The sequence below is a fragment of the Schistocerca nitens genome, chromosome 10 (assembly GCF_023898315.1).
Source record: "Schistocerca nitens isolate TAMUIC-IGC-003100 chromosome 10, iqSchNite1.1, whole genome shotgun sequence".
NCBI classification, from domain to species: Eukaryota; Metazoa; Arthropoda; class Insecta; order Orthoptera; family Acrididae; genus Schistocerca; species Schistocerca nitens.
Genome location: NC_064623.1, coordinates 48,483,168 through 48,545,180, shown reverse-complemented (window position 1 = coordinate 48,545,180; position 62,013 = coordinate 48,483,168). Strand labels below are relative to the sequence as shown.

Below are 62,013 nucleotides of genomic sequence, written 5' to 3'. Positions count from 1 at the left end.
CCGTGGTTAGCACACTGGACTCGCATTCGGGAGGACCACATTTTATACCCGCGTCCGGCCACCCTGATTTAGGTTTCCCCGAATCACTTCAGGTAAGTTCCGGGGTGATTCCTATGAAAAGGTATGGCCGGTGACCTTCTCCATCCTTCCTAATCCGAACTTCTCCTCTGTCTAATGACCTCGTTGTCGACGGGAAGTTAAACCCTAGTCTCCAGGAGAACAAAGGGAAAGTACATCGCCTACTGAGGCAAATGTCGCGCTACATCCTACTTCCTCTCCCCAGCGTTTCTTTTCTCCGTCTGTCACGGCGTGCCGGCCGGTGTGGCCGAGCGGTTCTAGGCGCTTCAGTCTGGAACTGCGGAACCGCTACGGTCGCAGGTTCGAATCCTGCCTCGGGCATGGATGTGTGTGATGTCCTTAACGTTAGGTTTAAGTAGGTCTACGTTCTAGGGGACGGATGACCTCAGATGTTACGTCCCATAGCGCTCAGAACCATATCAACCATTCTTTTTTTTTTTTTTTTTTTTGTCACGGGTCTGATTATTCAGGATTTGGCAAATTTTATTTTGATGACATGAAATGGAAATTCTGATATCGTCTGCACTCGGGCATCGAAAAGAATTCAGTGGCGAGAATTGAAAATTTGTGCAGTATCGGGACTCAAACTCGGATTTCCCTCTTCGGCTATCCGAAACACACTTCCTGTCCAACCCAAATTCCCAACTTGTGGCACACTATTTACGTGGCGCCCCTGTTCCTTTTGGACGGCAAGTGCTTCTTTCATAATACTGCTGCGTGAAGCTCCGCTTCGTACATTTTTTAAATTGCTCTCCTCTAAAATTTATTGTGCTCTCCTTCATTTCTGGTTGATGAACGCCGATCGACTGCCAACGAGAACTGGCAGCACTCTGCCGCTATCTCGCCGGCAGGGCCTGGGACGCGTCTCGTCTGGTACACGAGGGGTTCGGGAGTACCAAAGTGACGTCAGCCTCGAATCCGGCAGTCCACGCACAGCCGACTGATAGGCGAGCGGCGATAGAAGAAACAAGGAAGTCGCTATATACGAGGGCAGTTCAATAAGTAATGCAACATATTTTTTTTCTCGGCCAATTTTGGTTGAAAAAACCTGAAATTTCTTGTGGAATATTTTCAAACATTCCCGCTTCGTCTCGTATAGTTTCATTGACTTCAGACAGGTGGCAGCGCTGTACGGAGCTGTTAAAATGGCGTCTGTAACGGATGTGCGTTGCAAACAACGGGCAGTGATCGAGTTTCTTTTGGCGGAAAACCAGGGCATCTCAGATATTCATAGGCGCTTGCAGAATGTCTACGGTGATCTGGCAGTGGACAAAAGCACGGTGAGTCGTTGGGCAAAGCGTGTGTCATCATCGCCGCAAGGTCGAGCAAGACTGTCTGATCTCCCGCGTGCGGGCCGGCCGTGCACAGCTGACTCCTGCAATGGCGGAGCGTGCGAACACACTCGTTCGAGATGATCGACGGATCACCATCAAACAACTCAGTGCTCAACTTGACATCTCTGTTGGTAGTGCTGTCACAGTTGTTCACCAGTTGGGATATTCAAAGGTTTGTTCCCGCTGGGTCCCTCGTTGTCTAACCGAACACCATAAAGAGCAAAGGAGAACCATCTGTGCGGAATTGCTTGCTCGTCATGTGGCTGAGGGTGACAATTTCTTGTCAAAGATTGTTACAGGCGATGAAACATGGGTTCATCACTTCGAACCTGAAACAAAACGGCAAACAATGGAGTGGCGCCACACCCACTCCCCTACCAAGAAAAAGTTTAAAGCCATACCCTCAGCCGGTAAAGTCATGGTTACAGTCTTCTGGGACGCTGAAGGGGTTATTCTGTTCGATGTCCTTCCCCGTGGTCAAACGATCAACTCTGAAGTGTATTGTGCTACTCTTCAGAAATTGAAGAAACGACTTCAGCGTGTTCGTAGGCACAAAAATCAGAACGAACTACTTCTTCATGACAACACAAGACCCCACACAAGTCTTCGCACCCGAGAGGAGCTCACAAAACTTCAGTGGACTGTTCTTCCTCATGCACCCTACAGCCCCGATCTCGCACCGTCGGATTTCCATATGTTTGGCCCAATGAAGGACGCAATCCGTGGGAGGCACTACGCGGATGATGAAGAAGTTATTGATGCAGTACGACGTTGGCTCCGACATCGACCAGTGGAATGGTACCGTGCAGGCATACAGGCCCTCATTTCAAGGTGGCGTAAGGCCGTAGCATTGAATGGAGATTATGCTGAAAAATAGTGTTGTGTAGCTAAAAGATTGGGGAATAACCAGGTGTATTTCAATGCTGAATAAAACAACCCCTGTTTCAGAAAAAAAAGTGTTGCATTACTTATTGAACTGCCCTCGTACGTATGATGCTGCGGCCGTCTCCTAAGCGATAACCACAGTACCAGACGCTTCCGGAGACGTCACTACCACCTACAGTGCAACGGGGGTTAAAAGAGCGACGTTCAATGGTCGTCTCAGCAAAGAAAAAGACGTCTGCGGCATGACGAAGCATTTTATATAAGGGGAGTTCAAAAAGAAACGATCCGGAGGCATAATTACAGAATCCGGCCTCGGTGACCGAGCGGCTCTAGGCGCTTCAGTCCGGAACCGCGCGACTGCTACGGTCGCAGATTCGAATCCTGCCTCGGGCATGGATGTGTGTGATGTCCTTAGGTTACTTAGGTTTAAGTTCTATGGGACTGATGACCAGAGATGTTGAGTGCCATAGTGCTCAGAGCCATTTGAACCATAATTACAGGAACCAGTACCCGTACGTTAGAAGTATTGATTCCGGCTGTTGAGACACTTGTCCCACTGTGACACAAGGCGGTGAATGGTTGTCTCATAAAATTCTCGGGGCTCCGATGTTAACCAGTTCTGCATGTACAGCTGGACATCGTCGTCCGAGGTACACTCCTGGAAATGGAAAAAAGAACACATTGACACCGGTGTGTCAGACCCACCATACTTGCTCCGGACACTGCGAGAGGGCTGTACAAGCAATGATCACACGCACGGCACAGCGGACACACCAGGAACCGCGGTGTTGGCCGTCGAATGGCGCTAGCTGCGCAGCATTTGTGCACCGCCGCCGTCAGTGTCAGCCAGTTTGCCGTGGCATACGGAGCTCCATCGCAGTCTTTAACACTGGTAGCATGCCGCGACAGCGTGGACGTGAACCGTATGTGCAGTTGACGGACTTTGAGCGAGGGCGTATAGTGGGCATGCGGGAGGCCGGGTGGACGTACCGCCGAATTGCTCAACACGTGGGGCGTGAGGTCTCCACAGTACATCGATGTTGTCGCCAGTGGTCGGCGGAAGGTGCACGTGCCCGTCGACCTGGGACCGGACCGCAGCGACGCACGGATGCACGCCAAGACCGTAGGATCCTACGCAGTGCCGTAGGGGACCGCACCGCCACTTCCCACCAAATTAGGGACACTGTTGCTCCTGGGGTATCGGCGAGGACCATTCGCAACCGTCCCCATGAAGCTGGGCTACGGCCCCGCACACCGTTAGGCCGTCTTCCGCTCACGCCCCAACATCGTGCAGCCCGCCTCCAGTGGTGTCGCGACAGGCGTGAATGGAGGGACGAATGGAGACGTGTCGTCTTCAGCGATGAGAGTCGCTATTGCCTTGGTGCCAATGATGGTCGTATGCGTGTTTGGCGCCGTGCAGGTGAGCGCCACAATCAGGACTGCATACGACCGAGGCACACAGGGCCAACACCCGGCATCATGGTGTGGGGAGCGATCTCCTACACTGGCCGTACACCACTGGTGATCGTCGAGGGGACACTGAATAGTGCACGGTACATCCAAACCGTCATCGAACCCATCGTTCTACCATTCCTAGACCGGCAAGGGAACTTGCTGTTCCAACAGGACAATGCACGTCCGCATGTATCCCGTGCCACCCAACGTGCTCTAGAAGGTGTAAGTCAACTACCCTGGCCAGCAAGATCTCCGGATCTGTCCCCCATTGAGCATGTTTGGGACTGGATGAAGCTTCGTCTCACGCGGTCTGCACGTCGAGCACGAACGCTGGTCCAACTGAGGCGCCAGGTGGAAATGGCATGGCAAGCCGTTCCACAGGACTACATCCAGCATCTCTACGATCGTCTCCATGGGAGAATGGCAGCCTGCATTGCTGCGAAAGGTGGATATACACTGTACTAGTGCCGACATTGTGCATGCTCTGTTGCCTGTGTCTATGTGCCTGTGGTTCTGTCAGTGTGATCATGTGATGTATCTGACCCCAGGAATGTGTCAATAAAGTTTCCCCTTCCTGGGACAATGAATTCGCGGTGTTCTTATTTCAATTTCTAGGAGTGTATATCGGAAAGGTTATGCTGACGATCTTCTTTGACCAAGATGGCCCGCTTCTGATTCACTTCCTGCAGCACGGGACAACAGTGAATGTCCAGCATTACTCGCAAACCTTGACTACCCTTGGCCAAGTGATCAAATCAAAACGACCAGGCACTCTCACCCGTGGGGTCATTCGGCCAACACAGCCGCGGCACTCCTGAAGAAATTCAAATGGGAGGTTCTCGGCCACCCTCCATAGAGTCCAGACCTCTCCCCCTGTCATTACACCATTTTTGGCCCCCTTAAAAAGGCTCTGAGGAGCAAACGATTCACCTCGGACGACTACGTCTAGCTGTATGTGCGGAACTGGTTAACATCGCAGCCCCGGGAGACAGCCATTCACCCCCTTGTGTCACAGTGGGACAAGTGTATCAATGGCCAGGCTCAATACTTGTAACATACAGGTACTGGTTTCTGTAATTATGCCTCCGGCTCGTTTCTTTTTGAATGCCCTTTATATTTTAAGCATCCGCAGCTGTTAAAAGGCAAAACTGTGACAACAATATGGGAATTGTGAGTCCGCCTTAATCAAATACACTCTGTTGTTTGTTTACTTTTTCACTCCCCAAACTACACTACTGGTCATTAAAATTGCTACACCAAGAATAAATGCAGATGATAAACGGGTATTCATTGGACAAATATATTATACCACAACAGACATGTGATTACATTTTCACGCAATTTGGGTGCATAGATCCTGAGAAATCAGTACCAAGAACAACCACCTCTAGCCGTAATAACGGCCTTGATACGCCTGGGCATTGAGTCAAATGGAGCTTGGATGGCGTGTACAGGTACAGCTGTCCATGCAGCTTCAACACGATAACACAGTTCATCAAGAGTAGTGACTGGTGTATTGTGACGAACCAGTTGCTCGGTCACCATTGAACAGACATTCTCAATTGGTGAGACATCTGAAGAATGTGCTGGCCAGGGCAGCAGTCGAACATTTTCTGTATCCAGAAGGGCCCGTACAGGACCTGCAACATGCGGTTGTGCATTATCCTGCTGAAATATAGAGTTTCGTAGGGATCGAATGAAGGGTAGAGCAACGGGTCGTAACACATCTGAAATGTAACGTCCACTGTTCAAAGTGCCGTCAATGCGAACAAGAGGTGACCGAGACGTGTAACCAATGGCACCCCATACCATTACGCCGGATGATACGCCAGTATGGCAACAACGAATACACGCTTCCAATGTGGGTTCACTGCAATGTCGCTAAACGCGGATGCGACCATCATGATGCTGTAAACAGGACGTGGATTCATCTGAAAAAATGACGTTCTGCCATTCGTGCACCCAGGTTCGTCGTTAAGTACACCAACGCAGGCGCTCCTGCCTGTGATGTAGCGTCAAGGGTAAACGCAGCCACGGTCTCCGATCTGATAGTCCATGCTGCTGCAAGCGTCGTCAAACTGTTCGTGCAAATGGTTGTTGTCTTGCAAACGTCACCATCTGATGACGCAGGGATCGAGACGTGGCTGCACGATCCGTTGCAGCCATTCGTTATTTGTTTACTTATTTATCCCCCAAACTAGTTTCAGCGACAGTGGATTCTTTAAATTTAGAACATGCAAAAAATAGCATAATTGTACAAACATTGTAACACATTATTACATTTTTACTTTTCGTTTTTGACACCACACACATTCATGCCCGAGTGAGGATTCGAACCTGCGACCGTAGCAGCAGCGCGGTTCCGGACTGAAGCGCCTAGAACCGCTCGGCCACAATGGCCGGCAAACGAACAGTAACAATGTAATCATGTGTTACTGTGTTTGTATAACTATGCTATTTTCTGCATGTTCTAGATTTAAAGAATTCTCTGACGATCCGATATTTGTCGCTGAAACTAGTAAACAAACAATAAAGTGTATTGCATCAAGGTCGACTCCCAGTTCCAATATTGTTGTTTTCTAAGCAAACACACAGAGCGAAGTGGCGCAGTGGTTAGCACACTGGACTCGCATTCGGGAGGACGACGGTTCAATCCCGTCTCCGGCCATCATGATTTAGGTTTTCCGTGATTTCCCTAAATCGCTTCAGGCAAATGCCGGGATGGTTCCTTTGAAAGGGCACGGCCGATTTCCTTCCCCATCCTTCCCTCACCCGAGCTTGCGCTCCGTCTCTAATGACCTCGTAGTCGACGGGACGTTAAACACTAATATCCTCCTCCTCCTCCTCTAAGCAAACACAAACCATATGGAAGAGTTCCAACACAAAGTTATTATTGGCAAAACTGTGGTAAATCAATATCACGAAGCGAGCGTATACTTCATTACACGTAATGATTGACGTAAGAAATGTATAGGGAAAACTGATCGGCCATTTCGAAAAAGATTTCAAGAACACCTTAACTTAAATCCCCGTTCTGCATTGACAGTGCACTCACGCGTAACCGCGCAGGGCATCACAAGCACTCCAGAAAATTTAAAAATTCTTAATAAAAAAAGCTTGTTTTAAGTAGGATGATGCAACGTCGTTACCTTTCATACCAACACCGACACGTTTTCGAGAGATCATCAATAGTGGAAACAGCTTATATTCATAGAACATATGATTTGATACAAAACCCATCAAACACAAGCTTCAACTGACGCAACGAAAGCCGACCGGAGTGGCCGAGCGGTTCTAGGCGCTACAGTCTGGAATCGCGCGACCGCTACGGTCGCAGGTTCGAATCCTGCCTCGGGCATTGATATGTGCGATGTCCTTAGGTTTATTAGGTTTAAGTAGTTCTAAGTTCTAGGGAACTGATGACCTCAGAAGTTAAGTCCCATAGTGCTCAGAGCCATTTCACACAACGAAGTCCAATATGGCGTCTCCTCATCATGACCACGAAAGTCGATAGACATCCCAAATGATCGAAACAGGACGTGTATACGTCATAGCGACTTTACGTAGAGGTATCACCGCGTCTCCACAAAAGGAAAGGTGTTTCGATTGATGTGAACAGAGAATGACATCTAATGATAACAAGAAAACTAAGTATTTGTTGTTCTAACTAAAATATCAAAGACGACATTAGTAGTAGGACTAGATAGGTAAAATGCTTGCCCAGTGTCGTCTGTACCGAAATTTTCTTCCCCAGAAATTCCTCCAGGCTTTTCGTTTCTCCAAAACGTCCCCCTAACACACATTTTCCCCAAAATTACGAAAAAAACCATGAGTCGCTGCGCATATAAGCGCACAAACGGCGCGTTTGGGCATTTTTGTAGGAAATGACGCTTAGAAAGAGCTCGTTCTCAAAGAGGGGACGATCACTAACGTGAGACCAAATATGTAGCAAAGAGGAGAAGCAGGAAGACTGCACAGCACTTAACCTGTACAAAACCCCGACAATCGGCCCGCAGCCGGCCGAAGTGGCCGCGCGGTTCTGGCGCTGCAGTCTGGAGCCGCGAGACCGCTACGGTCGCAGGTTCGAATCCTGCCTCGGGCATGGATGTGTGTGATGTCCTTAGGTTAGTTAGGTTTAACTAGTTCTAAGTTCTAGGGGACTAATGACCTCAGCAGTTGAGTCCCATAGTGCTCAGAGCCATTTGAACCATTTTTTGAATCGGCCCGTATCTCATGGTCGTGCGGTAGCGTTGTCGCTTCCCTCGCCCGGGTTCCCGGGTTCGATTCCCGGCGGGGTCAGGGATTTTCTCTGCCTCGTGATGGCTGGGTGTTGTGTGATGTCCTTAGGTTAGTTAGGTTTAAGTAGTTCTAAGTTCTAGGGGACTGATGACCATAGCTGTTAAGTCCCATAGTGCTCAGAGCCATTTGAACCAGCCAAACCCAGACAATCAAGACTATCTGAATAAGTAAAGAGCGAAATGCAGAATAGCAAGTCATTCACGGGCAGATGAGTGTGTTCCAGAGAACCAGCGATTAGTGAAGTGGTACAATAGACTAAGTGATACCGTTGTCGATAACAGCATCCAGAACAACCACTAACCACTGCCAACCGAAATACGATAATACATTTGACTGTGCCAGTCGCAACGTTACTTGGAGTAAATTTAAAATCGGTGACTTTCAAATTACAAAGAAAAAGTGAATCATATTCTCTTCCATAAATCAAAAGGTCATGTCCAATTAGGTCATATATTTTTTCAAGAACATTAAGACGAGTAGGGACGAATTACTACTATGTTTCGCGTGATTGTTTAGGTGCCGCTCCTGTTTATGTAAGCAGGGTAGTCAAGAAACAGTCCGAAAAGCGTTTAAGGATATTGCAGGATAGGCTGTGCTGGAAAATACAGTAATTATTAAGAACATTCCGTACGCTCCGCCGCTTCCGAGTTAATTAGCGTTGAAGTTAGCCAATTAGGCCGCTGCGGGCGCAAATTCAAGCGGCCCGCCTGAGACGGTGCCGACAAACATGTTATTCGTTTCTTAAAACCGAACAAGAGAGCGATTCAAAAATTGGAGATGGGACGTTAGTAAGGATCGAATCCGAGCCATAGGCTGAACAGTCTCGTGCGCCATCATTTACACTGTGGGAAAAACTAATACTAATTGTATCTGACGGGCCCCTTGAATCTACGTCTGCAACGACCTGATCGGTTAAATGAAATGCTAAATATACAATGAAGGCTTTCACGACCGGGTGCTTTAGCTGCCGAGAATTCTTCCGGATTGTATGGCCGTGGTCGATGGAACGCTTCAGCCCCAGACGTTTCGTCCAAAGCTGCGTTGGACATCTTCGGAGGTGCTCCTGGTTGTGCTGAGTCTTGCCGCCAGTCGGCAACTGTACAACGCAGCTTTGGACGAAACGTCTGTGGCTGAAGAGTTCCACGGGCCACGGTCATACAACCAGGAAGAATTCTCGGCGGCTGAAATGCTGATTAACTCGGAAACGGCGAAATGTTTCGAATTTTTTTGTTTATAATTATTTCTCAGCACAAACTACCCTACAACACCCTTACGAGCTTTTCAGACGCTTTCTGACCACCCATTATACAGAATGTCCCACAAAACGCCGACAAACTTTAGGGACAGGTTTGTTACACCAAAACAAGAAAAAAATGTATAGTAAGCACGGACTCTGAAGCTCATACTTTAAGAGGTTAGCACTCGTTCATCTTCGATGCTATGAAGCAGATCTTTTATACTGCAAACCCTTTGCTTTTCATGTGTTTGGAGGAGGCAGTGTGGACCAAAACAAGGGAAAAAGTCTAATAAACGCGGCCGTTAGAATGCGTAGCTGAAGAACTACGAGCACTTGTGTTTCACACTAATGTCAATGAATAAGTGTTAATAGCCCTTAAAGCATGCATTTTAAACCCAATGTTTACTGCACATTTTTTCTCAGTACTTCTTCCCCCCCCCTCCCCCCCCCCCCAAATATGGAAAGCAAAGACATTGCAGGGAATCTGTTTCATGGTATTGAAGATGAAGAAGTAGCTCTTAAAGTATACAGGGTGATTCAAAAAGAATACCACAACTTTAGGAATTTAAAACTCTGCAACGACAAAAGGCAGAGCTAAGCACTATCTGTCGGCGAATTAAGGGAGCTATAAAGTTTCATTAAGTTGTACATTTGTTCGCTTGAGGCGCTGTTGACTAGGCGTCAGCGTCAGTTGATAGATCGGCCGCCAGGCAGCCCGAGACAGAGCACTTCATCACTGGCCTCCAAGAAGCCCCCTGCGATTTTTTCTTATGGGGGTATGTTAAGGATATGGTGTTTCGGCCACCTCTCCCAGCCACCATTGATGATTTGAAACGAGAAATAACAGCAGCTATCCAAACTGTTACGCCTGATATGCTACAGAGAGTGTGGAACGAGTTGGAGTACCGGGTTGATATTGCTCGTGTGTCTGGAGGAGGCCATATTGAACATCTCTGAACTTGTTTTTGAGTGAAAAAAAACCTTTTTAAATACTCTTTGTAATGATGTATAACAGAAGGTTATATTATGTTTCTTTCATTAAATACACATTTTTAAAGTTGTGGTATTCTTTTTGAATCACCCTGTAATTTTAAGAGTTCATCTTTACTAGACACTTCTTACTTATTTCTGTACAAGGAGCCTGTCCCTTCTGAAGTTCGTCGGTACTCCTTGGGATATCCTGTGTATCTTCTAGAGTCTCTTTCCCGGTTGTAGCATTTGGTCGTCCAGCATGTCCGTCTGTGACGCTTTCTTCTTATTTCTGTGCATATCTTAAACCGCAGCTAGAACATGACCGATTGCATTTGGCACAAAACGCAATTCCTCTTCACTTTTGGTTTTCATCTGCTGTATCATCAGTCAGTCGTGCTATTTTTTTTCCCCTTACTAAACAATAACAGTTATTCACGTATGCTAAATCAATCTAAAGCTACAAAAGTTACAGCACCACAATAAACTCCGAAAGACAACCTCATTTGCATTTTGAACATGTTTCTCCACTCCATATCCACAATACGCAATACAATATTTATACCTGCCAGCCGCTTGGCGGCGCTGCAGTGGTGAAGCTGCACAGCCGGCCGCGGTGGTCTCGCGGTTCTAGGCGCTCAGTCCGGAACCGCGCGACTGCTACGGCTGCAGGTTCGAATCCTGCCTCGGGCATGGATGTGTGTGATGTCCTTAGGTTAGTTAGGTTTAAGTAGTTCTAAGTTCTAGGGGACTGATGACCACAGATGTTAAGTCCCATAGTGCTCAGAACCATTTGAACCATTTTTGAAGTTGCACAAAAACTGTGGGAGTTTCCTGACTCATTTTCTTAAAGTCCCATATAACTTACCTTTAATAGTAAACAAAACAAAATAGCACCAAAATATATCACAGTAAGAATGAAGAAAGGACCTTAACATTTATTGCTCAAGGTGTCATCCTCCATTTGCTTCAATCAATCATCCTTTAGTCAGAAAGTCACCGAAATAATTTTGTGCTGTGGAGACAGCCTTATAGCATCAGTAACATTATACGAGGACTGTTGGGAAAGTAACGTCCGATCGGTCGCGAAATGGAAGCCATTGTGAAAATCAAAAATGTATTATTTGCAACAGTTAACTACAACTTCTAGCTACTTCTCTAAATAGTCGCCACTCCGACTTAGATATTTGTCGTATCGTTGTACCAACTTTTCAACATCCTCATCACAGGAGGCACCTGCCTGTGCTTTCTACCAGTTCTCTACACTGTGCGAAAATGTTGTCTGCATAGGCAACTTTTCATATGAGCAGAAGTGAAACTCAAAGAGAGCCAATTAGGGGCTGTATTGGGGGGGATCACTTCCTATGGAAAACGGTGCAAGGAGCATCTTCATTGCCCTTGCAGAATGCGGCCGAGAACTGTCATGAAGAACGAAACGTGTGACAGTTACGTTATGTGGGCTGCATGACATTAGGCAAAATCTCTCACCAGGCACCAGGCACTCATACTTGGCAAAAGCTTCATCGGATCTTCGCTGTTGTTTCTATTTCGTGCTTACTTTACGAATAGCCTACGTAATTCGCACCCTGGCAAGAAAAGTGATACAAGTCGAGAAACAGCAATTTTTAAGAAACTTCCTACCAGATTAAAACTGTGTCCCAGACCGAGACTCGAACTCGGGACCTCTGCCTTTTGCGGACAAGTGCTTACTGCATCAGAGACGAGGTACTGACAGAATTGAAACTTGAGTCGTGCTTAGGTAGCTCAGATGGTAGAGCACTTGCCTGCGAAAGGCAAAGGTCCCGAGTTCGAGTCTCAGTCCGGCACACAGTTTTAATCTGCCAGGAAATTTCATAACTGTGCACACTCCGCTGCAGAGTGAAAATCTCAATTTTTAGTTTGTCACTGAAAAATACACGTGAAGTACCCAAATGTGCACAACCAACATAATGGGATTCAGTGCCAAGAATACATACTTAAAATTTAAGGGAAGCTTGTAACATTTCAGTATAAGTATTACAAAATTAATTCTTTAAGTCAAGTTTTCTCAAGTACTGCATTTTTGAGTTGTGTCACTGTTCTTGTCGGGGTGCAAAATGTGAAGCTATGAAGGATTCAGCGCTGATATATTTAGGAGGTCAGAGGAATAATGTTGCAGAAACACGTTTTAATTGTAATTTTATTTGCATATTTTACTGGCGACAGGATGATGCTGAAAATACTATACAAGTTCATTTGCATTTTATTACTGTGATACTTGAGGTAATTAGCTGTGTCCTACAGCTTAATGAAACACAAGTAATCAGGTGTGGATAGGACAGAAGATGCTGGCTGGCAAGCGTGGCCGGGTCAGAGGGCGCTGCAGTGTGCCGGGACGGGCGAGCTGGTGCCGGCATGTCGCAGCTGGTAGTCGAAGCTGCCCACCACCATCAGCGCGTAGATATTGGCCACTGAAACACAAGGTAGTCCTACCATTCAGGCCACAAGGTATCACCAGACAGGCCGACGCAGGTGCGATGATGAAAAGTGCTGGTCCAGTACATAGCACAATATCCTTTCTGGACCCAATGCAAGACTCTTGTTCCAGATGATTCAACTATTATTTTAGCCGACCAGTTTTTACAAGTACAGGCCAAAAGAGGGGTTAGTTGTTGTTTGCTAACCGTCATCTGCAGCTGAGTTCACTAACGCACTCAGGTACAGTAAGCCATTTCCACTCCTGGTGGTCGAATATTTTCACTGCCAATGTTGGCCCAACAAGGGGAGAAGTGGTGATGGCGTAAAGTCCCTGATTACCAGTCTGTGCAAGTGTTCTACATTAAATTCCAGATCACTGCACAAGTCACTATGGAGTGAACGTGTGACACTCTTCATCCATTCTTTGGACGCCAAGTTTGGCTGCCCCCTTGGTGCTCACGGAGAGGAGTACCTGTGTGCTGGCACTATGTTTCATCCTCTCCCTTCATCCATAAAAACTCAAATCCAACACTACACTGAACTACACTACTCTACTCGTCATTGTCATCAACATGATACAGGTACACACTTGACACTTCACAACAGGTCGGAGGCAGGCAATGACAAACCACTTCCATTGGAACGCCGCGTGGGATTAGCCGAGCGGTGTAAGGTGCTGCAGTCATGGACTGTGAGGCTGGTCCCAGCGGAGGTTCCTCCCTCGGGCATGGGTGTGTGTGTTTGGCCTTAGGATAATTTAAGTTAAGTAGTGTGTAAACTTAGGGACCGACGGCCTTAGCAGTTAAGTCCCATAAGATTTCACACACATTTTTTCCATTGGAACCTTGTGAAGAGTGGTTATGCTTCTGCTCCCCAGTGCTCATTTCCTGAGTATTGGGCTACTTTGACTTTTGAATGTATTTTAAGCCTCTAGCCTCACCATAGACCCTTCCTTCGTCTGATCACCGTCATCACCACTACCTGCACCACCACTTCCAACACCCCATCCATATCCAATTCCACACTATCCTTACCATCCATGCACCATTACTATCCATTTCGAAGCTTTCGAAATGTGGTGCTACAGAAGAATGCTGAAGATAATGTGGGTAGATCACGTAACTAATAAGGAGGTATTGAATAGGATTGGGGAGAAGAGAAGTTTGTGGCACAACTTGACTAGGAGAAGGGATCGGTTGGTATGACATGTTCTGAGGCATCAAGGGATCACAAATTTAGCATTGGAGGGCAGCGTGGAGGGTAAAAATCGTAGAGGGAGACCAAGAGATGAATACGCTAAGCAGATTCAGAAGGATGTAGGTTGCAGTAGGTACTGGGAGATGATGAAGCTTGCACAGGATAGAGTAGCATGGAGAGCTGCATCAAACCAGTCTCAAGACTGAAGACCACAACAACACAACTATCCTTGCCATCACCAATTCCTTTTACCATCATCATATCTTACCAGAACCAACAGCATCTGCCCATCACTATCGTCGCAAGCCCCTTCTGCCACCACCACCACATCTGCTTAGCATCAAATCGCTACCATCACACCACTGTCATCACTGCCACCACCAATTCTCAAGGCCACCTCTCACCACCACCACCTCTTAACGCCAAATCCAGAGCTACCATCACGAACTCCTTCTGCCACCACAATAATTTTCAACGGAACCTCCATACAACCACCATCACCACATACAGACACCCCAGATCCACATCTTACCATCACCAACATCAACAATTAAAATTACTACCACCACCATTAAGAATAACAACAATAACAACTACTACTGCTACTACTACTACTACTACTACTACTACAACAAATTCTACCAAGTGACTGACTAGAATTTGTTTATTCACTTTTCTTTTCTTAATACTGCAGTTTGTTGCGACAGGCAAATACTTCACACACAGCATTATAGTTTTTAGTGGCAGAGTACGTCATTTAATGTTGCTTGTATGCTTCAGCTGTTGTGTTCTACAGACCCCTAACATTCATAGTGGTTGTAGTGAAATACGTTAATACTGTAAATATCCACATGCCACTAGTACCATATTTATTTATGATTGCAGAAGGCCATTTTAACATAGTTACTCGATTGTGTAGCGCAGCAGTACATTAATTCAGTAATAATTAAATATGTGACTTGAACAACTATAATGTGTCCACAGTAGATGTTAATTTCAAATTACTACAGCTGGCCTTTTCCAAATGATGAAGAGATGATGGCCATGCCCAGTTGTTGGGAAAATGTGCAGTATTTGTTTCAAATGATTTGGAAGAAACCATATCATGGTGCATGGACCTGGTAAAATGCTCGAGTTCTCCTCACAAGTCGATCATTTGCCACCGAGCGAGATAGCGTAGTCATTATCACTCTGGACTCGCATTCTGGAGGACTGCGGTTCAAATCCCCATCCGACCATCCAGACTTTTCGGCGATTTCGCTAAATCGTTGCAGGCAAATACTGGGAAGATTCCTTCTAAAACGGCACGGCCGATTTCCTTCACTATTATTTGGTAATCTGCGCTTGTGCTCTGTCTAATGACAGCTGCAGTTTGCGTGTCTTGATCACACTTTCATTTTTCAACAACCTTACGCGCTTTTAATTTTCCGTCATTTTCAAAGGCCGAGTTGTGTCAGTCATTTAAAACCATTCATTAGATACAATGTATCACGTCAACATTCTCGATCACGAGACAATTGCAAATCTCATGATCGGGAATGTTGACGTGATACAATGAATCTAATGAACGGTTTCAGGTAACTGACTTAATGCTGACTCTGAAAATGACGGAAAGTCGAAACGCATAAGTTTGTTGAAAAATAAAAGTGTAATCAAAACATAAGAAAAGTTATTTAAAGGTTAATGACAACGTTGCCGACAGGATGTTAAATCTAGTCTTTCTTCCTTTAATCATTTACTGTCATCACAGTCATTATTTCAACTACTGGTGACATGACATCAATACAGCCTAGTCATGTTATAATAAAATTGCATTAATTCTGAGCGAGGTCTGACCAGTGTGCCTTCACTTTCCTGTTCTACACACACACACACACACACACACACACACACACACACACACACACAGAGAGAGAGAGAGCAGAGAGAGAGAGAGAGAGAGAGAGAGAGAGAGAGAGAGAGTGCAAAAAAGAAGAAGCTGTTGAATACGTTTTCAGTTTCCTTCTTTATTGCAGTGTTGAAAGGCTATGCTTTTTAGATGTCCGATTTGTGTATTATGCTGTGGGAGATGTGACCACGTAGTGAGAAAATCGGATCCCACTTCCGAACCTCGTTTTCCTAGAACGCTTGCTGCAGCCAATAAGGATCGCCAGTGTGGGCTACATACACTTCTTCCCCTGACTGCCTGAGTGGTGCAGAAACAGATTTCGTCCACGCTACTGTGAAGACGAGTATACAAGCTTCCGTTATATATAGCTCGGACCATGCCCACTGTGTGTTCCCCAACAGCTGGCCCAAACGTTCTTCTAATTTCGTAAATCACGAAGAGAATATTGTTCATTGGCGTGATCTTTGACGACAATGAAATTTACATTGTTCGATTTTTCATTTCTTCTACTATACATACCGCATTTCGGAATCATCATCGCATACTGCCTTGCGCCATTTTCTTCAATGTGTGTCTCACCGCTCTTTGTAATGTTCGTATCGTGTCTCTTATTAATGGCCATACTTTGTAATTATGTTCTTGCAGTATCATAATCCATTCAAGCGCAGTAAATTTTCACTGACCAAGCGATGAAAGAACACCTGAGGAAACCTTGCCCGTTTAATCTCACTTGTATTCAGGTGGTTAAGGATAATTTACACAGATTTTCACAGTAATATTTTACTCGCCTTTTAATTCTATGAAGTCCATCAGGTTCAGTAAACCATTAAACAGCAGAGACATAATTTGCAGAAACCTGATAATAAAATTTAAAGCTGAAAAGAAGACTACCACGATAATCAAGAAAACAAAAAGGATTTACAGCATTTGTAGAATACAGTACGTTAAAATTCCAGGGCATCAACAACTCCGTGAAATTCCTTTCTAGAATAAAAATAGTGTGCCACAAGGAAGCCTTGGATTTGGGAGTTCTGGCGGCTTACCACTCAATTTTTTCATTTCTGCTAAAATATTGTTGAATACATAATGTTCAATACAGATACACCTTTCTGTATAAAAGTTAAAGAAGTATTGCCACGTGCAAATAGATTTTCTGCGGTGAATGTTACTGAGTGCATGTGGCATTTCGTTTTGAATGCTTTCAAACAATGAAATTAACCCGGTCCTGACAAAGTATATGTGCAGGGAGAGCAGCCGTGGGCTAATGCTATAGGAAAATCTCTCTTTCGTGTACGAACTAAAACATCTTAATACGGCGTCCTGTTCTAAATGTATGCAAAAATTCTCGATTGGTTATCTAATGCTGGGAGAGGGAAGGGAGGCGAAAGCAGACATGCTTATTCTTGAGAATGCAAACTTGTAAGATCAAAATGTATACACTAGTCATAAATCGAATACAGTGTTCATAAGAGAACTCGACCTGTTGTGAGTGAAGCATAAGTGTCAGGAGCAGCCACAACGCCGGTTGTTGTCTGTCGTCTACGTCCATACTGTGGTATTTCCGGTCATCTGTAGCGGCACTTGTTTTGTGTAAGGCAAGCAAAGCTACGCCCTTTTATGAAGTTAGCATTTCCAGCAACAACTTTTGGCGTGTAAGTTAAAAAGAAGAATGTTTTTCAATTTCTGTATTTTCTTTACTACGCAGTCTGTACAAAGTGACTTTGAGATTAACAAACATAACATTTACCATAATAACCAACAAGTGTTCTCGCTACAGTCTCGAGTCGGTTCTCAGACTGAAACGAGAATCTCTTATCTCAGAAGTGACATTGGAGTAGCTGATGTCATAGCACCGAGAAGACGTTGGGATCGAGAACTGCCGTTTTCAGTTCTCTGACAGCCCAAAACTACGGAAGTAGTATTAGAAAGCTGTATTCCAGTATATCCTCTGCTTGACCCCACCTGTGACATAATAGTGAGTGTTGTATTGGATTGTTGGGTGTTGCGATTATTCGATGTTTGACTTCGCTGTACATCACGTTCAGGAATACTCCAAATCATGAAACTCCATACTATGACGTCACATTTCTCGTCCTGGTCCACGTTCACGTCTTCGAGCACTTTCCAAAACAGGATGGCCTTGCACAGGATTGAGCGATCTACTTCTCCCACATTTTCCTCCTGATAGAGTTCTCTGTTTATGAAGTAGTGGCCGATTGCGTGAAACGAAATTGTAACATTCCTTTTCCTCTTAATTGCATCCAGACTTTAAAACATTTTGCATTAAAGCGATCGTCACACAGGACATGTTTCTATTCACTAGCAAACGAGCTGGTACGTCAGACGGAACGTAACATATTCCTAATCGCGATTTCACAACGGCAGCTCTCTCTAGGGGAAGCTGTGCGCTGTAAAGTGTTTACGAAAAGGGTCGCGCATAAAATTGTTGCGTTAGTTCTATTAAAAACGCACATTATCTTCTGCAGCATTGGCAATCTACGCCTGCTCTGCCGGCAACCCGCATTTCAGCAGAGTTACGTGGGCAGTCGACTTGATAGGTGACAACACTCGAAGGCTTCCACGTTTCGATGGCCAGCAGATGGCAACCTAAGCACGGGCAGAGGCAGCTGTCCCCAGGGCCTATCTCCAAACTCAGGCTACGTGACTGCAAATAGGACCGGCTCCATCCTGGTGACACGGTCGTATTTACGACAGTGCAAAGGTCGTGAGTGACAGTACACTCTAAGTGGGCGTCCAGAGCCAGGCGCCGTGTATAGTCACCTTTTATCAATGTGGAACTCACTTCGGAGCCGCCACAACGACGATAACGAGTTTCGTGTGAATACTTCTGCGAGTGGACGTGAAAGAATTCTGGACTCTGTTTTCATTAGCGATAAAGAGGACGTGACTACGTCTTCGTCATACTGGAACTTTAATACTGGACTATCGTTCAGGGACTTTATATTGAATATAGTTCTGAACATTTATAATTGGGGCCGTCCTGTCGGGAATTTAAATTTTTCTGTCCTCCTGCTTGCTGTAATTACTAGTTATTAATCTTTCGCCGGCCGGAGTGGCCGTGCGGTTCTAGGCGCTGCAGTCTGGAGCCGTGCGACAGCTACGGTCACAGGTTCGAATCCTGCCTCGGGCATGGTTGTGTGTGATGTCCTTAGGTTACTTAGGTTCAATTAGTTCTAAGTTCTAGGCGACTGATGACCTCAGAAGTTAAGTCGCATATTTATGATCATTCTTTCTTGTCACCAGATCCCAATTTAGTTTTGGACTGAGATTTTGCTAATCCCTTCTGGAGTGTAATTCGGTACATTGTGCGCGAATACTTTAGTTGTGAACTGCAGCAGTAACTGTTTGGCATTGAAGTCAGAAGATTCTATTTCGTTTGATAGCCAGTTGCGTAGTGACCACAACCAGAAATAACTGTATATGACAGTAGTGTCTGTTCCCGAAAGAACAGTTACCGTAGATGACCATGCAGCTTTGCTGGAATGAAATGCAGGCGCACTATCCTCTGTGCCCTCGGTGGCTCAGACGGCTAGAGCGTCTGCATGTAAGCAGAAGATCCCGGGTTCTAGTCCCGGTCGGGGCACACATTTTCAACATGTACCCAATGAAGTACATCAACGCCTATTTGCAGCTAGGGTGTCCATTTAACTATCATTTCATTTCCAGCAAAGATGCATGGTCATCTACGGTAACTGGTCTTTCGGGAACAGATACTACCGTCATATATAGTTAAAATATGGCTTCCCGGCCATTGACCTTCTTGTGCGAACGCACATGCTATGCCCGAACTCATACGGGACTTGGTAGATTAATCTGCCACGAGTAATGAGTATGATGGGCAAATATCTATTAGGCGCACTACGAATGTAGTGGTGGGGACATGTTGGGAATGTAGGTCTCACGGGGAGCGTGCAAGGGATGAGTCCCTGCAGACGCACTATCCTCTGTGCCCGCGGTGGCTCAGATGAATGGAGCGTCTGCCATGTAAGCAGGGGATCCAGGGTTCGAGTCAAGGACGGGGCACACATTTTCAACATGTCCCCAATGAAGTACATCAACGCCTGTTTGCAGCTAGGAAATAACTGTGTTGATTGTGTCTCAGTTTTTTTTTCTTCCTTTATAAAGGGTGGAGCCCCTCCACACCCTCCCAGACTTGGTGAACATCTCAAAAGATCTACAGTCACCCACGTATTTGTTAGTTCCTAAGGTCGTTATATGAGTGGTCGATTGGTCATAAATCGATCGCACTGTCTAAGGGTTTCGGTTGAGTTTCTTTGCGCAATACGGCTTCTCTTAGTTGCCAGTTGTCCAGCTAATTTACAGCTGGCAATGCCGGTTAACTTTGCTGTGCTGCAGAGGCTCTGCAGTATTTGCCCTCTCGGTGTGTTGCTGCTAACCGTAGGTAGTGTTTTCAGACTGTTGAGGTTCCACCTATGGTTGTGTTTCTTGATGCAATAATGTACCAACAGCCGTATAACTTGTAGAAGTTTATTTTATTTTACGAACTTCTGTGTGTTACCAGTTTCGGCATTACATTGATGCCATCTTCAGGCCCCACTCGTCATAGTCGTAAAATCACTATACACAGAAGGAGCCATATAACTGGATCTGTGAATCAATCGTCCTGCGACAGCTTTTGGTGGCATCATTGTAATGCCGAAACTGGTAGCACATAGAAGTTCATAAAATAAAATAAACTTCTACAAATTATACGGCTGTTGGCAAATTATTGCATCAAGAAGTTCATGCCAGCTGTCGTCCCACGATCCATAATGGATCAACGAAGATATGGTTGTGTTTGTGGATGTGTCTCAGTCAACTTCAGATTTATTTTATAAGAGGACCTTCTTTTTTAGCCGCCTGCGGCGGCTACATTATCTCCCTTGACCATGTGCTAGCCTTGTTATGACGACACAAAACTGGAGCACCTCCACCGGTTCCGTGTGAGGACCGCATCGTGAGAAATGCGCCTCCGGCGGCTGAGAAACTCACCCAGGTAGACGGCGATGGCGAACGCTGCCACGATGCCGAAGGCGGACCCGAAGAGGGCGAACACCATGAGGTCGGCCACGACGGCGGCCACGAGAGTCGCCGCCAGCACGATGGCGTCCACCACGATCCATGGGATCATCAGGCACACGCACTCCTGCACACAGCACCGCAACCACACCGGCCTCAGTTTGGGCACCTGAGAACCTGTACGTCTTAATGTCTCACCATTACCGAGTACATGCTTTGAATGGTTATCAAATAACTTGAAACAAAACAGCTTTAAATGATAATTAATTGAAACCCTCAGCTGCCGACAGGTGTTGTTGATATTCCTCGATGGGGACAGTATGTAGATTGTGGACAGTTGGGAATGTGGGTCTCACGGGAAGCGTGCAAGGGATAAGTCCCTGCAGTTGCACTACTCATCTGTGTCCCCGGTGGCTCAGATGGATAGAGCGTCTGCAATGTAAGCAGGAGATCCCGGGTTCGAGTCCCGGTCGGCGCACACACTTTCAGCTGTCCCCATCGAGATATGTCCACAACGCCTGACGGCAGCTGAGGGTTCCAATCAATTGTCACTTATTCCAGAGAAGCTGCACGGTTATCAATGGTATCCGTTCTTTCCAGAACAGTTACTATCTTCATATAAAAACAACTTTAAATTTATTGTATCTCAAGCAATTTTCGATGATCAGGTGGCATGTTAATTTAACAATATATACTGATCAGCCAGAACATTATGACCACCTACCTAACAACCAGTAAGTGCATCTCTGACCATTAAAATTGCTACACCACGAAGATGACGTGCTACAGACGCGAAATTTAACCGACAGGAAGAAGATGCTGTGATATGCAAATGATTAGCTTTTCAGAGCATTCACACAAGGTTGGCGCCGTGGACACACTTACAACGTGCTGACATGAGGAAAGCTTCCATCCGATTTCTCATACACAAACAGCAGTTGACCGCCGTTGCCTGCTGAAACCTTGTTTTGATGCCTCGTGTAAGGAGGAGAAATGCGTACCATCACGTTTCCGACCTTGATAAAGGTCGGATTGTAGCCTATCGCGATTGCGGTTTATCGTATCGCGACATTGCTGCTGTTGGTCGAGATCCAATGACTGTTAGCAGAATACGAAATCGGTGGGTTCAGGAGGGTAATGCGGAACGCCGTGCTGGATAACAATGGCCTCGTATCACTAGCAGTCGAGATGACAGGCATCTTGTCCGCATGGCTGTAACGGATCGTGCAGCCACGTCTAGATCACTGAGTCAACAGATGGCGTCGTTTGCAAGACATCAACCATCTGCACGGACAGTTCGACGACGTTTGTAGCAGCATGGACTATCAGCTCGGAGATCGTGGCTGCGGTTACCCTTGACGCTGCATGACAGACAGAAGTGCCTGCGATGGTGTACTGAACGACGAACCTGGGTGCACGAATGGCAAAATGTCATTTTTTATGATGAATCCAGCTTCTGTTCACAGCATCATGATGGTCGCATCCGTGTTTGGCGACATCGCGGTGAACGCACACTGGAAGCGTTTATTCGTCAGCGCCATACTGGCGTATCACCCGGCGTGATGTTATGCGGTACTATTGGTTACACGTCTCGATCACCTCTTGTTCCCATTGACGACACTTTGAACAGTAGACGTTACATTTAAGATGTGTTACGACCCGTGGCTCTACCCTTCATTCGATCCCTGCGAAACCCTACATTTCAGCAGGATAATGCACGACCGCATGTTGCAGGTCCTGTACGGGCCTTCCTCGATACAGAAAATGTTCGACTCCTGCCCTGGCCAGCACATTCTCTAGATCTCTCACCAATTGAAAACGTCTGATCAATGGTGGCCGAGCAACTGGCTCGTCACAATACGCCAGTCAGTACTCTTGATGAACTGTGGTATCGTGTTGAAGCTGTATGGGCAGCTGTACCTGTACACGCCATCCAAACTCTGTTTGACTCAATGCCTAGGCGTATGAAGTCCGTTATTACGGCCAGAGGTGGCTGTTCTGCGTACTGATTTCTCAAGATCTATGCACCCAAATTGCGTGAAAATGCAATCACGTGTCAGATCTAGTATAATATATCTTTGCAATGAATACCCGTTTATCATCTGCATTTCTTCTTGGTGTAGCAATGTCACCACTGTCTGGGGCGTCTTCAGACACGTCTGGATGCAATGGATGCAATGGATGCACCAGGAAGGAATTATTCGAATGGGACGGAAATCGATCGGTAGATTGGATGTACACGTACAGCTAAACAAATGATTAGAATTTCAGAAAAATTGGATGATTTATACAAGAGAAAGAGCTTCACAAACTGAGCGAGTCAATTACGCGTAGGTCCACCTCCGGCTCTTATTCAGCACGTATTCGGCTTGGAATCGGTTGATGGAGTTGCTGGATGTCCTTCTGAAGTACATCGTACCAAAATACGTCCAATTGGCGTGTTAAATAGTCAAAATTTCGAGCTGCCTATAATGATCCAAACATTCTCAATTGAGGAGAAATCTGGTAACCTTGCTGGCCAAGGTAGAAACTCTCGCCATGTGTGGGCGCGCATTATCAACTTAAGCCCACGATGGTTCAAAAATGGTTCAAATGGCTCTGAGCACTGTGGAACTTAACTTCTGAGGTCATAAGTCCCCTAGAACTTAGAACTACTTAAACCTAACTAACCTAAGGACATCACACACATCCATGTCCGAGGCAGGATTCGAACCTGCGACCGTAGCGGTCGCGCGGTTCCAGACTGAAGCGCCTAGAACCGTTCGACCACATCGGCCGCCTGTCTAAACAGCGTGAAGCAAGCTCTCGGAATAGTTATTTTACCCTACAACAGACGTTAGAGTTCCTGTCCAGCACATAATTTTAATCTGTCGGGAACTTTTAATGTTACAAAACGTTGCGCAGGCGAGTGCCTGTCGGACTGATGTTGGCTAAGCCCAGGATGGTTTTTCATGAAAGGCAACAACGTACCGCTGTGCAATAAGTGTGCCGCGGACGACAATCAAATGAAATGGCACACCAGACCACCGCTCCTGGTTGTCAGATCGTATTGCGGGCGGCACTCCAGTTGATATGTCACCACTGTCTGGGGCGTCTCCAGACACGTCTGGATTCTCGTTGAATTTCACAGCAAACATAAACATAGCCAAAGCCTTGCAGACAAAAATTACGCGAAGCGAAATGTAGTGTGAGGAGGGCTATGCGAGAGGCGTTCAGTGAATTCGAAACTAAAGTTCTATGTACTGACATGGCAGAAAATCCTAACAAATTTTGGTAGGTCGATCAAAACAAAATGTCCAGACACTCTGTGATCAAAATGGTACTGGAACAGAGGATGACAGACTAAGGGCCGAAATACTAAATGTCTTTTTCCAAAGCTGTTTCACAGAGGAAGACTGCACTGCAGTTCCTTCTCTAGATTATCGCACGGATGACAAAATGGTACATATAGAAATAGACGACAGAGGGATAGAAAAACAATTAAAATCGGTCAAAAGAGGAAAGACCGCTGGACCTGAAGGGATACCAGTTCGATTTTACACACGGTACGCGGCGGAACTTGCCCCCCTTCTTGCAGCGGTGTACCGTAGGTCTCTACAAGAGCGCAGCGTTCCAAACGATTGGAAAAGGGCGCAGGTCATCCCCGTTTTCAAGAAGGGATGTCGAACACATGTGCAGAACTACAGACCTATATCCCTAACGTCGATCAGTTGTAGAATCTTGGAACACGTATTGTGTTCGAGTATAATGACTTTTATGGAGACTAGAAATCTACTCTGTAGGAATCAGCATGGGTTTCGAAAGAGACGATCGTGTGAAACCCAGCTCACGCTATTCGTCCACGAGACTCAGAGGGCCATAGACACGGGTTCCCAGGTAGATGCCGTGTTTCTTGACTTCCGCAAGGCGTTCGATACAGTTCCCCACAGACGTTTAATGAACAAATTAAGATCATATGGACTATCAGACCAATTGTGTGATAGGATTGAAGAGTTCCTAGATAACAGAACGCAACATGTCATTCTCAATGGAGAGAAGTCTTCCGAAGTAAGAGTGATTTCAGGTGTGCCGCAGGGGAGTGTCATAGGACCGTTGCTATTCACAATACATATAAATGACCTCGGAAGTTCACCGAGGCTTTTTGCGGATGATGCTGTAGTATATCGAGAGGTTGCAACAATGGAAAATTGTACTGAAATGCAGGAGAACCTGCAAGGAATTGACGCATGGTGTTGGGAATGGCAATTGAAAATGTAGAGAAGTGTAATGTGCTGCGAATACATAGATAGAAAGATCCCTTCTCACTTAGCTACAAAATAGCAGGTCAGCAACTGGAAGCAGTTAATTCCATAAATTATCTGGGAGTACGCATTAGGAGTGATTTAAAATGGAATGATCATATAACGTTGATCATCGGTAAAGCAGATGCCAGACTGAGATTCATTGGAAGAATCCTAAGGAAATGCAATCCGAAAACAAAGGAAGTAGGTTACAGTACACTTGTTCGCCCACTACTTGAATATTGCTCAGCAGTGTGGGATCGGTACCAGATAGGGTTAATAGAAGAGATAGAGAAGATCCAACGGAGAGCAACGCGCTTCGTTACAGGATCATTTAGTAATCGCGAAAGCGTTACGGAGATGATAAACTCCAGTGGAAGACTCTGCAAGAGAGACGCTCAGTAGCTCGGTACGGGCTTTTGTTGGAGTTTCGAGAACATACCGAGAAGTGAAGCAGTATATTGCCCCCTCCTACGTATATCTCGCGAAGAGACCACGAGGGTAAAATCAGAGAGATTAGAGCCCACACAGAGGCATACCGAAAATCATTCTTTCCACGAACAATACGAGACTGGAATAGAAGGGAGTGGTTTGCGGAGTATGGATGTAGATGTAGACTGGAGCAGAATTGTCTTCAGCCCCGAGTCACGCTTCGAAAGGAGCCCCGATGACCATCAAAGACATGGCTAGAGACGCCGAAGACCGTGGCAGGATACCAACCTGACCGTCACCGGCCAGATGGCCCCACAATCAGGAGTGATAGTCTGGGGCGCCATTTATTTTCACAGCAATACCCCTTTGGTTGTCATGTGCGGCAGCGCACAGCACAGTGGTATGTCGTCCCAGTTATGTTACCCATCATGGCAATCCATCCTGGGCTTACATTTTAAGAAGATGATGCCTGCCCACATACCGAGAGTTAGAAACTCTCGGCGTATGGGCTGGCATTATCTTGCTCAAATGTAAGTCCAGGATGGATTGCCATGATGGGTAACAAAACGGGGCTTGTCTTCGTGCTTGCCAAATTCTAACTTGGCCAGTCCGCAGCTCGTGGTCGTGCGGTAGCGTTCTCGCTTCCCGCGCCCGTGTTCCCGAGTTCGACTCCCGGCGGGGTTAGGGATTTTCTCTGCCTTGTGATGACTGGGTGTTGTGTGACGTCCTTACGTTAGTTAGGTTTGAGTAGTTCTAAGTTCTAGGGGACTGATGACCATAGATGTTAAGTCCCATAGTGCTCAGAGCCATTTAAACCATTTTTAACTTGGCCAGCAACGATTGAGAACATTTGGAGCATTATGGACAGGACCCTCCAACCAGATTGGAATTTGGACGATGTAACGCACCAGTGCATGCCGATAATTCTTTCGTGATGTCTCGATTTTTGTGTGTGTTACACAAGTGATGATTAGAGGCTGTACGAATAATACAGAGGCTACATGTTAGATAATTTCAAATGTAGCAAAAAGACTTGTACAGGTCTGGACTCTGCCGACTCTGTTTCCTGAGTCCTGGTGTTCTTTTACCACTTATCCTTTGGGAGAACCTTCGGTGGTCCTCTTAAGATATCGTAGCTACAGAACATCAGCTGGCAATGCAGTTCTGACCGAGCGAGGTGGCGCAGTGGTTAGCACACTGGACTCGCATTTGGGAAGATGACGGTTCAATCTCGCGTCCAGCCACCCTGATTTAGGTTTTCCGTGATTTCCCTAAATCGCTCCAGGCAAATGCCGGGATGGTTCCTTTGCAAGGGCACGGCCGACTTCCTTTCCCGTCCTTCCCTAACTCTATGAGACCGATGACCTCGTTGTCTGATCTCCTTCCCCAAACACCGCAACCCCCAACCCAATGCAATTCTGAGTCGTGCTCAAATAGGTTAATGTTTAAAGAGAATGCTCATGAATAGTGGGAAATCTCAGTTCGACTCCCTCTGAGGCACAGATCCTTAACAGTCATAATGTAATCGCAATGTGGCTTGGAGTTGCTTACCGTGAGCGCTCCGACCAAAAGGAAGATGGCACACACGCCCTGGATGACACCAATAGCGAGGAACGCCACGGCTGGGGTGCTCACCGCTGCAACAGAAACATGCGCTGCCCACACTGCCACGTCTATTGTGTTAAACAGTTGGCTACACTGATGAAATCCTCTGGGGTTATCAGCCGAATCGTGTCGTCGTGCTGTCGCATCGTTTCGACGAGTTCCCTATTTATTATCATCAGGCGAAGTCGCCACCATTCGGCTGGTAACCCAAGAAGACTTTGTCTATTAAATTCTCTGGAAAAACCAGTATTCCACTACAACACATCAATAGCCAAGTGCACCAACCTCGGTCAAAAAGCAAGATAACCAAGGTCCCGTGATCACAGTTAAGAGTACACCAACTGCCGATCAGCACTGTCGTCAGCCAACCGTGTATTTGGCCGTGTTTAAATCCGTGTATTGCAATGGAAGGCGCCCTGTGGACGCGAGGATATTAATGCAGATATGAGATGGCACACCGTCGCCTATGTACATAAGCTTGTAGACAATCGCTGATGAGTGGTGTCATTGTCACATGCTCTCACATTCGTGAACGAGCGGAATTGTATTTATGCCTCACTACAAGTCTGTTCGTCTAACTTTGGCGAAATGGAAAACAAAAGAACACCACCAAAGTTTTCCAAGTACATGGTGGATATACTTCTCGAATTGGTCAGCGCGATTGCATCACTTCTTGAAAAGAGAAGTACTGACATTTGCAGTACAAATGAAGAAGTGTAGAGTGCCTTGTTTCGGTCATTATTTCTTTTTAATTCAGTTCGAGTGCCTATAGCATTTAAATAGTCAACAAATACTAACACATCTGATTGTCATTTTTATGAAAAATGCAAGCCTTGTTATTTCAAACTATATACTGAATAGAAGAATCCAGTTTCCGTTGTGAACAAAAATTCTTAGTTACCAATATTTTATAAGGACTGTTAATCAACATTGTATAGTTAAAAAAACTACGGATAATTTTTTTACAGCTTTGTATTTTGTGCCTCACATAAATGCTCTCATAGAATATGCATTTTGGTTTAAAACTTTAATTCACATGGAATCAAACTCAGGATCCTGTCTTATTTTAGTATCTTGGTTGGATAACTTCAGAGGCATTTTTCTCGAGACTTCATGAGAGTTGCATCGAACTGCTTTGGGAGAGCAATTTGGTCGCACGTGGAGGCACGTTGTAATTCTACTACTGGTTATTTTGATTCATAAATTTTCTGGATTTTTTTAATGTATAAGATATGGTACACGATGCCTTCAGTCTGTCTCAGTAAATCGAAACAGGCAGCCATGTTAAAGACTGTACACTTATAAAACTCTGGTCATCTTGCAAAAACCGGGCATGAGCCATGGTCAAAATTTAATTGCAGTCTACTCCCTTGTTTAACTCTGATAGAAATTAGAGCACCAGAATTTTGCATTAAACACAGTTACGTGGTTAACTCTTAATCGAGGTTGGTGCACTCAGCCATACGTTGCCATTATGAAATGAAGGGTGCTTAATTCGTGTAGTGTTAGAGTTAGCAGTGACTCACAGCTGGCCGGGTTTGGCTCATCGAGCACCCTGGAGATGACGTCGGTCAGCTCCGCATCGACGAGCTCCACATCTGGAGGCAGCCGGCCTCCCCTAACAGCCGGCGGCGGTCTGGACTCCTGGTGGATCAGGTTGGCTGTCACCACCACCACAGCTGCGCTCATCAGCTGCAACACCACGACCGGATACTATACATCTAGCATTCAAAACAGCATCTCCACCATAATGTGTGCCTTGGGTTTATGCCAACAGGCACTCTGGATAAAAAAATTAGTCACCCTCAGGAGGAATCACCCTTACATCTACATCTACATTTATACTCCGCAAGCCACCCGACGGTGTGTGGCGGAGGGCACTTTACGTGCCACTGTCATTACCTCCCTTTCCTGTTCCAGTCGCATATGGTTCGCGGGAAGAACGACTGTCTGAAAGCCTCCGTGCGCGCTCTAATCTCTCTAATTTTACATTCGTGATCTCCTCGGGAGGTATAAGTACGGGGAAGCAATATATTCGATACCTCATCCAGACACGCACCCTCTCGAAACCTGGACAGCAAGCTACACCGCGATGCAGAGCGCCTCTCTTGCAGAGTCTGCCACTTGAGTTTGCTAAACATCTCCGTAACTTTATCACGCTTACCAAATAACCCTGTGACGAAACGCGCCGCTCTTCTTTGGATCTTCTCTATCTCCTCCGTCAACCCGGTCTGGTACGGATCCCACACTGATGAGCAATACTCAAGTATAGGTCGAACGAGTGTTTTGTAAGCCACCTCCTTTGTTGATGGACTACATTTTCTAAGGACTCTCCCAATGAATCTCAACCTGGCACCCGCCTTACCAACAATTAATTTTATATGATCATTCCACTTCAAATCATTCCGCACGCATATTCCCAGATATTTTATAGAAGTAACTGCTACCAGTGTTTGTTCCGCTATCATATAATCATACAATAAAGGCTCCTTCTTCCTGTGTATTCGCAATACATTACATTTGTCTATGTTAAGGGTCAGTTACCACTCCCTGCACGAAGTACCTATCGGCTGCAGATCTTCCTGCATTTCGCTGCAATTTTCTAATGCTGCAACTTCTCTGTATACTACAGCATCATCCGCGAAAAGCCGCATGGAACTTCCGACACTATCTACTAGGTCATTTATATATATTGTGAAAAGCAATGGTCCCATAACATTCCCCCGTGGCACGCCAGAGGTTATTTTAACGTCTGTAGACGTCTCTCCATTGATAACAACATGCTCTGTTCTGTTTGCTAAAAACTCTTCAATCCAGCCAAACAGCTGGTCTGATATTCCGTAGGCTCTTAGTTTGTTTATCAGGCGACAGTGCGGAACTGTATCGAACCCCTTCCGGAAGTCAAGAAAAATAGCATCTACCTGGGAGCCTGTATCTAATATTTTCTGGGTCTCATCAGCAAATAAAGCGAGTTGCGTCTCACACGATCGCTGTTTCCGGAATCCATGTTGATTCCTGCATAGTAGATTCTGGGTTTCCAAAAACGACATGATACTCGAGCAAAAAACATGTTCTAAAATTCTACAACAGATCGACGTCAGAGATATAGGTCTATAGTTTTGCGCATCTGCTCGATGACCCTTCTTGAAGACTGGGACTACCTGTGCTCTTTTCCAATCATTTGGAACCTTCCCTTCCTCTAGAGTCTTGCGGTACACGGCTGTTAGAAGGGGGGCAAGTTCTTTCGCGTACCGTGTGTAGAATCGAATTGGTATCCCGTCAGGTCCAGTGGACTTTACACTGTGCAACACCTTCTCCAGCCTTGACAATGGCATGTTTTGGAAGGAATGTTCTTTAGGTATACCATACCCGTGCGTGCTCACTCATGCGTGATTAGACCCCATTGAAGACCACTGATTGGTACGTTTCACTGGCCGTTCCAAATATTCCCAGACATTTTGTATGGGATGATCAGGTGATTTAGCGTACCAGCCGAGAAGTGACAAGGTGCTTGACTGTTCTGGTAACAATGAATGTTCGCATGCAGCTATCTGGACAAGGCTGTTGTCATCTTGGAAGATGGGAGTGTCCACAGCATACTCATCATAGAGATGTGAAGATGGAGAAGAAATGGCAACTGTTCATCAATCAGAATGTTGAAATGAACATACTGTTTGACGCTGATGGTAACCAGAGTGATTGACCCCAAGCCAAGGTACGAAGAACACCATTCCCATATAACTCACTAAGTTGCCAGTGTGAAGTGACCGTGGGTTAATCTTTGTAGTGCAAGAATTAGTGTTGACTCACAGTTGGCTGGGTCAGGCTCATTTAGTGCCCTGGAGGTGATGTTGGTCAGCTCTGTGTCCATGAGCTACATATCTGGCTCCAGCGAGCTAAACCACAGTTTCAGTGTTATTTGGCCCTTTGAATTATATGCCACTATGATCAATGACCTTTGGCGAGGTATCAGAAGCCAAATATCCATTGTGTGCAATTCCCTTCGCCATGCTCACCCAAAAGTTGGTTGTAATGGACCTGCAGTTCACTGACAGCAGCAGTGAGTGTAGGGTTTGAACGTTATTGCCGTTGACAAGGGGTGACATTCATCTCATTCTTTTATTGTCTCGGTCCTTGTCTGATTGTCCCGTGTTGTTACACTGTGTTACATGACTGCGATTGGTAAAAAATTCCTTGCACACAAATTGGACGTCTGGCGTTACATCAACGAACTGGGAAACTTCATTTACGGTGGGCACGTTCAGACATGATAGCGCCTTTGTGTCACCTCTCCAGCTTGACGCACGACACTGCACTGGTTGGATACAACCGACTTACACGTATCCTCTTCACTGTGATGGCTTACGTCTGCAGTGTACGGTGACATGACACAAACTTCTACATGGCCACACTGTCCGCATCCCAATACCATAGTCTTCTGCATTCATCACTTAATGCCCACAGGCAGGCGCAAGATGATAATAGCAGGGTCTCGATTCCTTGTTGTCTGGTTCTCTCTGGTGTGGAAATGCAGAGTAGAGCTGCGAGCATTAACTGCCCAATCTATGGGACTAAGATGTCGGGATATAGAGAGTGTGACATATGCAAGTCTATGTTGGTCCAGAAGGTGTGGACGGAATACCAAAGTGGTTAATGCGACCGCTCGTGATAAGCAGGAAATCTGGGTTTGAGTCCCGGTCCGACACCTGGGTTTGAGTCCCGGTCCGACACAAATTTTCAGACAGTTATTACATCTGTACATAACACAGCTGATGCCAAGACATTCGCATTAAGCGAATTTATGGCGAATTAATTCCGGACTGCTGTCAATCATCAGTAACGTCTGTTCATCCAGACACACAAGGAAAGAGCAGAAGATCGCCTGACGGAAGTGCCACACCATCTACAGCACTCCAAAACGACCTTTTTCTACTCCAGTAATGGGTAGACTTTGGAACCGATATTCATTATTTTTTTCAATAAAGTAACAAACAAATTACAAAAGTGACTTCAGACTTTTACTGTACATCCTTAAGATTGTATTATTTAATTTTATGTAAAAAACTTGCACCTAGAGGACGCTAAACAAAATCGACGAAACGCCTTCGCAGAATGTGAGAGTAGCTGGTGGGAGCTCTGAACGCTAGAATTTTCAACCTAGAATAAAATTTCAAAAATATCTTCAACTAATGATATCGTGTCACGTAGTACGTAGGGACATTTAAAAAGATGGTTTTAAACGAAACGGCGGCATTCTGAAGTAAAAGTCAGTGTTTCAAACAAAAATGGTTATAATAACGTGCACCAAAAACCGAAATTAAAGTGTATCACAGAAATCCTCTTTATGGCAGTACAAAAATGCCGCCTCACAAGTTCCAAAAAATATTATGTAACTGTATGTCTATTTCATGTGTTATAGCTCCTACCAACTTGAAAATAATGTTGTCATGAAGAAACAAACATTTAATGATTCAGCTTGGGTTTTTTTAATATTGAAATGAAACAATTTTTAATTGGGCAATGCTAGCACAGTACAGTTTGCCTGTTTTTCGCCGATATCGAAACACTCCCATTATGACGAAATTGTAACGATTAACTGGTTTCCGCTTGTTGATTAAAGTGTTTTTTTGGACGATAGGATTGTTTTCTATATGTATAAATACGTTTGTTTGTCATTTTGAGAACTCACGTTTTTCTTTATGTAAAAAGAACCGAAGTAACAAGATGAGCAGACACGAGACAGCCACTTCCTTTCAGACTGTTCACCGTAAATGAATCATATTACGAGGAGAAACATAGTTCATAATAGTGTTTTAGTTGACACTAATTCCCACTTTGGTATTATTCCAAAGTAACTTTCCGATAGCGTTCTCGCTTCCCACGCCCGGGTTCCCGGGTTCGATTCCCGGCGGGGTCAGGGATTTTCTCTGCCTCGTGATGACTGGGTGTTGTGTGCTGTCCTTAGGTTATTTAGGTTTAAGTAGTTCTAAGTTCTAGGAGAGTGATGACCGTAGCTGTTAAGTCCCATAGTGCTCAGAGCCATTTGAACCATTTTTGAACCAAAGTAACAGGATCCCTTTTCCGTCCTTAACTATTACAGTATTACATTGGTTGCATCTGAGTGCATGGATGCACCAGACCCCCTATGCAGTAAATTGCGTTCGTAACATATTTTAATATTTATGGCACGCATTATGTGAATGAAACATAAAAGTAGACTTTCTAAGGAATAATATAAGGCAATTTTGATTTATAGATCTGACACAGGTAAATTTTCCTTGAGACGTTAGAGTCTCTCCTTATCTACGACAATGATGGAAGCCGAAGAAATGGATTAAAATTTGTGCCATGGTCGGGAATTGAAACTCAGGTCTCATTGCTTGCTATGCTAGGCATAGCGTATCTGCCTAGTAAACAATGAGACCTGGGTTCGGTTCGCGGCCATTAATTCATTTTTTTCGCTTCCATCTTGGTCATAATTATCCTGATCGATGAGCTTAATGTTCCCAGCATAATTTGACCTATTTAGATTATAATCTGTAGCCGTTGTTTCACCTTAATGTTCAAACTGATAACATTTGTTCAAGATTTTATCAGCTTTCGTGGCCACTTGTTGACAAACTGCCTATTGGCTTCTGTCTCGGGTTCTTCGGCCGACGTTCATATAATGATTTCACTGACGTTTCGCCAGCACGAGTGGCTGGCACTGTCAAAGCTTCACCCTCCATTGCCGGTGGTGAGTGTGAGCTTTGACAATGCCAGCCACTCGTGCTGGCGAAACGTCAGTAATGTCATAAACACGAGAAATCGAGTAGGGAGAAAAGTGGCAGCGGTGAAGACACTAGCGTAGCCGGACGGTGTCGCCTTACCAGGAAGAGCACGGAGACGACGACGACCCCCGTCTTGAGGGAACAGCCGCAGCAGCAGTGCTGCAGGCACGCCATGGTGGGCCGGTCTCGGAGTCGCTGAGGAAGAGCGGAGCTACACCAGGCGCCGTGCGGTTGTCGCATCCATTCCTCAGAACGCAGCTACGGGGAAGTGGGGCCGTCGCTACCTGCGTGCAATAAAGAGCTGGCTGTGAGGCGGACTGCGCCGTGTGTTCGTCAAGACAGCAGCCACTTTAGCATAACAGCGTTGCTAATACATATGTTTTAGGATAGGGCCCGCCTTTAGCAAAACACAATTTTGTTTTTTAACCCAAACACGTTTCACTGCAGTTGCAGCATCTTGGTTCAAATGGCTCTGAGCGCTGAGGTCATCAGTCCCCTAGAACTTACAACTTCAACTGTTCCACTCGCCGCCATGTTTGTTTTACAGCTGGTAAACAGTGAAACAGTGATAGCGACAGCTCAATATATAGTATTTGACAGTGGTAAAGATGAGGAAAAAGAAAATGTAAGTGAAACATAATGTAAATACACACACACACACACACACACACACATCAATCATAGAAATAACAGTTTTCAAATCGTAGTTTTGGCTTAAACGATTTATCTACTTTAAGGTGTAAGTAGTTGCAGATGACAAACTGGGTAACAAACAGTCACTGTAGCAACACAATACATCACAAAAACCATACCATGTGGTAAAAAGGTATGAATTCATAATTTTAAGTGTTTTTTCAAATATCTGTAATTACGATTTAAAAACTTTACATGTATACAAACAGTAAAGAACGTTCTTTATCTCTAACAGCCATAAAATAAAAGCCCACTGGAGACGCTGCAGCCGGCCGGTGTGGCAGAGCGGTTCTAGGCGCTTCAGTCTGGTACCGCGTGACCGCTACGGTCGCAGGTTCGAATGCTGCCTCGGGCATGGATGTGTGTGATGTCCTTAGGTTAGTTAGGTTTAAGTAGTTCTAAGACTAGGGGACTGATAACCTCAGATGTTAAGTCACATAGTGCTCAGAGCCATTTGAACCATTTTAGTGGAGTAAGACTGTAACACACAATTAAGCACAGCGTTCACAAGATTTTTTCGACTGAAAGACTTCAAAATTTGAACAGAATATATTTTTCTACGTACACGACCAGTTGTACCTAGGAACAGATTTTCACATTTGCAAAAACCTCACTTTTTCCGAGTAATTTTTTGCAGAAAAATCACACGCAAAGTGAATGCTATCATTTCAAAATGGAATAAGAAAATGAACTGAGCTTCTATTACAGGGCTAGTTAGAGGCGAAAGGGTGACAAGTGTTCCGTGGTAGAACACTCTTCATTATAGGAGTAGGCTGAATTGTAGAAAATAAGGTAATAATCACAACAAACGTATAATTCATAGGCCTGATTCTTCTTATTACTAACTGGTATAGGCATGCGTATACAGAGACAGGCAATCGTATACAGATGTAAACAGGCAGAATACGGCGCAGCGGTCGGCAACGCCTTATAAGACAAGTGTTTGGCGCAGTCGTTAGATCGGCCACTGCTGCTACGATGGTAGGTTATAAAGATTTGAGCGAAACTTCCTGGCAGATTAAAACTGTGTGCCGGGCCGAGACTCGAACTCGGGACCTTTGCCTCCTGCGCAGGAGAGCTTCTGTAAAGTCGTGCTTGGGTAGCTCAGTTGGTAGAGCACTTGCCCGCGAAAGGCAAAGGTCCCGAGTTCGAGTCTCGGTCCGGCACACAGTTTTAATCTGCCAGGAAGTTTCATATCAGCGCACACTCCGCTGCAGAGTGAAAATCTCATTCTGGAAGATTTGAGTGAGTTTGAACGTGGTGTTATGGTAGGCGCACGAGCAATGGGACCCAGCATCTCCGAGATTTCCCGTACGACCATTTCACGATTATATCGTGAATATCAGGAATCCGGTAGAACATCAAATATCCGACATCGCTGCTGCCGGAAAAAGATCCTGCAAGTACGGGACCAATCACAACTGAAGAGAATCGTTCAACGTGACAAAAATGCAACTCTTCCTCAAACCGCTGCAGATTCAATGCTAGGCCATCAACAAGTGTCAGCGTGTGGACCGTTCAACGAAACATCATCGATATGGGCTTTCGGAGCCGGGTCCACTAGTGTACCCTTAATGACTACACGATGCAAAGCTTTATGCCTCGCCTGGGCCAGTCAAGTTCGAAATTGGACTGTTGATCGGTGGAAACATGTTGCCTGGCCGGACGATTGTCGTTTCAAATTGTATCGAACGGATCGATCCGTACGGGTATGGAGACAACCTCATGAATCCATGGACCCTGTATGTCAACAGGGTAATGTTCAAGCTGGTGGAGGCTCTGTAATGGTGTGGGGTGTGTGCAGTTGGAGTGATATGGGACCTCTGATACGTCTAGGCACGACTTCGACAGGTGACACGTACGTAAGCATACTGTCTGATCACCTGCATCCATTCATGTCCACTGTACATTCCGACGGGCCATGGCATTTCAGCAGAATTGCTACAGATTGGCTCCAGGAACACTCTTCTGAGTTTAAACTCTTCCAATGGGCACCAGGCTCTCCAGACGTAAACATTATTGAGCACATCTGGGATGCCTTGCAACGTGCTGTTCAGAAGAGATCTCCACACCTCCTAATACTCTTACGGATTTATGGACAGCCCTGCGGTAGTCATGGTGTCAGTTCCCTCCATCACTACTTCAGACATTAGTCGAGTCCATGCCACGTTCTTTTGCGGCCCTACAAGACATTAGGAAGGTGTACCAGTTTCTTTGTCGCTTCTGTGTATGACTGAAAGTATCCACTGATGATGGTCTAAAGGTGCCGAAACTTGTCCTGGTTCTCTGTATAATTATCATAATTTACTCTTACAGCTTTGGAATTGAACGATGATTACAGGTGTTTCCGACCATCTGCAGTGTACGAGGCCGCTATGAATGAAGCTAGTCGCGTGCAGCAGGGTCGCGGTGTACGAACACTTGAGATTCTCTCGTCCCGTCCCACCGGGTCCTTCGCGTAAATGTGTCACAGGTCTGGAGGTCCCCATACATTGGCGCAGCGCCCGTGAGTCTGTCGGCTTTCTGTCTGCGTGCGCGGGGAGGTCAGTGTAACCGAGGTCACCCTGACAGCCGTCTCCAGCTTCTGAGACCGCGGTAAATTTCTTTACGCTTGGTTCCGTAACAGTGGTGTTAAAAACAGGTGAGGAAACAACTCCCTCCTTATACACAGGCGGAGCATTGTTGGAACTGTGGACTCCCATTCTCGAGGACAGTGGTTCAAAACTTCGCTCCACCATCCCTGTTAGGTTTTCCATGGTTTCTGTAAAACACTTAAGGCTATGGGTGGAATGGTTGCATTCAAAGGGCACGGCCAATTTTCTCCGCCTTACTTCGCCATCCCGTCTTACACTCGGTGTGTAATGCCCTCTTATCAAGGGGCATTAACACTACTCTCCCTTCCCTCTTCTAAATCTACATATATTCCCTGCAAGCTAATGCTATCCGTTTGACAGGGGGTACTTTTTATCGTGGCATATTACCAGGTTTGGAAGCAAGACTTTAGAAAAATAAAGTCAAGTTGAAACTTCCTGGCAGATTAAAACTGTGTGCCGGACCGAGGCTCGAACTCAGGACCTTTACCTTTCGCGGGCAAGTGCTCTACCATCTGAGCTACCCGATCACGTTTCAGTATGCGTCCTCACAGCTTTACTTCCACCTGTACCTCGTCTCTTACCTACCAAACTTCACAGAACCTCTCCTACGAACCTTGCAGAATTAACACTACTGGAAGGAAGAAAGGATATTGCGGAGGCGTGGCTTTGCCACAGCCTGGGGTATGTTTCCAGAATTCCCGCGAAATGCAAAGGTCTCGAGTTCGAGAATCGGACCGGCACGCAGTTTTAATCTGCCAGGAAGTTTCATATCTACGCGCACTCTGCTGCACAGTGAAAATTTCATTCTGTAAATTCAAGTTGTTAGAATCTTGCGAACCAGAAGGAAGTTCGACAGTGTAAAATGATGGAAGGCGATCGAAATTCTGCGCAAAGTAGGAGTAAGATATAGGGAAAAAGGGGCAAAAAAAATGGCTCTGAGCACTATGGGACTTAATATCTGAGGTCATCAGTCCCCTAGACTTAGAACTACTTAAACCTAACTAACCTAAGGACATCACACACATCCATGCCCGAGGCAGTATTCGAACCTGCGACCGTAGCAGCAGCGCGGTTCCGGACTGAAGCGCCTAGAACCGCTCGGCCACAACGGCCGGCAAAAAGGGGGCAATGTACAATACTAACAAGAAGCAAGAGGGAACAATAAGAGTAGAATACTAAGGGGCAAGTGCTCGGCTTGAAAAATGTGTAAGACACGTATATAAAACTTTTCGCCATACTCCACATCGAAGAAGCAATGACGAAAATAAAATAAAGGTTCAAGGCTGGGATTAAAATTCGGGGTGCAAATATATCAACAATGAGATTTGTCGGTGACTATCCTCTTTTCAGTGAAAGTGAGGAACAAATTTTGAATACAATGAAAACTCGAGTAAATACAGAATATGGATCGAAGGTAAACAGAAAAAACACGAAAGTAATGAGGAGTACCAGAAATGTAATTAGTGACAAACTTAACATCAAAATGGGGGACCACGAAGCAGACGAAGTTAAGGAATTCTGGTACTTTGGAAGCAAAATAACACGTGACGGACGAAGCAAGGGTGACATGGAAAGTAGACTAGAAACGGCAAAGAGGGCATTTCTCGCCGAAAGAGGTCTAGTAGTATTAAACATCGACCTCAATGTTTGGAAGACTTCTATGAGTATGAGTTTGTGTGTGAAGCACAGCGCTGTACGGTAGTGGATCATCGACGGTGGATACCCCAGAAGAGAACTCAAGCGCCTGGAAGGTTGTGCAATAGAAGGACGTTGAAAATTGGGTGGGCTGAGAAGGTAAGGAATGGTGGGTTGTCTGCAGCAACAGCGAGGAAAGGAACGTACGGCAAATACTGACAAAAGAAGGGGCAGGATGATAGGACACGTGTCAAGATATAAGGGAATAGCCTTTATGGTACTACATGAAGGATTCCCAAACTGTGTTTTGCGGAACACCGGTGTTCCACGGGAAGTGAACAAGTGTTTAGCGAAAAAGTGTTTCTTAGTGTTGGTTCTGAAAACTTTGGAAGTTTTGCTTGGCCTCCTCCGGATAGTTTTCGTCCATCTTCAGGACTCTACCAGCGCAGTTCTTTCAGCATCTGCGTGACTCTCTCCCACGGGTCAAACAAACCTGTGATTGATTGATGGATTGATTAGGGGGGCTATGGGACTAAATGGCGAGGTCATCAGTCCCAAGCAAACATGTGACCATTCATGCTGTCCTTCTCTACATGTTTCAGTATCCGCTTTTGGTCCTATTTGGTACAAGTCCTACATTCTTCAGCAATATTCTACCATGTTCTTTACCACAATATTTTTGCAGAATGATTGAATTTTCGCAGCATTCGACTAATGAACCGAAGTTTGCAACCTATTTTACCTACGACTGAGGCTAAGTAATAGTTGCATTTCATATCACTACGAAGTATTACCCTCAGGTACTTACATCAGTTCACCTGTTCCAACTCGCTAATATTATAGTCACACGAGACTACGTTTTTTCGTTTTGTGAAATGCACAGTTTTACTTTTCTGAACATTTAAAGCAAGTTGTCAGTTTTTGCATCACTTTGGTAGCATATCAATGTCGCACTGAACAATGGTGCAGTATTTTTCAGGCTGTACCACATTCCGAATAGCTGTATCATGGACGAAAATTCCCACACACTTCGCTGGGACACATTTCAAGTTACTTCTGTATCTGTCGATGATTCTCCATGATAACATACTGCCTCCTTCCTGATAAAAAATGCTAAAATCAGTCACAAATTTGACGTGGTACCAGATACAGTCCTACTTTCTACATTATGCGCGTGTGTGTCACTGAAAAAATGGCTCTGAGCACTATGGGACTTAATATCTGAGGTCATCAGTCCCCTAGACTTAGAACTACTTAAACCTAACTAACCTAAGGACATCACACACATCCATGCCCGAGGCAGAATTCGAACCTGCGACCGTAGCAGTCGCGCGGTTCCTGACTGAGCGCCTAGAACCGCTAGACCACCGCGGCCGGCCTGTGTGTCACTGAGCCAAATACTTTTTGGAAGTTAACGAATGCTGCATCTACCTGACTACGTTGATCCATGGCTTTCTGCACGTCTGCGAGAATAATGCGAATTGGGTTTCACATGATCGATGTTTTGAGAATTCTGCTCGACGTACATCATTGCGTTTACGCTCAGAAAAAATTCTAAGATTCTGCAACAAAAGGATCTCAATGTCAATGATTTTAGAATTTACTTGCTTGTCAGACGAGTTGTCGATTCAGTCTTTTATGCAAAATATTTCGACAGTCGAACAGGTCGTCACGTGCTGCGGGTTTTCCTGTTATGTGTATTCGCTGCCTAAACTCCAACCACACTGGATTATATTGGAGTCCATGCAGTGCATATGCAAAACAACACAGGTCGGAACACCAACGAGGTAATCAGCTGTCGAAATATTTTGCATAAAAAATGGAACCAGCGATTCGACCGAACACCCAGCATTACGCCATTAAACAACGGTGCTATTACAGTCCGATGGGTCACGGGACATTGCTTCAGGGTCTGGTGAACCGAGCGAGGTGGCGCAGTGGTTAGACACTGGACTCGCATTCGGGAGGACGACGGTTCAATCCCGCGTCCGGCCATCCTGATTTAGGTTTTCCGTGATTTCCCTAAATCGCTCCAGGCAAATGCCGGGATGGTTCCTTTCAAAGGGCACGGCCGACTTCCTTCCCCGTCCTTCCCTAATCCGATGAGACTGATGACCTCGCTGTCTGGTCTCCTTCCCCGAAACAACCAACCAACCAACCAGGGTCTGGTGACGACCGTCCATCCAAGACAAGGTGCAGCTTTCTGCCTGTTATGAAACTTGATCTAGTTACAAAAATTTGTCGTCACATTATTTCATAAGGAGTCGGGTCAATATCTGATAAAATATTTTTCGTGAAAATAACTGTTGCACAGCTACACTTTTTTCTTATTTCTTCGTTCGCTACTAATTTCAGAGTCGCAGCCTTTTAGTCAAACGGTCAAATAGACCAAGCTGTTACGCTGCAAACCGGCATCATGGTTGAAGTGATGTTGGGGGGTGAAGACACCGAGTTGCAGAATGACAGCTTAGGTGATACGAACGAGAAAGTGCGCTTCGGGATGGAGCAGGCTGCTTCATCACAACACTAGTTTTTCTCTTACGGTTTGATGAGCCCCAGTTTTAGAATTGCAGAGCTATTGTAGTAGAGTACCCAATGGGGTGCTACGCAGAATAACGTGTGGTCAGCCACTGATAAACCACAACATTATGACCACTGCCCACACAACGTTGGATGCCGCCTGCTGCTGTAGCGGACAAGTAACGCGCTAACAAAAGTATGTAAGCAGAGCAGACGCGGACGGCGGATTACCCTAACGAAGATACGGACTGCAAATGGGGAAATCCATTGAGATAAGACTTCGACAAAGGGCAGATTGTTATTACGCAGAGGCTGTGAACGAGTATCTCGAAAACGGCGAAGCTGGTCGAATGTTCACGTGCTACTGTCGTCAGCGTCTACGGAAAGAGGTAGGACAGTGAAACTACCACTAGGCGCTAATGGTTGGACGTCCACCACTCTTTACAGAAGGTGGGGTTCGGAGACTTGTCTGGTCCGTAGAGTAGAATAGAGGGTAATGTGTAGCATCTCTGCCGAAAGAGCAAAATGCTGGTGCACGCGCAAGTGTTTCGGAGCACACCGTTCATCGTACGTTCCTGAAGACGGAGCTCCACAGCAGACCACCCCTACGTGTTCACATGTTGACCCAACGATATGGTCAGTTACGACTGCCATGGGCGCTGGGCCGACCGTCGATCATTGGAAACATGTCGGCTCTTCTGGTGAGTCGGCTTTTTGCTACACTAGGTTGATAGTCGTTTCCACAAACGCTTTCATCGAGGTGGTAGTAATCAATGATACGCTGACAACTGCGAGCCATTTGCATCGCTTCATGATTAATGTTTTCCACGACGGCGGTGTCATCTTTCAGCGGTATGACTGTCCGTGTCTCGGGGCCAAAACCGTGCTACAGTGGTTTGAAGTACATTACAGTGAAGTCACGTAAATGTCTCGCCGACCAAATTCGCCTAATTTAAATCCCGTGGAAATCAGTGGCCCGTTATTTACACGAATTACATGACCCGTGAGTAGCCACATACCTCCACAAACCTGCAAACTAACTGTCCGATCCCTCATACGCACAATCAGTAATGCATTTCGTACCAAAGACGGACAAACGAGCTATTATGCAGGTGGTCATTAAGTTTTGGCTCATCGGTGTAGAGTACAGTGTACAGTGTACAGTAGGAGAGTTGGTTTGTTAAGTTGGTTGTACTGAACAATACGAATTTGTTTCGTGAGGACCCCCATATTCACAGCATCAAATGTTGTCCCGGATTACACTTTACACAGCACTCCAAAAAAAATGTAGATTTCAAAACGAATTCTTTAAAAGTATAACTCTTCCAGTGAACTTTCAAGACTAGAAGGCACGAAAATAATGCTATACAGTTTTGTATCCAAACAGTTTTATTGGTGAAATTTGCTAAATCAGTGTTTTTCAAGTTTATTTCAAATTTATTCACTATGAGGAGCATTAAACAATGCCATTTTTGCTGCTTTTTTGTCAATAAACTACAGGAATACCTCTAGAGTCTGACAAAAAATGCGTATTTTAGAATCTTGTCATCACGTTGTTTACTCGCCGTGCAAACCTTGTCAGGCTGGCCATAGATTATTCTTACAGTCTATCAGTGCCCGCGAAAGGCAAAGGTCCCGAGTTCGAGTCTCGGTCGGGCACACAGTTTTAATCTGCCAGGAAGTTTCATATCAGCGCACACTCCGCTGCAGAGTGAAAATCTCATTCTGGAAACATCCCCCAGCCTGTGGCTAAGCCATGTCTCCGCTATATCCTTTCTTTCAGGAGTGCTAGTTCTGCAAGGTTCGCAGAAGAGCTTCTGTAAAGTTTGGAAGGTAGGAGACGAGATACTGGCAGAGGTAAAGCTGTGAGTACCGGGCGTGAGTCGTGCTTCGGTAGCTCAGATGGTAGAGCACTTGCCCGCGAAAGGCAAAGGTCCCGAGTTCGAGTCTCGGTCGGGCACACAGTTTTAATCTGCCAGGAAGTTTCATATCAGCGCACACTCCGTTGCAGAGTGAAAATCTCAGCCGGCCGTTGGTGGCCGAGCGGTTCTGGCGCTTCAGTCTGGAACCGCGCGACCGCTACGGTCGCAGGTTCGAATCCTGCCTCGGGCATGGATGTGTGTGTTGTCCTTAGGTTAGTTAGGTTTAAGTAGTTCTAAGTTCTAGGGGACTTATGACCTCAGCAGTTGAGTCCCATAGTGCTCAGAGCCATTTTTTTGAAAATCTCATTCTGGAAATATCAGTGCTAAGTTCAAACATCAAATTCAACAGCAATATTTTCTAGCAAATGTTCTTCATCCACCGTACACAGTGCATGTTTTTGTCCATGGCCACTAGCAACTTCTATGTCTTTGATGTCATTTTGCAATCGAAACTGCCGGCCGCTCCGACCGAGCGGTTCTAGGCGCTTCAGTCCGGAACCGTGCTGCTGCTACGGACGCAGGTTCGAATCCTGCCTCGGGCATGGATGTGTGTGGTGTCTTTAGGTTAGTTAGGTTTAATTAGTTCTAAGTCTAGGGGACTGATGACCTCATTTACATCTACATCCATACTCCGCAAGCCACCTGGCGATGTGTGGCGGAGGGTACCTTGAGTACCTCTATCGGTTCTGCCTTCTATTCCAGTCTCGTATTGTTCGTGGAAAGAAGGATTGTCGGTATGCCTCTGTGTGGGCTCTAATCTCTCCGATTTTATCCTCATGGTCTCTTTGCGAGATATACGTAGGAGGGAGCAATATACTGCTTGACTCGTCGGTGAAGGTATGTTCTCGAAACTTCAACAGATCTTAAGTCCCATAGTGCTCAGAGCCATTTGAACCATTTTGAACCACTCGAAACTGACTGGTTTAATACAGTACTTGACAACACAGTGACAACTTGCTAACTCACATGGTGCCAGAATCCGTGTAGGGTGATTGGACGTATTTAAATTTAATGATTGTCGTCGTAAAGCACTTCCGGGCCATCGACTGCTAAACTTACTGTAATTGAAACAGTATCCGGATGAACCGTAGACCGGGATTAATGGCGGTCGGATAAACGAGGTTTGACTGTAGTAGCAAACACAGAAATCAAAGAATAGAACTGAGTGTAACAGTGCGACAGTTCGTTTCAGGAACAATGGTTTAATCTGAGTTTCGGCTAAGGGCGCGAATGGTGACCGGCAAGATTCATGGTTAACAGGACTGAACAATCAGACGAGTACCAGAATCCAGTTGTTTGTCTTCAGGTTATTCAAAGGAAGCTGAATCTTACGGCTGCGACAGCGGCGGTTGTGCGCAGTCAGGGTCTCGGGTGGATTTACGCTTTGGCAGTGGAAGAGCTGAGTCGACCCATTGCATTCTCACACTCATCTGCCAAGTAGTCTCCAACACATTCGTTCACTTGCTCGAGAAGAGCATCCCCGTGTGTTTGATTTAGGTGTTCTCAAAACTTGTCGGCGGCCGACGTGTTTTAAACAGGGCGAGGCATTTCTGGAAATACCTGGAGAACTACATATCGGATTAAAAAAATGTTGTAATAAAAGTTATTCGTCACAAAGGAGCTCATCCAGTGAGTCCAAACTCGCCCTCCATGCCCCACCCCTAGGGGGTGGGAGGGGGTTAGCTTTGGAATCTTAAACACGAACGCAAGTTTTTATTGCGGATTCGAAACCTCCCGGAAAAAATACATAACTTTTGTATTTATCATTTACTTTATAGCGTGATAAAGGGCGCTGTAGTTAGCAAAAATCCAAATATGTTAAAAACAGTTGAAAAATGACAATATCTCTTGAAATACACATCAGATTAGGATCCCAGTAAGTTAAAAAGGCTATTATTCTAAAATCTGTAATAAGAAATCAGTTTCTTTTACGGGAAAAAACTCTGATTTTCCAGAAATAATACATTGCTTTGCTTACACTGTTGGTGTAATTTCTTTCACGGTGCGCCGCGTGGGGTAGCCGTGCGGTCTCGGACGTCATGTCACGGTTCGCGCGGCTGCCCCCGTCGGAGGTTCGAGTCCTCCCTCGGGCATGGGTGTGTGTGTTGTCCTTAGTGTCCGATGACCTCAACGGTTTGGTCGCATAGTCCTTACCAAAAGTTTACAATTTTTGCTTTCACGGTTCCTAGGTAATGTTAAAAGTAGTATTCAAGTCAGTCATACACAAACCACTGAATTATTCCAACTGCTATCCGTTTCAGCAACATCTGCGGAACAATTAGACCAATATGCGTACAATATAATGTATTACGTTTCGGAGAATCAAGTTTCTTTGCTATAAAAACCGGTTCGTCATTAAATATTTTTGAGTAGCTGCCTTTGTGACCTAATGGGATCGTACTCTGATGTGTACTTCTTGCGATATTGTCATTTTTCAACGGCTTTTAACCTGTTTGGATTTTTGTTCATTACACTGCCATCTGTCACTCAATGAAAAACAATATTCAATACAAAAGTTAGGTTTTTTTTCCGAATGTACCGGATGCGCCATAAAAAAGGGGTTTCTTTTCAAGATTTCAAAGCTGACCCCCTTCCACTACCTGAAGGTGGGGCAGGAGGGTCGAGCTTGTTGACATTGAATGTCCCACTTCGAGACGAACAACTTCGGTTTCAATCTTTTTACAGCCCAATTTTTAGTTTTCTAGGTATTTCCCAAAATGATATTAAATGCCTCAATCTGTATATTACTGACCGAGCGAGGTGGCGCAGTGGTTAGACACTGGACTCGCATTCGGGAGGACGACGGTTCAATCCCGCGTCCGGCCATCCTGATTTAGGTTTTCCGTGATTTCCCTAAATCACTCCAGGCAAATGCCGGGATGGTTCCTCTGAAAGGGCACGGCCGACTTCCTTCCCCATCCTTCCCTAATCCGATGAGACCGATGACCACGCTGTCTGGTGTCCTTCCCCAAAACCAACCAATCTGTATATTACTAGCGGAAAAAATCACCAGACCCCCAGCAGCTCAATGTGTGCTGTCCTTAGGTTAGTTAGGTTTAAGTAATTCTAAATCTAGGGGACTGATGACCTCAGATGTTAAGTCCCACAGTGCTCAGAGCCATTTGAACCCAGCAGGTGGTTCCCAATGTAACGGCTTCCAGGACAACAAAAAATTCGTTTACAATATTTGATATAATTTTTGGCCGAATTTTAAAATTTAAAATGCTGTCATCTATATCATTACGGACTCTAATTGTACGTTAAAAACTTAACACAGTAAGTGAAGTATTAAAGATAGAAACTGTCTTGAGGCAGCAAAGATCACAGAACTCAAATAACCCAGACTGTTCAGCCAGTATTTGACAGCTAGACCACTTATTAGCTTGCAACAAACATCACATGTACTTTCCACTCAATTCGGAACTTTTTCTCGCAAACCCTCCCCCCCCCCCCCCTACCCACACACAGACCAAAAATGAAGGGAAAGAAATTTAAATGTTCTCTGTTTATTCAGCAAAACATCTGCAATAGGTACAACGGTTTAATTTACTACTTCTTTAGTAATAACTCTATTCGCAGCACATTTTTCAGACAATATCCACATACATGTACCGGCAAAATTTAATAATTGTGTGACACACAGTTCAGGAAATATAACACTATAAATATGAAATGCTCAAAAAATAGTTTTGCGTCTGTAACGCTAAAAGTTTTCCGTGCTTAAGTCATTAACACGCTTAACCCATTAACTCATTTCTAAAGTAGTCAGCCGTCTGAAGCTATTTTATACATGGCAGTTCGATTCTTTAATGAATATTCATCACAAGCGACTTCTAATCAAATTATTTCCCTTCTCGATTGGGCGACTGGTTTCGCGCTTTCCTGTGACAAAGGCCACAGTTCGTAGTAACTGACGGAAAATCATCGTTTAAAATGGAAATATGTGTCGTTCCTCAAGGAAGAGTTTGAGGCACTCAGCTGTTTTAAATATATATAAAGGATTTGGGAGACAAATCTGAGCAGCCCTCTTCGACTTTTGTCTGATGATACCGTCATTTACCGTCAAGTAAACTCACCAGAAGATCAAACCCAACTGGAAAATGATTTAGCTAAGATATTAGTATGGAACTAAAAGTGACAATTGACTGTAAATAATGAAAAGTTTGAGGTCATCCACTCGAGCTCTAAAACGAATAAGTTACTTTCCGGTTACATGATCAATCGCACAAATCTAAAGACTGTCATTTCAGCTAATGAGCCGGGGATTGCAATACGAACAACTTAAACAAGAACGATCAGACAGATTATGTTGTGGGTAAGGCAAACCGAAGACTGCGTTTTATTGGCAGAACACTTTCAAGATGCAACATGTCTACTAAAGAGACTGCCTTCACTATTCCTGTCCGTCCTCTTACGGAGTATTGCTGCGCTATATGGGATCCGTTCCAGGTAGGATTGACGAAGGGCAGCGAAAAAGCTCAGAGTAGGGCAGCTTGTTTCGGATTACCGTGAAATAGGGAAGAGAGAGTCGCGGATGTGATATGTGAGTTGGGGTGGCAATCATTAAAATAAAGGCTTATTTCATAACGGCGAGAACTTTTCACTAAATTTCAGTCACCAGCTTCCTCCTTCAAACGCGAAAATTTTTGTTGGCGCCAACCTACGTAGAGAGACATTATCATCGTAAGGGAACTCTTAGCTGGCACGGAAAGATTTAAATATTTGTTTTACCCGCGCTAGGGAAATAGCATGAAGGTGGGCGGAAGAACCCTCTGCCAGGCACTTAAGTACGTTTTGAATTGTATTCATGTAGATGTAGATGGATGAATCAGGAGTGGTGGGTTACTGTTAAGTCTTGACACTGACTTTATCAGAATATTTGTTTGGTGGTACTGTACCTGAGACTGTCGACTGAGATTAAATCCCACCTTCTGTGGACTTAAGTGCGTGGAACACACTTGCTGGGATCCTAGCTGGAGATGTGTGAGAGGCGAGAGCGGGCTGCTGCTACCTGTTGCGGACTGCGAGAAGCGACTGGAGCCTCAGCGGCTACTGGGCTGTTGACGCCTGCGCTACCGGCGCGTCCTTCAGACTGCCTCGGTCAGCTCGCGGTCTCCCTGCGCGAGCGTCCCGAATAACTTGACGCACACCCTGTTACCGCTCACAGTACAGCTGCTGTACCTGCCACGCTCTGGTTTCCCCCGGAATGTGCAGGGAAACCCAAACCCTTGAGCTCACATTTATGCATACGGTGTTGCTGGTGTTGTTGTGGTGTTCAGTGGTTTGATGCAGCTGTCCATAACAGGCATCCTGTGGAAACCTCTCATCTCTTTATAAGTTGTGCAGTGTACAACCACCTACCATTTTAGCATACCTTTCCACAATTTCCTCCATTACCAAACTGACGATTGTTTCATGACTTTCTTGCGGTCTTTCCAAGGCGTTTGATTGTGTAGATCATGATACTCTCTTAGAAAAACGCAAGTTTTATGGAACTAATGTCTTTACACATAGCTAGTTTCAGTTATACTTATCAAACGAATACAAAACGTTGCGCTGAATAATTCAGACAATGTCGGAAAGGTAAAAAATTTTAGTGACTGGTGATAAAAAAAAGAAAAAAGAAAAAAAAAGAAATCACAGAGGGAGCCCCCCCCACAGGGTTGAGTTTTGGGTCCACTTCTATTCCTTGTGTATGTGAATGACCTTCCAGTTAACATTCATCAAGCAAAATTGGAACTTTTTGCAGATTATATTAGTGTTATAATAAATCCCATTAGACAGAAAGCAACAGAAGAGTTGGTAAACGAGACTTCCCAAATAATTGTTAAGTGGTTCTATGAAAATGTACTCTGCCTAAATTAAAAAAAAGAAACATACTACATTCAGTTCTGTGCTACAAACGGGGTGATACCAATAACTGATGTAGCACATCAGCACGAGTCAGTGAATAGGGTAGAAAGCTCCAAATTTTTTGGGTCCATATCGATGAGAACATGGACTGGAAGTTTTCTATTACTGAACTTCTCGGACGATTAAATTCAGGTACTTTTTCCCACGGATGCCATTTAGGTACCTCTTCAAGGAGCTAGGCATTTTAACTGCACCGCCACAAAACATTTATTCGCTAGTGAAATTCGTCATAAGTAAACCATCACAATTCGAGAAGAAAGTGGCTTACATACTTTCAACACTACAGGGAAAAATAACCTTCGTTACCCATCGTTAAGGCTTTCAGTGACTTAGAAAGGAGGTCAATATGCAGCAACAAAAGTTTTTGATCATTTGCCCAATAACATAAAATACCTAACACGGAGCGAAACGAGATTTAAATCTGATTTAAAATGATTTCTCATAGACAACTCCTTCTATTCCATTAATGAATTTCTACTTAAAAACTGTAGTGAGTAAAAAAAGAAAAAGAAAGAAATTTAAGTGTAGTTGCATGAGTAGGACTGAAAATAATATGTTATAATGTAAATGTGGTGTGACTAGGACCTCCCGTCGGATAGACCGTTCGCCGGGTGCAAGTCTTTCGATTTGACGCCACTTCGCCGACTTGCCGGAAATCGAACTCGGGCCCTTAGGATTGACATTCTGTCGCGCTGACCACTTTTTTTTTCATTTTGTTCGGTATTGCTCGTTGCGTTTGGTCTGGGCGGACGTCACAAGACATCCGTTCAAGGCGATAGTTGACTCCTTTACTCAGTTTTTTTATTACAGGAAGCGAGCAGCCCTCTGACCGAACACGCTGAGCTACCGTGCCGGCTTTTATGAAAATTATGATGATTAGGACAACACAGGGGAGAAAATCTCCGACCTAGCCGGGAATCGAACTCGGGCCCTTAGGTTTGACATTCTGTCACGCTGACCACACAGCTACCGGCGGCGAACAATAATGATTTCATTAACGTTGATAGTAACTATGTATAAATATCCTGTAAATTGACTCATTCACACCATAAAAGAATCTCTGAAACGACCTGTGGAACATGTAATTAACTAACTAAGGCCAAGAAGTATCCTATAGACCGATACCTTCTTTCTGTTCAGTTTTTCTCCTCAATTCGATTCAGTATTTCTTCATTAGTTACTCAATTGTCTCATCTAATCTTCAGCATTCTTCTATAACACCGTATTTCGATATCTTCTATTCTCATCTGGCTTCAACTGTTTATTCTCCACATTTGACTTACATATAAGGCTACAATCCATAAAAATACATTCAGAAAGGACTTCGTAACGCATTACACCTTCCAGTCGCAATAATGTGATCGCCGGTGAAATACCTGAATAACCAGCTTTAGCAGCACGGACGCTGCCAGAAGTGCAGAAAAGAGTCAGTGAAATTATGGAAGGTACCGACAGGGATGTGGAACTCTGCTGACTCCAGTACCATGGTCAGCTACGGAAAGTTTCTCGGTTGAGGGTCCACCGCGTGAACACCCAGATCGAGGCGGTCCCACAGATACTCGATTGCGTTGAGATCCAGGGATGGCCAAGAGAGTACGGCAAACTCATCCTGGTGCACTTCAAACCACGTATGTACACTGCGAGCTGTATGACACGCTGCATTATCCTGCTGGTAGATGCCAACGTACGGAGGAAAAACAAACTACTTGTAGACGTGGAAATGGTCCCCATGGAGAAATGAATGCATGAATGTGTTGTCCCACTGTGTCTTATATAATGAAAAGATCACTCTAAGATTCCCACGAAAACATTGTTCAGACCATAACGCTTCCTCCTTCGGCCTGGACCCTTCCGACGGTTGTTCCCTTGTGTCCTTTTTTTCTCTCAAGGCATTTCATGCCGTACACACCAACAGCCAAATGTCGCATAGAGCATAAAACGCGATGCATATGAACGGACCGCCTGTCCATACTGAGCAGACGTTAATTTGCGGTACTGGATTGCAGATTCCAGCATTTACCGCCGACGAACGGCAGTCAACCTGGATGAACCAGGCGCCTGCTCTGCAACATTTGCCCACCCGCAGCAACATTCGCTGAACGACCGTTGAGGAGACACTGTTGATAGCCCGTTGGTTCATCTGGGTGGTCAGTTGTTCGACTGTTGCACGTCTGGTCAGCCATACACATCACCGCAGCCATCGTTCACTACTGTCATCTGCGGCCCGTGGTGCATTACAGTTGAGCCTGCCGGAGTGGCCGTGCGGTTCTAGGCGCTACAGGCTGGAACCGCGAGACCACTACGGTCGCAGGTTCGAATCCTGCCTCGGGCATGGATGAGTGTGATGTCCTTAGGTTAGTTAGGTTTAAGTAGTTCTAAGTTCTAGGGGACTGATGACCTCAGTAGTTAAGTCCCATAGTGCTCAGAGCCATTTGAACCTCTTTTTTTTTTTTTTTTTTTTTTTTTTTTTTTTTTTTTTTTTTTTTTTTGCATCACCGTTGCCTCGGCGTCGGTTTTGCATAGCTCTGTTTTTCCATGCACTGTACTTTAACCATGGCGGCACGAGAACAGTTTACAATCTTAGTCGTTTCGGAAATGTTTCCACACATGTTTCGAAAGCAAATGATCAAACCCTTTTGGCCGTCAGATAAATCGCTCCATTTCCGCATTACGACAACTACCTCAATATATGAATATATGAAGATGGTTTCTGTCCGAAAGAACAGGTACCATCCGTGACCGTGCAGCTCTCTAGAATGAAATGATAATTAAATCAAGACGTTAATCAGTCCACATGCGTTGATATATATCAACGGGGACAGTTGAAAATGTGTGCCCCGACCGGGACTCGAACCCGGGACCTCCAGCTTACATGCCCCCGAGGGCACCCTGGATAGAGCGACTGCAGGCGCTTATCCCTTGCACGCTCCCCCTGAGACTCAGATTCCCAACTCTATGTCCACGCACTACATTCGTAGTGCCCCCCTGCCCATTACACTTATTATTCGCGGCAGACAATCTTACTGAGTCCCGTAAGACTTCGGACAGTGCGTATGCATCATCAACACTCTACCAAATCAACGGCTACTAACGAATATCTTCGCAAATACGTGGCTGGCTCTAGATATATTCGACTAATTGAAAGGAAATGTTACACTGGGCGGCGAATGTTCAACAGTAAGTTAGCTATCAGACTGCCCACTCTCAAAGATAAAACTTATCTATCTATTTTGTAGAGCTACTGTGCTTAGTAATAAGTTTCGTGACTTCTTTTCTGTTAAAATTGTCCCTATGTTGATCTGTTTGGTCTCTTATCTATACAGCCGTCGATCATAATAGGTTACTGTAGATAAAATTTTGATTTCTGAATCCTTCGCTTCTTGGTTTCTTTATTGAAAAGTACGTGTTGCTAGCACTGATTTTTCTTCTTTCTCCACTGTTCCTTCACACGCGTGTTTACGCCTCTATCTGCAATCCCATGTACACTTTTACCACACGTACATGGAATAATAATAGGCCGAAGGACTAAGATGGAAAGTAAAAACACAGGTTCCCTCCCTTTTGTTAAAAACGCAGCCAATCATTCCGTAAGATTTTATTTAAGAATAAAATCAGATCAGTTTTTAGAAAAAAACCTGTAAAAGATAAACGCCTTCCTCAATCGGCGGGTGGGGTGTGTGAAATTCCTTGTACTTTTGGAAATATTTACAGTGGAACTACAAAGAGAGGCGCGAATACGCGTCTGAAGGAACACAAAAGTCTTTGCGACCAGGGAGAGTAGAAAAATCATGTGATTTCCGTAAACTGTTCCAGGCAAATGCCGGGATGGTTCCTTTTAAGGGGCACGTTCGCTTTCCTGCCCCGTCCTTGAATCAATCCGAGCTCCTGTACCGTCTCTATTAAGCTCGATGTCGACGGGACGTAAAGCCCTTGTCTTCCTTCCTTCCTTTAGAAAAATCACCTGTAGCAGAGCATGCTCCTCAGCCTTGATCTGTGCCGGCCGCTGTGCCCGAACGGTTCTAGGCGCTTCAGTCTGGAGCGGCGCTGCTGCTGCTGCGGTCGCAGGTTCGAATCCTGCCTAGGGCATGGATGTGTGTGATGTCCTTAGGTTGGTTAGATTTAAGTAGTTCTAAGTCTAGGGGATTGATGACCTCAGATGTTAAGTCCCATAGTGCTTAGAGCCATTTGATTTGAAACTTGAAATTGTGAAGGAAACATTCCCGAAACCATAATATTATCTACTTCACTGTGGCTCTACAAGGTTTTTCATAAGCGATGGTCAATGTTCAGGGATATGACAGGAATTATCATTCGAAACAAAATAAGTAAACATGAGCTCTAAAACGCATTCCTTAAAGAGCTATGATCAATTCATGCTCTTCGTTACTGTGAAACAGATCTCTTCTACTGTAACCTCTTTGCTTTCCATTCCTTGGGAAGTGGTAGTATGGGCTAAGACAAGAAAAAAATGTCCAGTAGGCACGCGCCCTAAAGTAGCGAAGATGAACAAGTGCTCATAACTTTCAAGGAATGCATTTTAGAACAGGTGTTTACTGGAAATTTTTTTCGTGTTTTGGTCAACACTATCACTTCGCAAAATGCGGAAAGCAAAAGAGCTTGGAGTAGAAGAGAATTGTTTCACAGTATCGAAGATCAAAGCCACATTTACTTGACTTTTTTGTTTCGAATGATCATTTCTGTCATATCCCTGAATATTGATCATGACTTCTGAAACACCCCGTATACAGTAGCTATCGAAATACACTACTGGCCATTAAAATTGCTACACCAAGAAGAAATGCTGATGAGAAACGGATATTCATTGGACAAATATATTATTCTAGAACTGACACGTGATTACATTTTCACGCAATTTGGGTGCATAGATCCTGAGAAATCAATATCCAGAACAACCACCTCTGGCTGTATTAACTGCCTTGATACGCCTGGGCTTTGAGTCAAACAGAGTTTGGATGGCGTGTACAGGTACAGCTGCCCTTGCAGCTTCAACACGATACCACAGTTCATCAAGAGTAGTGACTGGCGTATTGTGTCGAGCCAGTTGCTCGGCCACCATTGACCAGACGTTTTCAGTTGGTGAGAGATCTGGAGAATGTGCTGGCCAGGGCAGCTTTCGAACATTTTCTGTATCCAGAAAGGCCGTACAAGATCAGCAACATGCGGTCGTGCATTATCCTGCTAAAATGTAGGGTTTCACAGGAATCAACTGAAGGGTAGAGCCACGGGTTGTAACACATCTGAAATGTAACGTCCACTGTTCAAAGTGCCGTCAATGCGAACAAGAGGTGACCGAGACCTGTAACCAATGGCACCCCACACCATCACGCCTGGTGATACTCCAGTATGGCGATGACGAATACACGCTTCCAATGTGCGTTCTCCGTGATGTCGCCAAACACGGATGCGACCATCATGATGCTGTAAACAGAAGCTGGATTCATCCGAAAAAATGACGTTTTGCCATCCGTGCACCCAGGTTCGTCGATGAGTACACCATCGCTGGCGCTCGTGTCTGTGATGCAGCGTCAAGGGTAACCGCAGCCATGGTATCCGAGCTGATAGTCCATGCTGCTGCGAACGTCGAACTGTTCGTGCAGATGGTTGTTGTCTTTCAAACGTCCCCATCTGTTGACTCCGGGACCGAGACGTGGCTGCACGATCCGTTACAGCCGAGCGGATAAGATGCCTGTCATCTCGACTGCTAGTGATACGAGGCCGTTGGGATCCAGCAGGGCGCTCCGTATTACCCTCCTGAACCCACCGATTCCATATTCTGCTAACAGTCACTGGATCTCGACGAACGCGAGCAGCAATGTCGCGATACGTTAAGCCGCAATCGCGATAGGCTACAATCCGACCTTTATCAAAGTCGACAACGCGATGGTACGCATTTCTCCTCCTTACACGAGGCATCACAACAACGTTTCACGAGGCAACGCCGGTCGACTGCTGTTTGTGTATGAGAAATCGGTTGCAAACTTTCCTCATGTCAGCACATTGTACGTGTCGTCACCGGCGCCAACCTTGTGTGACTGCTGTGAAAAGCTAATCATTTGCATATCACAGCATCTTCTTCCTGTCGGTTAAATTTCGTGTCTGTAGCACGTCATCTTCGTGGTGTAGCAATTTTAATGGGCAGTAGTGTATACACCGTGCGGCGGGGAAGTTAATAATTTTGTTGTTCCAAATGGAATGCAGTTTAATCACGTAGTGTCTATAGTGTGATTGACGTCGGATTGGTGCTTCATGGTGTAACGCTTTGCATTTCCGCCTGTGTGTATGTAAGTATAACCCCTTACACTGTGACGAGACAGACGATACACCAGTTGGTAGCGCCGTGTTCTTCTAGTGCGTCTAAGCTGCGCACGGAAGATTGCTGGCTGTCCATGTCTCAGCAGTGGCGCCGCTGTTTCCTCGGCGCGAGACGACGCCAGCACTCGCTGAGCTGCGTGTGCGTCTCGCATTACCCTACGCAGGAGCTGCGCGCCGGCTCAGCACCGCTCACGCACTTCCTGCGGGAGAGTTTGCTCCCAGCTTCTCGCAGCACAGCCACGCGTGTACCACAGTCTTAACAGACACAGTGACGACTTCATTTTCAGTGTTTGCCACCTCAATTGGGGAAAACGGAACTCTTTTAGGATCACTTCGTCTGCCTCTTTGTCTTTCTATCTTTCCGTCCCTTTTCTCAGGAACGGGTAGATCCATGAAATTGAAATATACGTCACATATTCAGGTCCGCGGTCACATGGCGATGTATAAAAGTAAATCTCCTAAGACAATGCAGTCAAAACATACGGCCATTTCTGTCACATATTTTGACATTCGCAAACTCACTTATAAAAACCCCCAGGGTACTTCTGTTGACCTAAAATCACAAAATTTGCCAAGAAGCAAGGTGCCACACTACAACCGAAAAAAATCAGGAAATTGTTAATTTGTAACTATATCTCACGAAAAAATAAATTTTTCGCCATTTGTTATGAGATAGTTTTTCTGTCAGTCTATTGAGACCCCTTTTCTCTCAGGAACCGTAGACTTTAAAATTTATGTCACATACTGACGTCTACAGTAACTTGGTGGCGTAATGAATCTAAGCTAAGTCAGTGCAATCAAAAGGTACGGCTATTCATGTCACGTACTTTGATATTCGCAAATAGCCGGCCGATGTGGACGAGCGGTTCTAGGCGCTTCAGTCTGGAACCTCACGACCGCTACGGTCGCAGGTTCGAATCCTGCCTCGGGCATGGATGTGTGTGATGGCCTTAGGTTAGTTAGGTTTAAGTAGTTCTAAGTTCTAGGGGACAGATGACATCAGATGTTAAGTCCCATAGTGCTCAGAGACGTTTGAACCATTTGATATGCGCAAATACACTCATCAAATCCTACAGGCTACTTGCTGTTACGTAGGATAATGACATTTGCCTATACGCAAGTTTTCACACTACATCCAAAGGAAGAAAGTCCAAAAATTGCCAATTTCTAAAAATAAGATTCAAAATTTCATCATTTATTATCAGATTTAGTAAAGGACGAGCAACCAGTAATCAAATTGCCGACATTCAGTGGAGTATGGAAAAGGAAAGAGAATGCGAGGAAGAGCTGTATCTCTGCTTTATTGATTATGCCAAAGCCTTTTATTGTGTCGATCACAATAAATTATGGGAAGTAATGAAAAATATGAGAGTACCAGGTCACCTCATTCATCTCATATGGAGTTTATACCGACCAAGAAGCCGCGGTGAGGACTGTATGCGGAACAACTAAGTGCATCAACTTACTTATTGAGTCTGGGTTCATACTACGAACTTACTTATTCAATCCGTATGCATAGCACGTTGTGAGGAATGCCGAGCTAGATGAAGAAGAAACCGGAATTAAAGTAGCTTGGATATATGTAGACAAGCTCAGACACGCAGATGATCGATACTGTTGGCGGAAAGGGAAGAAGGTCATCAGTCCCCTAGAACTTAGAACTACTTAAACCTAACTAACCTAAGGACATCACACACATCCATGCCCGAGGCAGGATTAGAACCTGCGACCGTAGCGGCCGCGCGGTTCCAGACTGTCTTGCTGAAGGTGAAAGAAGGAAGTGAAAAAGCTGCTCTTAGACTGAAAGTTGAGAAACGAAAATTGTGGCAACTACAACCATCATTTCATTGCATATAGGAGGTCAAACAACATAGGTACTATCTGCTGATGTTGACTGCAGCCACGAAATCAGGAGACGCTTCCTGCTTGGTAGAAAGGCAATGGTTAACCTTCACAAGGTTTTAAGGAGTAGAGATATAACTTTAGCAAGAAAGATCTGTATTGTAAGTACTATGATCTTCCCATCTGTATGGATATGAATCCTGGACCATTGGAAAGGTGGAACGGTGAAGGATACACTCATTTGAATTGTGGTGTTGGAGGAAACTTGTTAGAGTCCCCGGGACTGCAAAAAGAACGATTAGGTCAATATTAGAGCAAATAAAACCAGAGTGCTCCCTGGCAGGTCTGATACTAAAACAGAAGCTGATCTACTTTGAACACATCATGAAAAGACGTCTAGAAAAAAAAAACAGTGCTGAGAAAATCGTAGGGACTAGGAGAAGGAGGCGTCAGAGGATGGCATGACAGAAGTAATGTTTTCCAACCTGGAAAGCCTATGGGTGAAAGTGCAGGACAGAAGAAATTGGCGTACTTTGGTCCACGGAGCACGGAGAGTTGGAACTGATTGAACGAATAGAGAGAGAGAGAGAGAGAGAGAGCTATCAGATTGTCTGCTCGTCCGTGTGTTGAGACCCTCTTTTCTCAGGTACATGTAGAGGTATCAATTTGAAATTTATGTCACACACTAAAGTCTATAGTGACTTGGTGGTGTAATGAATGTAAGCTTCTAATTCAATGCAGCCAAAAGGTACGGCTATTTATGTAACACACTCTACCTGAAAACTCACGCATCAAAACCTGTAGCGTACTTCCCCTTGACGTAGAATCATAAAATTTCGCAAGAAGAAAAGTTTCACAGTACAATTAAAGGAAACGAAATCAAACAATCGTTAGTTTGTAACTATACCACACGAAAAAAATATTACTTTTGTCATTTGTTATCCGACTTCAAACTTGAAATTACAACTTTCTCGAAAGTCTTGGAGTCCCTGTGACCGATATCTTGCTTACTATCAGTGTCGATAAGAGACAACAATCCTCAAGAGCGTCGATTCCCAGAATGGTTAAACTGTCTGTATCAGTAACTTTGTGCACAATCCTCAATGCGAGAATCGTAGTCGCACCTGGCCAATTTTTGTTACACACTGCAACAGCAGCGCTCCAAGCGGACAGAAAGCTACATTTACGAATTCGGTATCGGATGAGTGCGAGTAACATCGTTTGTATGGATTTGTATCATAGTTGTTACGATACGGAGCATAGATAGTGGCATCAAAATCGGCACTAACTAAAAAAATTGGCCAAATGCTAGGTCTCGCGCAATGGGAGTTCCGTACAAACTTAATTCATCCATCCCCGGCATCGAGAACCTAGACGATTTTTTTCCTGTTACTAGTAACGATATTAGCAAGATACCGATCCCGGAAATTCCTAGAGTCTATCGAAATGACTACAGTATTTCCAGAGCCTAGCCCAAACATACATAAAGAAGCGTCCAGAGAAATTCAGTTATTACATGTAGAGAGAGGAGATTCAATAAAATGCTTATTTGCTGACTAAAAAGCATGATTAAACCTTACATTTTACGTTTGCGTGTTTCCTACGGGCTCTGGAACGTATGAAATGGTACATTAAAGGAATGTTTATCAACGTTTCTCTTGTAACCTATAGAGGCATACTGAAGAATTAATTTTCTTTTTAAGGTAAAAAAAAATTGATCGTAAACTGTAGAAAATATTTTGCAGAAAGTCGTCGTATGTCTACTCAACAGCGTGAAGTTTTCTTCAGTACACATTGTGGTGAATTCAGTAAATTTGGAACGTAGGAAACGTGCATGCAATACATTGCTACATTACTTAACGCACCAAATAAGCCACCACAATACAGCTGAAGGGAAAACCAAACAGACGTGATAAAAAAAAGTCAAAAGGCATAAAACTTTTTTGCAACACAGAAGAAAGCAATTGCATAATTGTTGCTACATATGGGCCACAAACGACAGCCACTTTCAACATATTCGGTTTTGAAGCAAACGTGATTAAATTTACAAGAACAGTCTTGTGTCACAAAGTCGAGTTAAATGCAAGAATGAGCGCATAATTAGACTCCATTGAAAACTGTCGCGTTTCAGAAAAACTGCCTATCATAAGAAGAACGTACAACAGGAATATATGTTTCTCGTGCATTAAATGTTTTTGTATTCCCTTTCTGAAATTCTACACATATTCGAAAGTATTTCTTCCTGAGTAAGTCGCAGCTTATATCACTGAATCAGTGAGATTCGCCTGTTTTTTTTTTTAACATTTATTTCACGATCATTCATGTCTCTTGATAATATACTGATCATCGGAACACAAAAATATAATAACTATGAGGTTAATTAAGTAGAAAAGTAATTAAAAACAAACATTAATGTTAAGGCTGGATTTCTCGCCGCTAGGGGCGCTGGAGTCGTTCTAACTGTCAGACGGTCACTATTTTCGTAGTAGTGAGTGTCGCGACTGTGTATATTTGATATTTGACTGGGCGTGTAGTTTGCGCGTGTAGGAATTTTGGTCAGAAGTCGCCGGTGATCAATTTACCATCAAGCCAAGTAGTGCCAACAGACAGAGAAGAAACTGGAATAGCATTAGGTGATTGTCGAGTGGAGACTTCGTTCTTTGTCTCCCGCTCATGTGAAATTCACGTACAGCATGAAGCGCTAGAATTTCCCTTCTATACATGTTTGCGACTCCGGTCGCACTAGCAGTATCATTATCGGTTCTGGCTAACAAACAAATCATCAGCAGATTATCTGTTGAAAAAGAAAGAAAAGGTAGATAATAGCTTACTAGCTAACTCAAATAGGACTTTTAAAGCTAAATTTTAATAAGATGGGTATTGCTGGTTCTCACTGTTGCAAATACGTTTCGGCCTTATGGATGTAAGTTGAATTCTCGTGACAGGTTCCGCGTTAAGTCTGTCCCAGTATATATTTTTCTCGATACAGAAGCTGAGAACTTTGACTCATACATATACGCATTCTTTTTATTTGGTTTCGGAATGTGGCCATACAGACATTCCAACACAAGAAATGGTATATTACAATTTGTTTGGACGTTACATGGTAAACATTACGTCGTGTCCTGGTACGAAGTTACTTAGGCTTAACAAAGGACTGATTCGAAATAAAACTACTACTTCAGAGTACACCAAAACGAGTAAAGAAAATATAACACAGGATACACAGTGGCAGTATGGTACGAAAGTCCTACTGGTAACACAGGAAGAAATGATGAATCGTCATTCTGCATCTACATCTAAATCTACATCCATACTCCGCAAGCCACCTGACGGTGTGTGGCGGAGGGTACCCTGAGTACCTCTATCGGTTCTCCCTTCCATTCCAGTCTCGTATTGTTCGTGGAAAGAAGGATTGTCGGTATGCCTCTGTGTGGGCTCTAATCTCTCTGATTTTATCCTCATGGTCTCTTCGCGAGATATACGTAGGAGGGAGCGATATACTGCTGGACTCTTCGGTGAAGGTATGTTCTCGAAACTTCAACAAAAGCCCGTACCGAGCTACTGAGCATCTCTCCTGCAGAGTCTTCCACTGGAGTTTATGTATCATCTCCATAACGCTTTCGCGATTACTAAATGATCCCGTAACGAAGCGCGCTGCTCTCCGTTGGATCTTCTCTATCTCTTCTATCAACCCTATCTGGTACAGATCCCACACTGCTGAGCAGTATTCAAGCAGTGGGCGAACAAGCGTACTGTAACCTACTTCCTTTGTTTTCGGATTGTATTTCCTTAGGATTATTCCAATGAATCTCAGTCAGGCATCTACTTTACCGACGATCAACTTTATATGATTATTCCATTTTAAATCACTCCTAATGCGTACTCCCAGATAATTTATGGAATTAACTGCTTCCAGTTGCTGACCTGCTATTTTGTAGCTAAATGATAAGGGATCTATCTTTCTATGTATTCGCAGCACATTACACTTCTCTACATTGAGATTCAATTGCCATTCCCTGCACCATGCGTCAATTCGCTGCAGATCCTCCTGCATTTCAGTAAAATTTCCCATTGTTACAACCTCTCGATACACTACAGCATCATCTGCAAAAAGCCTCAGTCAACTTCCGATGTCATCCACCAGGTCATTTATGTATATTGTGAACAGCAACGGTCCCATGACACTCCCCTGTGGCACACCGGAAATCACTTTAACCTCGGAAGACTTCTCTCCATTGAGAATGACATGCTGCGTTCTGTTATCTAGGAACTCCTCAATCCAATCACACAATTGGTCTGATAGTCCATATGCTATTACTTTGTTCATTAAACGACTGTGGGGAACTGTATCGAACGCCTTGCGGAAGTCAAGAAACACGGCATCTACCTGTGAACCCGTGTCTATGGCCCTCTGAGTCTCGTGGACGAATAGCGCGAGCTGGGTTTCACACGACCGTCTTTTTCGAAACCCATGCTGATTCCTACAGAGTAGATTTCTAGTCTCCAGGAAGGTCATTATACTCGAACATAATACGTGTTCCAAAATTCTACAACTGATCGACGTTAGAGATACAGGTCTATAGTTCTGCGCATCTGTTCGACGTCCCTTCTTGAAAACGGGGATGACCTGTG

The 62,013-nt window shown here is 44.9% G+C and overlaps 1 protein-coding gene across 1 annotated transcript; it reads right to left on the bottom strand.

Annotated features, from left to right (window-relative positions):
* Nucleotides 1–12,447: 12,447 nt before the first annotated feature.
* LOC126210532 (uncharacterized) lies at nt 12,448–48,309 on the bottom strand. The gene is made up of 6 exons (XM_049939784.1): nt 48,189–48,309; nt 34,026–34,210; nt 28,683–28,848; nt 27,103–27,188; nt 20,813–20,966; nt 12,448–12,707 (listed from the first exon to the last, which is right to left on the bottom strand). The coding sequence occupies exons 2-6, from the start codon at nt 34,164–34,166 to the stop codon at nt 12,607–12,609; spliced, it is 648 nt and encodes a 215-aa protein (XP_049795741.1). The 5' UTR covers nt 34,167–34,210; nt 48,189–48,309; the 3' UTR covers nt 12,448–12,606.
* Between the last annotated feature and the right edge of the window lie 13,704 nt (nt 48,310–62,013).

Coding starts and splice junctions, on each gene's coding strand:
- LOC126210532 (XM_049939784.1), bottom strand. CDS start 34,166: ATGCGACAACCGCACGGCGCCTGGTGTAGCTCCGCTCTTCCTCAGCGA. Junction 28,849..34,025: donor TCGTCTCCGTGCTCTTCCTG/GTAAGGCGACAC, acceptor GTGGTGTTGCAG/CTGATGAGCGCAGCTGTGGT. Junction 20,967..27,102: donor TTTTGGTCGGAGCGCTCACG/GTAAGCAACTCC, acceptor TGCTGTGTGCAG/GAGTGCGTGTGCCTGATGAT.